The sequence below is a fragment of the Gopherus flavomarginatus genome, chromosome 3 (assembly GCF_025201925.1).
Source record: "Gopherus flavomarginatus isolate rGopFla2 chromosome 3, rGopFla2.mat.asm, whole genome shotgun sequence".
Classification (NCBI taxonomy): domain Eukaryota; kingdom Metazoa; phylum Chordata; order Testudines; family Testudinidae; genus Gopherus; species Gopherus flavomarginatus.
Window position 1 is genome coordinate 137227051 of NC_066619.1, and position 71013 is coordinate 137298063.

Sequence of the window (71013 nt, forward strand, 5' to 3'; positions counted from 1 at the left end):
AGAGTCCTGTGGCACCTTATAGACTAACAGACATTTTGGAGCATGAGCTCTCGTGGTTGAATACCTACTTCGTTGGATGCATGCACAGGACTCTTTGCTGCTTTAGCAGCTACACTGTGCGCCTGTCAGCAGCACGGCTGTAGTGGCACAGACGTGTTGCTAAAGCTGCGGCATGCAGCCATAGCCTCAATCTTATTCATCTCTCCTCGTATGGAAGCTGTTCCGCACCCTGCATCATTTTGTTGGCCTTCTCTGTGCCTTTTCCAATTCCAATATATATATATATATTTTTGAGATGAGATGACCAGATCTGCACATAGTATTCAAGATGTGGGCGTACCATGGATTTATATAGAGGCAATAGGATATTTTCTGTTTTATTGTCTATCCCTTTCCTAATGATTCCCCACATTCTGTTCACCTTTTTGACTGCTGCTGCAGATGGCGTAGCTGTTTCCAGAGAACTATCCACAGTGACTCCAAAATCTCTTTTTGAGTGGTAACAGCTAATTTAGACCCCATCATTTTATGTGTATTTGATATTATCTTTTCCAATGTGCATTACTTTGCATTTATCAACATTGAAATTCATCTGTTTGGTAACTGGGGAAAATCATAAATGCGCCTCAGGGCAGGTGGCAGAGTTATTTACCAGAACACAAGATCTCTTGTGGTGAGTGATGGGAAGTTCATTTATCCCAGGAAGAGAGGAGGGATCAGGGCTGGGGTGAGCTGTACATCACCAACAGGAGGGACACTTCTCCCCAAAACCTCATCAACTTGCAATGAGCCAAATCCCCCCATCTCTGCAGCCCACATTTCATCTCCTTCCTCCCCAACCCCCCAGGAGCTAGAAAGGATCCCTGGTCACTGTGACATCCAGACAGTCCGTGGGCAGGGGCTCTGGCTAACACAGACTGACCCTCTCCTGCCCAGCTGTCTCCTGCATCCTAAGGGCATCATGTCACCCCCGTGTCTGACCCTGCCCTCTCCCTGGGCTCCAGTGGGGATGGGTCCCTGGCTGAGGCTGGCAGGGGGGCCCTACATTCACCAGGTCATTCTTATGCCAGGCAAACCTCAGTGGCGGGGGGCTCTGGGCACCTACCAGCAGCTCCTCACTTTGTCACTCTTTCTAGGCTTTGGCTGCTTCTCTCTCTTTTCCCAGAGGGGCCAGATGCTTTTGTGGTTCCTCCTGGAAGAAGCAGGGGAGGGAGGGTTAGAAACTGCTGCAAACAGCCTCCCAGCTGCCAGATTTCAGGGCCCGTCCTGCCCTGTAGACGCCTGTGCAGGGTCCCTGGGACTCAGACTGAGAGGAGATGGTGAAACAGGGAGCAGCTTTTCCAGAGGAAACGCAGGGCCCCAGGCTGCAGCGACAGGGGTGCAGCCCAACCCCCAGGTCCCCGGGGCCTCACCCACACCCCAAGCAGCCAACTTCAGACAGTCCCCCACTTTCCCCAGCTCCAGCCCCCAAAGCTACCGCAGGGTCAGCTGTGAACATGGAGCCCCCAAACATCCCCAACCCCCAGCCCTGACCCCTCTAGCACACCCCGAACTCCCAGCAGCCCCACAGTCCCCATCCCTGACGCCCCCAGCACACTCCAAACTCCCAGCAGCCCCACAGTCCCCGTCCACAGCCCTGACCCCCCCAGTACACCCCAAACTCCCAGCTCCCAGCAGCCCCACAGTCCTCTCCAGCCCTGACCCCCCAGCACACCCCAAACTCCCAGCAGCCCCACAGTCTCCATCCACAGCTGCTACCCCTACCCCATCCTGGCTCTGACACCCCTGATCCCCCCCCAGGCTCCCCGGCCCAGCCTGGGCTCCGAGCTCTGCAGCCGAGCTGCGCTCCGGGCCCCTCCTGCAGCTCCCGACCCAGCCACTCCTGGGCTCCGTCTCCCCGGCCCCGCAGCAGGGGCTGCTCCGCCCCCCCGGCCCGGGCCACTGGCCCCCCGCAGCCCCGCTCCAGTTTCGGGGAACTCGGGGACCCCCCTGGGCAGGGGGCGAACCAGGCAGCTGGGCCTGGCCCCTCCCGGCAGGAGCGTGTCCCTCCATGCGTGTCCCTGCCCGCCCCACGAGCTGCAGGGCTGGAGCAGCCTCTGGGCTGCGCTCCCGGCCCCGGCCATGGCCCTGCTGCCAGCACTCAGGGGTGGGAGCCGGTGGGGGGGGCAGGAAGGAGCTCCTTCCCCGGCCTGGTCCCACGCAGGGGGGTTGGGACACGTGGGGAAGCGGGGACCCGCCTCTGCCCGGAGGGGGTAGGAGAGGGACTGGGTCTCCCCAGGGGAAAAGCAGGGGCAGGGGCTTGTGCTGCTGAACCATCAGCCCAAGAAGCCCCGGCTGAGAATGCAGCGAGCACGTGTCAGTTCAGTGCTGGAGCTGGGACCCAGCACGTGTCAATCACCTGCCTCTAAAGTGTCTAAATCCCCTGGGCACCGCTCGCCAGGACACAGCTTGGGAGCTGCACTGGGAACACATCCTGCAGGATGCCCCCGCTCCCCCCACAGCCGAGTGGTGCAGCAGGAGTGAGCTGGGCCCATAACCCAGAGGTGTATGGACTGAAACCATCCTCTGCTAGCTCGGGTTTTATTACAGCCCTGGCAATAATCCAGCTGCCTGCCCGTGTTCTGCGCAGATAAGAAGAACAAATTCTCTCCCTATTCGTACTTCCAGGGTGGTTAAAGGAAGGAATAAAGCCCCAGCAGAGCCCTGCCCCACAGAGTCCTCTCCTGGAAGGCAAGATATGTGCAGTGACTGGAGCTCCAGCTCAGGGTTGCCAGGTTTATATAACTTTTGGTGATGCCCAGAACGGGTCCAAGTCCTGCCCGTTCCCCTCCACCACCCCCAAGCTCTGCCTAAGGCTCTGGGAGGGAATTTGGGTGCATGAGGTGCAGGCTCTGGGCCGGGGTAGGGTTTTGGGGGGCAGGAGAGGCGGTGGCAGGCTCTGAGAGGGATTTTGGGTGCAGGAGGGAGTGAAGGCTCTGGGAGGGAGTTTGGGTACATGAGGTGCAGGTTTTGGGCTGGAACATGGGGTTGGGGTGCAGGGGATGCAGGAGGCAGACTCAGGGAGGGAGTTTGGGTGTGGGCTCTGGGCTGGAGTAGGGGGTTGGGGTGCAGGGGGGGCAGTGGCAGACTCAGGGAGGGAGTTTGGGTGCACATAGGGTGCAGGATCTGGGCTGGGGAAGAGTGTTGGGGTGTGGCACCTATCTTGGGCAGCTCCTAAAAGTGACCCACAGCAACTTCTACATGAAGGAGGTTGGAGGGATCTCCTGGGGCCGCTGTCCACAGGCACCACCCCTGCAGCTCCCATTACCGCAGTTCCAATGGCAGAGTTGGCGCTTGGGGCAGGGGCAGTGTGTGAGAGACACACCCCGCAGGGACGTGCCAGCTGCTTCTGGGAGTGGTGCGCCGTGCAGAGCGAGGGTGGGCAGGAATCAGCTTTAGCCCCACTGTGCTGCCGGTAGTGGTGGCTGGAGCCCCCAGGGGCAGCTGATCTGACTGTCTGAGAGGGAAGCCACAGGAGTGGTCATGCACCTCTCATGAGCACTTCTAGGGAGTTTGTTTGGGGCTCCTGGAGTAGACGGTAGAGAGGTGCAGCCTCACCACCAAGTCTGTTTCCCTGGAGGAGAGAGGGGGCTGCAGGGTGATCTCCCACCTCTGTGCATCCAGGCGCCTCTGCTCCCCTCTACCATGCTGGAGCCTCCACATTTATTTATTGGCAAATAAAATTTGCAGAATTTAAAATATTGTGCACAGAATTTTTATTTTTTTGGTGCAGAATCTCCTCAGGAGTGAAACCAAGTCAGAGAACCTCCTTGGATTGTCCCTGCTTAGTTAACCACTCAGCCACCACACCAATGCACAGAGAGTGCCAAGCCCTACTGCTATGTGGGGGTGGGGGCTGGGGTCGCTTCACAAAAATTCAGACTGTGCGCTCCCCCAGCTACAACCCGCTGCTGATTTCCCATTTAGGACATTAGCCGTTACTGACAAGGTTTGTCCGTGTTCTTTTCTTTATCTCATGCTGCTAGTTAGAAGGATCAGTATGGATTTCTTTTTTCAAAAATACATAATCCCCTAAACCTGCTTTTAGCAATCAGAATAATTTAGTGTCACCTTATTTTTGCCTGCCTCAGTACAAAAGAAGAGGCTTTTGTGGGTTTCCTGACTCAGAGGATGAAAATGAACGTGTGTCGGGCCTCACTGCTGTGAATCATTGTCGAGCGGAACCCATTGTTGGCACTGATAGTGTAGACACAGCCTCAGACTCGGTGCTGTCGAGGGGAAGTATTGCCTCTAGAGACATCCAGGAGTGGTGTGGGATTGTCCCAGGTTACTGGGTGGGGGCTCGAGCGGGCTCTGTGTTGTGTTGTTATAAAGGATCCCCAAGATATTGAACCCTGGGCCATGTTGCTGCCGACTGCAACTGGCAGAAGGGTCACAGAAAGAAGCGGGGGCGGAGGGAGAAGCACCAATGAATTTATGCGATTATTCGGTGAGGCAGAGGCCTGGCAGAAGGAACTACCTGTGCAAGCCCCCTTGGCAGAGAGGGGGATCTGGGATGTCCTCGGCACTGGCGATACAGCCCAGGGATGGGGCAGTAAATGGAGCGGGGAAGATTTGTGAGCTGGGAACTCCTCTCCCCAGGTATTTCCCCTGCAGTCCTGTTTCAGTGTCTCTCTATGCTCTTTCCCTGTGTAACCCAGTGGTTCTCAAACTTTTTGAACTGGTGACCCTTTGCACAAAGCAAGGTGCCGAGTGCAACCCCCCCCCTCATCAATTCAAAACACATTTTTTCATATTTAACGTTATTTTAAATGCTTAATTTATAACCCCGGGGGCACATGCTCTCCTGGAGCTAGATCAGCTGCTCCTGAGAGGAGCCATAGCTGGGGGGGGATGTCAGTGGGGCCAGCAGCACTGGCAGCCACAGACACAGGGGGGCAGAGATGGGCAGAGGAGGGGCCGCTTGTGGAGAGTCACTTCCCTGCTTGCCCCCAGTGCTCCCTCTGCCACTTCCCCCATCCCCTGGGGCCTGTCTTAATTCAGACAGTCCCTCTCCTGTCATATCCCCAGAATATCTGTGATTGCAATAGCAGGGGGCAGGTTTTCTTTGGGGCACTGAGCTTTGCCAGGGGGTTGGTGGTTTTTTTCTTCCCTCACCCTGGAGTAAACTCAGCTCTTTATTGTATCCTTGATGTTTCATGGAATAACAACAGCAGCATGAAGAAAGAGGTGGGCACCGCGGGTCTCAGGGGAGGGCAGAGAGGTGCAAGCGGTGGGCTGGGTGTGGGTGGCAGGCAGGACGGGTGTCATGGGAGGGGCAGAGAGGTGTTGGTGGTGGGCAGTGCAGGTCAGGGGAGGGGCAGAGAGGCGTGAGTGGCAGGCAGGATGTATGTCACAGGAGGGGCAGAGAGGTGTGGGTGGTGGACAGGACAGGGGACAAAGAGGTGTGGGTGGTGGGCAGAGCAGGTCTCAGGGGAGGGGCAGACAGGTGTGGGTGGTGAGCAGACTTTGGGGCAGAGGGTGTAGAGGCACGAGCAGCAGGCAAGGAGGTCTCAGGGGAGGAGAGGAGTGAGCAAGAGGCAGACTAGCTTCTAGGGAGCTTCCAGCACTCATGCCCAGTCTCCCCACATGCAAGAGTCATGGGCCACCTGTTCTCTGGGTCTTCACTAACCAAGCCCCTCCCCAAGCTGTGTTGCTGGGAGAAGCCCTCCTGTTCACACAGCGCTATCTGCATCAGGATTAAGTTGATTTAACTGCATTGCTCAAGAGGGTGTGAATTTTTTACACTCCTGTGTAATGTAGTTACATCCACCAAATTTTGTAGTGTAGACCTGCCCAAAGAATCACTCACACAAAGCTTGGGAGTAAAACGTCACCTGCTCCTCTGCTTTACAGAATCCAAACACAAGCAAAGCTTGTCAGGCCCCTGTGGGGGTTGGCAGACAGTCAGGTGTGGGCAGACAGGATGCTTTCACTAACAGCAGGCACCATGGCTTAGCTGGTTAAAGCACCTATTTAGCAAACAGGAGATTCTGGGTTCAACTCCAGTGGTGCCTTGGGGAGTGCCTTTTGGGGCACCTTGCATTGGCTACTGTCAGAAAACAAAATTCGGAGCTAGATGGACCAATGGTCTATCCCAGTGTGGTTATTCCTATGGCTTAAATTACACTCACAGGCACTGATAACAGAGTTCCTGAAAGTTTGGGTGTAAAGAGCTGATAGGTCAGTGGTCCAGTCCCCTCAAGGATGACCTCCTCCCTCTGGGGCAGGGGCAGGGGCAGGTCTGGGCTCTCACACCAAATGCTCATTGTGGCTGCCAGAATCTGTGGGTAGCTCATTTAGGTTACATCCAGGGTTGAGACCTACTTTGTGCACTGTGTCTAGGAATGAAAATCCTAAACCGCCCTTTGAAATAACGAATGCAGCAGGACGTGATTCTGTCACTGCCCCAAAGCAGACAGACCAATGGAGAACTGCCATGGGTCCAGGATAATACTCCTCTGGGGTTTTACCATTTCCACTTGCTAAACTCCCGCCCAACCTTCTGGGCTCCTAGAGCAGGGTACTGAGCTTGAGCCGAGACATGTATACTGCAACTTTACTCCAGACCTAGCTGCATGATCCTGATTAATCCGACATGGGCCAGCTGAGGGTGTTTCTTTGCAGTGGAGACGTAGCCTAATGTTATGTCTACACTGTGATTAAAACAGCCAGGGCACCTGTCTCAAAGCCCAGGTCAGCTGACTCAGGGTTATGGGGCTTTGGCTGCAAGACTGTAAAATTACAGTCCAGACATAGGGGCTTGAGCTCAACCTCTGAGACCCAACGAGGGGTGAGGGTTTCTGAACCCAGGCTTCAGTGTGAACACAAATATCTGAACCACAGTTTTTAGCCCCACAGCTTTAGCTCCATGAGCCCAAGTCAGATGACCCAGGCCAGCCATGCTGCCATCTTTATCCCAGGAGAGATGGACTCTATGGGTACGTCTCCATTGCAATGGAAGCCCAGGTGTGGCACACTGTGCTCAAAGCAGCACCCTGGAAGCCCCATATTCACCATTCTCATATAATGATGACATGGTTTGTACAAAGTCTGCCTGGTGAGGTATGATGTCAAAAGTCTTGATCTGTTGAATATTAATATCACGGATTGTGTGTGCTAGCATTGGTTGGGAAGTTATGAAGTTTTGCTATGTGTGCATTACTGAGATATGTTATGAGGTTGGGAAATGCCCCCCACAAGCTTTGACAATGGAGGAGCCAGACTCGCTGCTGGCCCATTGAAGGTATCCACACTCCCAAGGACTATCCCAGGAACCGTGTACAATGCAGACTTCTCCGAGATAGCACGGAGACAATGGACACTGCTAGACTCAGTCGTAGCAAAGGTATTTCCTAGCAAGTTGGAAGAAACTATGAAAGGGGGGTAGAGACATTATGACTTGGCCTCTCTCCCCCACAACTCAATACCTGTAAACACAGTTGGAGGACAAACACTGAACTGAGATAAATCAGAAGAGAATAATAATAATACATTCAAATCAAACTCCCCAAACAGACTAGTATTGGTTTTTCAGCAGAAAATTTTCAGTTTGAGAGATTTTGTTTTCTCAGTCAGACTTTGCCAAGGGAAGCAGGGAGAAAATGTTTGAGTTGCCTCCTTCAGAACAGCATGGCCTAGACACTAGCTCTGGTTCACGGTTGTGGCCTTGCTCAAGATGGGGGTCTTTTAACTATTTGGGAAGGTCCCAGGCTGTTTGGGGAAGATGATGAGGATGTTACTGTTTGAGATAAAAACTAAGAAATACAAGACAAGAGAAATTTTTTTTTAGAAATCTGGGATTTAGACATTTAATTTAAAGCAAGGAGGGGGGTCTGAGTTTCTGAGAAGGTTTTTGTTTGCAAGAAGTAATATTGTTGGATCTGTTATTGTACCAAAGGGGGATATGGTTGTCTATAAAGGAGGGGTGAAAACTAAATGCATTTGAAAAGGATGGGATCTGAACCCAGGCATGCAGAGCATAATGGATTAGCAATCCATCACCATAACCACTTGGCCACCTCATCTGAACTGTTAAAAAAAGGGACAGGAGGAAAAATCTAAGGGCAGCAGTGATAAGGACAATTTGGAGTTTTTAAATACTAAGCGGAAGCAGGGGCTGAATGAGCTCTCCCCTCACATCTAGTGAGGAGCTGGGGGAAAGACTTCAGGAACAGACTGTGTTTGCATAGACACCACTGCTCTGCCTAGCTATGCAGCATGATGGGACCGCTTCCCCAAAATGACCAGTTTTGGATGGTGGTGGGTTACAAATCACCTTAGCCCTGAGTGGAATGAAATGTTTTTATCCTTCCTGCATGAGTGAAAGGCAGCAGAACATACCTAGTCCGTTCTGATGGAGGGGTAGGTGGGTGAAGAATAGCTTTTATTGGACTGCATAGAAGCAATTGAGGACGTCACCCTAAACCAGTGGTCCCCAAACATTTCACACTGTATCTTCTTATCCATGGCTGTGGGCCCTCGGAAGCCACGGTCGAGAACCAGGGCTGGGAGGGGGGCTGTGGTATGCTGGGGAGAGGGGTGCAGACACAGGTAAGGGGGTCGCAGCTGGGCCAGGGGCTCAGGCTCAGGCTGAGGGTAGGGTGGGCGAAGAGCTGGAACAGAGTGGGGCTGAGTGGGGCTCCCTCCCTGCTCTCCATGGGGGCTGGCTCAACCCTGAGGTGCCTCCATGAACATTCCTCTGTGCCCCCCTAGGAGGCATGCCCCACATTTTGGGAATCACAGCCCTAAACTGACCCCTAATCATTAAGCAGAGGCTAGTGATGCTGTCAGGGTCTCTTTCCCACTTTGAACTTTAGCGTCCAGAAAATGGGGACCTGCATGTACCCCTCTAAACTTAATTCCTAGCTTGGATCTGATAGCGCTGCCACCAACCAGAGATTGCAGTGTCTGGTGCACTCCTTGTCCCCCCAAAACCTTCCCTGGGGAGACCAAGACCCAACCCCCCTGGGTTTTAAAACAAAGGGAAATAAACAATCCCCCTACTTTCTCCTCCCAGAATTTTCCCTCCCTGGGTTACCCTGAGAGATACTGTGATTCAAACTCCTTGAATCTTAAAACAGAGAAGAAATTCACCTTCCCCCGCTTCTCTTCCCCTCCCAGACTCTCCCTGAGAGAGAGACACTAATCCCAGCTCCTTGGATCCTAACACAGAGAGAAATTAACCTTTCCCTCTCCCTTCCCCCTCCCAGACTTTTCCTGAGAAGTACCTGATCCAAACTCCTTGGATCCTAAAACAGAGAGGAATTAAGCTTTTCCTCCCCCTTCTCTCCTTTCCCCTACCAATCCCTAGTGAGTTCAGACCCACTCCCCTTGGGTCTTACACAGGAATAAAAAAATCAATCAGGTTCTTCAAAGAAAGAATTTTTACTTTTTCTTTCTTTTAATCAAAGAAAGAAAAAGTAAAAATTATCTCTGTAAAATTAAGATGGAAAAATGTTTACAGGGTCTCAGCTTCACCTAGACCAGAGGGACTCCCCCTCCCAGCCTAAGTATAAGTTACAGCAAACAAAGGTGAAATATCCTTCCAGCAAAATACACATTTGCAAATAAAGAAAACAAACATAAATCTAATCCGCTTTCTATCTATTACTTACTATCTGGAACCTGAGAGACGGTTTCAGTAAGATTGGAGAAATCTGGTTACATGTCTGGCTTCTCTTAATCCCAAGAGAGAACAAAGAACAGAACAAAAAGAACAAAACAAAGACTTCCCTCCACCAAGATTTGAAAGTATCTTGTCTCTCAATTGCTCCTCTGGTCAGGTGTCAGCCAGGTTCACTGAGCTTGTTAACCCTTTACAGGTAAAAGAGACATTAACCCTTAACTATCTGTTTATGACAGATGCCAAAGCCCAGGACAGGGAGCTTTGCCAGAGTGGAGCCTGCAGGTCACATGCTGGGGGTCTGACACAGGCTCAGTGCTCTGGAACAGCTCTGAACCAAACCCAGGCAGAGTCCTCACCAGTGTGACACTGCTCAGGGGATGCTGTCGCTGGGGGAAACCTCCTTGCCTTCAGCATGTCCTGGGACTGACCTTGGACCTTTCAGCACCCCTGTTCCATGCCAGGAGCTTCCTGTAGTGAGTCACCTTAGCAGGACACCTGGGAAAGCCTTACACCCCTCCCCAAGAAGTCATGCACTCCCAACTTCCACAATCACCAGTGACTCTCAGCCAGCATTGTAAAACAGAAGGTTTATTAGTTCTCCGGAATACAGCCTGGGAAAGTTCTTTGTTAGCACAGGAAGTAGGAAGATTCAGCAAAGTCCATCTTCATGAGACCCAAAACTCAGAGCCTGGGCTCTTCCCTTGAGTCCCAAAACCAGCAGACTCCTTGCTTCCAACAGCCCAGCTCAGCCAGGCCCTTTTGTCCCTCTTCTGTCCTTGGTTCGCTTTCCCTGGCAACTTGGTCACCTGGCCTCCACCTCTTTCTTTGTTCCCTGAAGGACGTAAACCACACCGTGTAGAGGTCAAGCAGAGGAGTTTATTGCACACAGGGCTGGCGGAGTGTCACCTTGCTATTAGGCTCAGAGGCACTGTCAATTAATTGATTGCAACAGAATATATAGATTTTCCATGGGTGGGGGAAAGTGACGGGGTAGGCAGTTCCGCACCCCAACTTAGGTTTTGCAGCAAGACAAGATAAGCATATTAGCCAATGGTTAACAGGTTACATAATGTCTCCGCCCATGGTCTCAAGTTAGCAAGTTAACATTTAATGAATACTTTGATAAAATGTTAGTAGTATAAAATATATATGTTGAATTCTGATTTGGGGTCCATCAGAATGGAGCAACTCCTTTGATTGTCCACCAGGTACATTCCTAGGGGTTAAAGCAAAGAAACAGTGAAAGTATATGGCAATAAAGATTGTTTTTTGTGTGTCTTAAGGCAAGGCATTGGTTCCTTGGAGGGGAGGTGGAAGGATGTCATATCTTATACTGACATGTGCCAACTTCTCATAAACTCAAGGTTGGATCAGTGGGAAGAACGTTCCCTACAGAAGAATCAAACACAATAGGAACAGGGATTCTTTGTTCAATCAGCAACTCTGAACAAGACACAATTCTTTAGTTCTTAGCTCCAACACCTGGCAATTTGCTGACCAAGCCTATCTTAGCAAGCAAGGCTTTCTGTTTTCCCCAGCTTTCTCTTAGCTGATCACGATTTGCTAGGCCTCTGGTCCCTTGACCATGCTCTGGAAAAGAGCTGGCACAATCCATAGACCAGGTTGTTATATAAACTGCATATGGATTTGAACACATCACACCCAGTAATGGCAAAGTTCTTGGTTCAGGCTTGTAGCAGTCATGGAATAAACTGCAGGTTGAAATCAAGTCTCTGGAGTCCATCCACAGCTGGGATGGGTCATTCAGTCCTTTGTAGAGAGCTTCAGTTTGTAGCAAAGTCCCTCCAGAGGTATGAAGCAGGATTGAAGACAAGATGGAGGCGAGGCATCAGCATTTTATAGTCTCTTGCCATGTGGTCTTCGCTTTCTTTGTCCCAAGGACACTTTATCCAGCATGTGACATAGAAAATCCTTAGAGTTCTGTCCATAGGCAGGTCCCTGCATACCTTGCTGTGTCACAAGGTGTATCTGCATTTTCTCAATGGGTTAATTGTATAGCTGATGGTCCTTAATGAACCATCAAGCAGGCTGGGCAGAACTGACACCAACTTGTCTGGGGTGTTCCCCGGAAGCAGAGCACACGTTTGAAATATGGGCAGCATAGAGTCAATATTTATAACGTCAACTACAAAAAATGATACACATCCAGAAATAGCATAATTCTATTCAGTCAATCATAACCTCTCCACAGACCCTTAAACGACAACCTTTTTACAATATCGGCTGCACATATATAACAGTGGTCGCAATGGTGATCTATACAGTTACAGATTATGTCAATAACATTACAGGAAGTGGCACGGCATCAGTAAGACTGATACTGGAATACCGCCTCCAGCTTTGGTGTCCTCATTTGAAAAAGATGTTGTGAAATTGGAGCTGAGGCAGCAAAGAGCCACCAAATGTTCTGAGAGCTGGAGAAAAATGACGTCTAGTGAGCTATTGAACGAGCTCAACCTGTTTAGCTTATCAAAAGAACATTGAAAGGTGACTTCATTGAAGTGTTGGAGGGCCTTAATGGAAAGAAAAGATTGGGTATGAAAGGGCTCCTTAATCTAGCAGAGAAAGGCATAACAAGCTCCAATGGATGGAAGGTGAAAAGAGACAAATTCATATTACAAACAAGGCACAAAAATTCAACAGCGAGGATGTTTCACCACAGGAACAAGCTACCAAGGAAAGTGGTGGATTCACCATCTCCTGATGTCATTTAATGAAGACTAGATGCCTTTCTGTAATGTGTTTGCCCCAGATGTAGCTGTTGTGTCATACAGGAGGCTTGTGATATGCAGGGGGTCAGATTAGATGCTCTAATGGTCTCTTCTGGCCATACAGTTGACTAATTTCTGAAAAACTGACTGTAGGAATGGGAGCAGCATCTGATATTTTCCTGTCTAGCCGGCTTGCTTCCTAGAACGAACGCTCCTTGAGTAGGGTGACCACAAGGAGTAGCTCAAACCTCCAAAGTGCCTGGCCAGGGGCAGGACATTAGCACAGCAAGGGAGGGGTGTGGCAGTGACATCACAAAGGCCTTTTGCAGGACCTCAGACTATTGGTCAAAGGTGGTGGGGAGGTGGTGACCTCACAGAGAGATGCTGACATCAGCCAGGCAGGACAGGGGCGAGGGGCCAGGGAAACCTCAGACACCCCTGTGGCTTTGCTTCAGCAAGTCTCCTTCTCCAGGTCTCTCTTTGAGGATTGAGAGAGTATTCGGGTTTACGGACGTGAGCGCCAGGAGGAACCTCTTTCGAGTTTTCTCCTTCCCTTTTAGTGATTTTACTAGAAAACATCCGTCCCTGTTTAGAAGGTAAGAGCCTCCTCGAGGGAAGGGGTGTTCTGGGCATGTCACAGTTCGGATACCAGTGGCCCCCCCGCACTGTAAGGAAGTTCCCACCACCCTGCTCTGTGTTCGCAGTGCGGGAGAGAGCAGCATCCATGGCAGTGATTTGCTCCTGGCTGCCGGAGCAGAGCAGCAGGCTCAGCTGTCAGAACTTCCCAGAGCAATGAAAGGGGAGGGGCCCATGGCTTTCTAGCAGGAATGCAGGGCAGGCGAGTTCATGGCGGGCATTGTGGGATACTGGAAGAGGCCAATTATGGTGGTATAATGAACAGCAGTGTCTACTCTGTCACTTAAAGTTTGCTGCAAAAAACTCTAGGCCTCTCATCGAAGTTGTTTTACTTTGTCAGCAAAACAGGGCAGTTTTGTCACCAGACATGGCATTGCAGTGTGTACATCAGCCACAAGCTGCCAACCAAGGTAAGGTTGTGTGTTTTTCACACACCTGAGCAATATAATTCTGCTGAAACAACTTTGTAGTGCAGACCTGGCCAAAGATTCACTCACACACACAACTTGTAAGGAAAATGTCACCTGCTCCTTTGCTTTGCAGAATCCAAACACAAGCAAAGCTTGTCAGGCCCCGGTGGTGATGGCAGGGAGTCAGGTGTGGGCAGACACTGTATTTCAGCCACCCACATGTGCCATGGCTTAGCTGGCTAAAGCAGCTGTTTCATAAACAAGAGATTTTAGGTTCAACTCCTAGTGGTGCCCTGTTGATTGGTTGTTAGCTGCTATTGGCTACTGTCAGAAGACAAGATTCAGACCTAGATGGACCTTTGGTCTAGCCCAGTGTGGTTTTTCTTATGGTTTAAATAACACTCACAGGCACTGATAACAGAGTTACTGAAAGTTTGGGAGTTAGGAGTGGGTAGGTCAGTGGTCCAGTCCCCACACAGGTGACCCCTTCCCTCTGGGACAGGGGAAGGTCTGAGCTCTCACACCAAATGCTCATTGTGGCTGCCAGAATCTGTGAGCAGCTTGTTTAGTTTACGCCAAAGGTTGAGTCCTGCTTTGTGCACCGTATGTGAGAATGAAAATCCTAAACCACCCTTTGAAATAACAAATGCAGCAGGACGTGTTTTTGTCCCTGCCCCAAAGCAGACAGATCAATGGAGAAATACCGCCGAGTCCAAGGCAATACTCGACTGCCATTTTACCTTTTTTGCTTGCTAAACTCCTTATCTCCCTGGCCCAGGTTGTCCTCTGCCTCAGCTGCTGCTCCCGGCCTGCTCTAGAGTCAAACATGCAGGGACCCCAGGGGAACAGAGGCTGGGACAGGGCAGCAGCCTGGGCTGGTCTGGGAAGATGCTGGGAGTTCCCGTTCCCTGAGAACTGGCCCGGCTCCCTTCTCAATAGCAAACAAATCAATTCCACGTCCCCTCCCCAGAAAAATCAGCCTGGAGCCAAGGGCAGCAGGGGATGATTCCTTGTAGTTCCCGCCGAGGCAGGAGAGAACCCAGCGTGTTTCTAGCAGAGATTATGAAACTGAGGTGAGGAAACCAGCCTTTAATAACAGGCAGTTCCAGTTTAAGCTAAGTGTTTTTAACAATTTCTACAACTTTAAAAAACCCTTCCATCGTAGTGTCACCATCCATAAAATTGCTTCAGCCTGATAGGTTCCCAAGCGCACAACTTAGCATCTCTTCAAATCCAAGAGAGTGGAGATCAGTCAATCTTCAGAGTCATCCTACATAAAAGAACCATGTTGTCATACATACTGGCCCCATTATGTGGCCATCACCTTTGCCTCCTCTCTGTTAAAAGTTTTGGTATGTTGCACAGAAACTTTCTTCCCTCAGGAGAGACCTGGGAACCAGGGCTGCCAGCCAGACCAACACTTTTAAGAGGAGGTGTAATCTGTCAAAAAATGATCTCTCTCCTTCAGTTCAGTGACACCCTGAAATGTTACTTATCAGGGCAGAGCCAGAGGATTCAAAGCAGCTACATCAAACCCCTGTGTAGCTAACAGGAATGAACACAAACACTCCCTTGGATCTGAAGAGATGTTTAGTTTGACCCTTGGTAAACTACAAGACGAAAGGGAAAGGCGGTGGTGCCAGATATAAAGAGTGAAACATGGAACAATCATCATAGTTATGCCCATAGTGACTGCAAATTATTTCTAAATTCTTCTTATTATCATCAGTGTATTATTTTCTTTGGAGTCTAGACATTGACTATATCTTGACCAAGAAATTTGGATCTTGATAAAATAATCGACTATCTCTGGTTAAGGCAGTGGACTTGATACCTACTTGGGTGTCCCTACACAGGTTCAGGTACTAACAACAGTGGCTGCCTTTTAGCCATAGCTTTTAATCAGGGCAATAAATTGATACGAACTCCTGTAAAATCATTTCCCGGCCCGAGTCCTTCACCCACATTCGTTAGGGCATTGGGCCACTATGTGAACATTTCATTTCCCTCCTCATTTTCACACAGAGACGCAATTTCCTTTGCACAGATCCATGAACAACAAAACCTCCCTGTGTCTCTGGTCTGAGCCAGGGCATTCGATTCCAGTGAACCTTTCTCTCCTGCGATGGCGATGGGCAGACAGAGGGGACTTGGCCACCTTCACCTCTGACAGTGAGATATTGGCTCAGCTCTTTCTTTCTGCTGCTTTTGTTAGTCGATGAAACATCAGGGATGGAATGCAAGGCTGAGCTCATACACCAATCCCCTGAAACATTTCAGTGCCCCGGAGAAATCCTGCCCCCGGCTATTGTCTGAGCATCCACAGAGCCAGATCTGGTCTCAGTCTGAGGCTGGCTACACTTAAAATACTGCTGTGATGCTGCTGTAGCACTGTGGAGTAGATAGTTTCTACAGTGAGTGGAGGGGTTTTCCATCCCTGTAATAGCTACATTGACAGAACAATATTTCATTTCATTTAGTACTATCTAACCACGACTTAGGTCAGCTTAATTATAAACTGGTTCTGGGTTTTTTCACACCCTGAAAGATGTACTTTTTAGAGGGTTTATCCCATCACCCTCCCATTCCCTGGACCTTCTCACATGACCAGAGAGCAGCAATACACGAAGTTCAAAAGTGCAAACAATTCAGTGTTATTGAGGTAAACTTCCAGCAAGCAATGATTCCAATTTCCTTCCTCAGTATCCCCCTTCCCAGCTCAAACACCACAGAGGCTTGTCTGTGCCCTTGTTCCTATTCCCCCCCCTTAGCAAAGCATAATTCCAGTTCCCCTACCCCCATTCCCATTCCAATTCCCCCCTTACTTCCTGATTGACTGCAGACTATAATAACACTTGAGTTCTGCTTAGCTCTAGCTTAACCAATCATTTTACTGAAATATAACTAACCAATCTTAACATATTGTAACATGATTATCTAACCAATTATACCCCACCACCTTAATTGGTTTACACCCAACAAATTAATTATACAGCAGACAGAAACAGTCACAGCACCAGACAGAGATTATACAGACAAGCAATAGGAAAGAGGGGACTACAGTGACAGAACAACAAAGAAATGAAGATTTCACCCCCCAGCTATTGACCAATGAGTTGTTCCCAGATAGGATGCTATCCTGGTAGAGGTTGTGGGTGCTGGTTGCTTAACTGTCTGGCAGGCAAGGCAGGATTTTGAGGTTCAACATTACTTTCTCAGAATGCCAGCACCCATCTTTTGTTCTCTTAAAACATGAGCAGGGAGATTACAACACCTCAGAACTCATGAAGCTCCAGGAAACGTGTAACTTTAGGTCCGAGTGAGTGTGTCTAAAAATCAGCTATGCTGTAGAAGGTCTCTAGGAGTTGAAAGAGATGTGCCATCTTGACCTTCCTAAAGAATTCATCAAGTATTAATAAAAACTAGGGTTAATAAGTCAAGATCTTCGTAGCACTAGGCTGGTGGACTGGTCTAAAGTACTAGTTTTAAGATTCTTTCTTCCTATCTTTTGGGTGTTCTGGTCTCTGCACAGAGATGTGGTTTTAAATCCCACTCCTGACATGACCGTTTAATTCTATCTGGAGAAAATGGCCTCACTTCAATCTCCTTTGGAACAATAGAGCGTCATTTGCTTAGCTTTTCTATTCCAGTAGTTGTGAGAGAAGCTCCAAACCAAGGAGAAACAGTGCCTGTTCTCTTGACCCACCAATTTTTGGCTTCCTTCATTCCAAACCACTATCTCAGATATATCCATATTTCCCACACTATTGTGTTAGCATTCTTTGCTTTTATGAAACTTTAGGGTCATCATTTAATTGCCACACAACTGTACTTATGAAGTGAAGTGAAACACAATATTTTTTGGATATTCTTGCAGAAGAGTTTTGTTTTCTGACCTGGAACTGAACAGGGGCTACCCGAGGGGAACAATGCTACTCCCTTTTCTTGGCTCATTCAAAAAAACATAAGTTCTTGATGCCCTTTGGTTTCTCTATTCTTCAAAGGGAAATCAGCTGGTGTAGCAGCTACTGAGAAAGCCTTAGAAAAGGGCCTCAAAATTGACAGCAGTTGATTTCTGTAGTGTAGTGATTATCACATTTGCCTTACATGCAAAAGGTGCCTGGTTCAAAACCAGGCAGAAACAGTGCTACTTTCCTTCCTTTGGCCTTTTATCACTCCAAGCCCATTCTCAACTCCATCTGTAGCTTCTATGCTTTCTTCCTCGTTATTTTTTTTTCCTTTCATGGAGCTTTAAATTCAAAAGAAGAGGCTTAGCCAGCATTTTGAGGGAAGGAACAGACCATCATTTGGGAGACTGCCAGTTACATAACAAATCTGAGCGTAGAAGAATCCCAACCCATTGTCCTGCATATTTAGCTCCCAGTCAGCAGTTTTTCCCTTGCCGTTTTTTTTTTGAGCTAACCTTGAGTCCAGGGCGCACACACTCTCTCTGCCCCACACATTGACTCTGGCCCTGCTGCAAAGTGACCCCTAAGAACCAGCAACCTGCACGAGAGCATGACTGGGGGGAAAGGGTTTCCCATGAAGCTTATAAGCCACTGGATGCATTGGTAAGAGGCAGCTCTGAGTGTAACAGTCAGGAGAAAAGGTCTAGTTTGGGGATGTGGCTCAGTGGTACTGTGCCTGCTTTGCATGTATAAGGCCCTGGGTTCACTCCCTTTCACCCTTGCTGCTTTGCTCATGGCCCAGCCAGTCTCCCTGCACAAGTTTCAGTCTTGAGCAGTGAGGGCAAAGTACCAATTGCATGGAAGCTCTGTGGGGGTTTCTGCTCCTAAAGCACCACGGTGACTCTAAGATTCCCATCCACTGAGCTGCTTGATGAGGAAGGACTGGAGAGCAGGGTCCCATCAGCACAGAGGGAGGGACAAGGACGTGGAGGGGCAGTCAGTGCTAGAGAGGAAAGAGGTCAGTGATTTACAGGGGACACTGGGCCTTGGAGGGAACAGGTGGTGAGGGGACAGCTTGTTTACAATGATGCTGATGATGAATAGAAAAAAAGGCTGGAGTCAATGAAAGCATAGAAGGAGAAGGGCAGCTCCACAAAGGGCCCTGGGTGCTCATACATCCCAGTTCATAAGTACGTAACATAAGACTTGCCACACTGGGTCAGATCAACGGTTCGTCTAGCCTAGAAGCCTGTCTTCTTACAGTGGCTGATCCTAGGTGCCCCAGGGTTCCACAGGTTGAATGTGTGTTATGTGAAGAAATATTTCCTTTTGTTTGGTTTAAGCCTGCTGCCTCTTCATTTCATTTGGTGACCCCTAGTTCTTGTGTCTAGAGGAGTAAATAACACTTCCTTAGTTACTTTCTCCAACCCAATCATTGTTTTATAGACCTCAATCATAGACTCATAGGTCAGAAGGGACCAATATGATCATCTAGTCTGACCTCCTGCACAAGGCAGGCCACAGAACCCCACCCATCCACTTTTACAACAACCCCTAACCCAGGACCGAGTTATTGAAATCCTCAAAATTGGTTTGAAGACCTCAAGCTGCAGAGAATCCATCAGCAAGCGACCCGTGCCCCACGCTGCAGGGGAAGGCAAAAAACCTTCAGGGCCCCTGCCAATCCGCCCTGGAGGAAAATTCCTTCCCGACCCCAAATATGGCGATCAGCTAAACCCTGAGCATGTGGGCAAGACTCACCAGCCAGCACCCAAGAAGGAATTCTCTGCAGTAACTCAGTTCCCATCCCATCCAACATCTCCCCGCAGACCATTGAGCAGACCTATCTGGTGGTAATCCAAGATCAATTGCCCAAATTAACGATCCTATCATAACATCGCCTCCATATACTTATCAAGCTTTGACTTGAAGCCAGAAAAGTCTTTTGCCCCCATTACTTCCCTCGGAAGGCTGTTCCAGAACTTCACTCCCCTAATGGTTAGAAACCTTCGTCTAATTTCAAGTCTAAACTTCCTAATATCCAGTTTATACCCATTCATCCTCGTGCCTACATTAGTACTAAACTGAAATAATTCCTCTCCCTCCCTAACGTTAACCCCCCTGATATATTTATATAGAGCAAGCATATCCCCCCGCAGCCTTCTTTTGGCCAGGCTAAACAAGCCAAGCTCTTTGAGTCTCCTTTCATAAGGCAGGTTTTCCATTCCTCGGATCATCCTAGTAGCCCGTCTCTGAACCTGTTCCAGTTTGAATTCATCCTTCTTGAACATGGGACACCAGAACTGCACACAGTATTCCAGATGGGGTCTCACCAGCGCCTTATATAACGGTACTAACACCTCCTTATCCTTGCTGGAAATACCTCGCCTGATGCATCCCAAAATCGCATTTGCTTTTTTAACAGCCGTATCACATTGGCGACTCATAGTCATCCTGCTATCAACCAATACTCCAAGGTCCTTCTCCTCCTCTGTCGCTTGCAACTGATGCACCCCCAACGTACATCTAAAATTCTTATTATTAATCCCTAAGTGCATGACCTTGCACTTTTCACTATTGTATTTCATCCTATTTCTATTATTCCAGTTTACAAGGTGGTCCAGATCTTCCTTAATAGTATCCCTGTCCTTCTCCGTGTTAGCAATACCCCCCAGCTTTGTGTCATCCGCAAACTTTATTAGCACATTCCCGCTCTTTGTGCCAAGGTCAGTAATAAAAAGGTTAAATAAGATTGGTCCCAAAACCGATCCTTGAGGGACTCCACTAGTGACTTCCTTGCAGCCTGACAGTTCACTCTTCAATACGACCCGCTGGAGTCTCCCCTTTAACCAGTTCCTTATCCACCTTACAACTTTTATCTTCATCCCCATCTTTTCCAATTTAACTAATAGTTCCCCATGCGGAACCGTGTCAAACCCCTTACTGAAATCTAGGTAAATTATATCTACCGCATTTCCTTTATCTAAGTAATCCGTCACCTTCTCAAAGAAGGAGATCAGATTGGTTTGACACGATCTACCTTTAGTAAATCCGTGTTGCAATTAGTCCCAATTACCATTGACCTCAATGTCCTTAATTACTTTCTCCCTTAAAATTTTTTCCAAGACCTTACATACTACAGACGTCAAGCTAACAGGCCTATAATTATCCGGATCACTTTTATTCCCTTTCTTAAAAATAGGAACTACATTAGCAATCCTCCAGTCGTACGGCACAACCCTCGAGTTTATCGATTGCTTAAAAATTCTTGTTAACAGGCTCGCAATTTCACGCGCCAGTTCCATTAATATCCTCGGATGGAGATTGTCCGGGCCCTTCGATTTCATCCCATTAAGCTGTTCAAGTATGGCCTCTACCTCAGTTGCGGTAATATCCACTTCCATATCCACATTCCCGTTTATCATCCCTCCATCATCGCTAGACTCCTTACTAGTCTTATTAAAAACTGAGGCAAAGTACTTATTTAGATATTGGGCCGTGCCTAGGTTATCCTTAACCTCTATTCCATCATCAGTGTATAGCGGCCCCACTTCTTCTTTCTTTGTTTTCTTCTTATTTATGTGGCTGTAGAACCTTTTACTATTGGTTTTGATTCCCTTTGCAAGGTCCAGTTCAATGCGGCTTTTAGCCTTTCTCACTTTATCCCTACATGTTCTGACCTCACCAAGGTAGCTTCCCTTACTGATCCTGCCTTTCTTCCACTCCCTGTAAGCTTTCTGCTTTTTTCTAATCCCCTCTCTGAGTTGCTTGCTCTTCCACTTTGGCCTACAACTCCTGCCCATGGTTTTTTTCCCCTTTCTTGGGATGCAGGCTTCCGACAGTCTCCGCAGCTGCAACTTAAAGTAATTCCAGGCCTCCTCCGCATTTAAATCCACAAGTTCCTCCATCCAATCCACTTCCCTAACTAATTTCTTTAACTCTTTAAAATTAGCCCTCAAGAAGTCGAAAACCCTAATCCCAGATCTACATTTATTTATCCTTCCATCTAGTTTGAACTGAATCAGCTCATGATCACTCGAACCAAGGTTGTCCCCTACCACCATTTCTTCTACGAGGTCCTCACTGCTCACCAACACCAAATCTAAAATGGCATCCCCTCTCATAGGTACTTCAACTACTTGATGAAGAAATCCATCCGCTATCACATCCAGAAAAATCTGACCCCTATTATTCTTGCAAGCACTCGTCCTCCAGTCTATATCTGGGAAGTTGAAGTCCCCCGTTATCACACATTCCCCCTTTGTGTTTACTTCATTAAAGACATTAAAGAGGTCTCTATCCATACCCAAATCAGATCCCGGCGGTCTATAGCACACCCCAAGCACTATCTCACGGGAAGCTCTAGTTGCTTTTTTACCCAGTGTGATTTTTGCCCAGACAGACTCTGTCTTATCCATTCCATCGCTTCTTATTTCATTACAGTTTATCTCATCATTGATGTACAAGGCTACTCCACCACCTTTGCCTTTCTTCCTGTCTTTTCTAAACAGCACATAGCTTTCAATACCTGTGCTCCAGTCATGAGTACTATTCCACCAGGTTTCGGTTATCCCTATAATATCCGGTTTCACTTCCTGCACCAGTAGCTCCAGTTCCTTCATCTTGTTACCTAGGCTCCTCGCATTACTGTACAGACATTTCAATTTTTGGCGTTTGGCGTCAGTGACATTCTTTCCCCCATCGTGCACAGACCTTCTACCACCAGCATCACCCGTTACTCTGGTTTCTACTCCACTATTCCTCCTTGGATCAATTCTTTGGTCCGCAAGGGTATCCCCTCTCACTTTGTTTACTTCCCTCTCCAGGTTATATTCCGGCGTGGAGATCTCCTGAACATCTCCCAACTATCTCCCCCAACTTCCTAATTTAAAGCTCTCTTGATGAGGTCGGCGAGCCTCCATCCTAGAATTCTATTTCCCTCCTTACTTAGATGAAGTCCATCCTGAGCGAACAGTTGTCTATCCGTAAACGCTTCCCAAAGACTGTACATCCCAAAGTACTCCTTATAACACCAATGCCTGAGCCATCTGTTGATCGCCATAATCTTGTCACTCCTTCGTCGCCCTGCTCTAGGAACCGGCAGAATCCCACTGAAGATCACCTGAGCCTCAATTTCTTTGAGTGTCTTCCCCAGTTTGGCATAGTACTCCTTGATACAGTCCAGTGAGTAACTAGCCGTATCTTTCATTCCCACATGAAGGATAATCAATGGATTCTTTCCCGCTCCCGCTAGGATCGTATTCAGCCTCAGGTCCACATCCTGTATCTTAGCCCCTGGCAGACAGCACACACTTCTGTTCTCCCGATCAGGTCTAGTTACAGGCCTGTCTACTCTTCTCAGTAAAGAGTCTCCAATCACGTAGACTTGCCTTTTCCTGGTGACAGTGTGATTCTCCGGTCTATCCCCCACACCAGCTGGCCGCAATTCCTCTCGATTTGTATTCACCCTTACAATCCTCCTAGGGCTCGTACTTGGTCTCGCCTCCATCGACTCCTCCCCTCCTCCTGCAGGACTAGCTGCTCGTTTCTTTTTCCTCTCCTTCTCTCCTTCAGCAGCCTGCTGTGCTCCATCTTCATTTTCCAACTCAGCAAACCTGTTCCTGAGTTCTATTTCTCCATCGCTGGCCCGTCTTTTCCTCTGCCTGGTTCTCCTAGTCACATGCTTCCACCGTCCACTTTCCTCACGCAGCAGCCCCTCCTCAGAGTCCTTTGGTCCTGCTTCTATCCGCTCGTCTGTCCCCTGTACCTCATCATGTCTGTGTTCCATCATCTGCTCAAACCCCCTTCTAAACTCGGCCAGAGTTTCCGCTTGCATCTCCAGTCCTCTTATCTTTTCCTCCAGCAGCTCTATCAGGCAGCACTTCATGCAGACGAAACTCCTTTCAGGTGCCCCCTATAGGACCATGTATATGCCACAGCTACTGCATCCGGTCATCCTCAGTGTGTCTGCACCTGCTGCCTCCGCCTCCATCATATCGTTCCAACTCTGTGCCTGGCAATCCATGCCTCACACCTCACTGCAGGCCACCAACAAGCGCTGGGCTGCTGGCAGACCCCTGCCTCTTCCCTAGTCTGACTTCCTGGTTTCTCTGCCTTGGTCTCCCCTGTAACCTCCCCCTGGGAACTCCCACTGAAACTCCCGTTAGCTGCTCTGTTGACTGGCTCCTGTGCCGCTGCCTGAGTGCCTGGCTCCTTATATAGGGCCCCTAATCAGGTAAGCCTCGCCCCCAACTCAGGGCTCAGCCTCGCTCCCAGCACACAGCCCCAAGCTGAAAAGTCTGTCTTATTAATCACTCTTCATATGAAAGCTGCTCCATACCCCTAATCATTTTTGTTGCCCTTTTCTGAACCTTTTCCAATTATAATATATCTTTTATCAGGTGAGCTGACCACACGTGCACACAGTTTTCAAGACGTGGGTGTGCCATGGATTTCTGTAGAGGCACCCTGGCTTGTCCTAGATAGCGAGAATAGACAAACAGGGACCCAGCCCCCTACAGTGATCCCGTGGACAAGAACCTGGTTGGGAGTGGGGTGAAGGTTCCCTCTGGGCAAAGGGGAGCTGAAATCCCTCAGTGTCCTGGAACTTAAGCAATGGAAGCTTCAAACCCTTCATAGCCGTGCGTTGAGGTGCATCAGCAGAAGGTTGGGCTGGAGCAGGGGTCAGCAACTGCCGGGACTCCAGTGTGCCATTAAAAATCCTGCCGGCATGGCAACCCGCTGGCCCCTCCCCCGCCTTCCCTCGGAGCCCTGCTGCCTGGCACGCAGCGCTCTGGTGGACAGGGCTCCGCACTCCCATGGGGCAGTGTTTGGCTCTGCGAGGAGTGAAAGATGCTCCCCACTCATGCGGCGCCCTGCCGCCTTGCGCGCAGCACTTGGAGGGGCGGGGATGCACGTGCGGCGGCAGGGCTCAGAATGAGCGGGAAGCCTCATGGTAAGGGGTCTGGGGTTGGGGGGGTTGGGATAAGCGGGGGGCAATCAGAGGACAGGGAGCAGGGTGGGTTGGATGGACAGTGGGATCACAGGGGGGTGGTTTAGGTAGGGGTTTCTGGAGGGGGCAGTGGATGGGGCATGGGAGTCTCGGGGTCTATTAGGGGGTGGGAGGTGGATAGGACACAGGGCAGTCAGGGAACAGGGAGCAAGGAGGGTCCTGGGGCACAGTTAGGGGTCTCTGGGGGGGTCAGGGAAGAAGGAGCTGGAGGGAGTTGGATGAGTTGGGAGTTCTGGGGGGGCTGTCAGGAGGTAGGGGTGTGGCGAGTGGTTGTGGCAGGCAGAGAGCAGGGGGGTGTATAGGTCCAGAGTTCTGGGGGTCCTGTCAGGGGGCAGGGAGCGGTTAGATAGGCACAGGAGTCCAGGGGTTCTGTCTGGGTGCGGGGGTGTAGACAAAGGTTGGGGCAGTCAGGGGACAGGTAGGGGGTAGGATCCTAGGGGGGCAGTCAGGGGACACGAGGCAGGGAGGCATAGATAGGGAGTGGGGTCCCAGGAGGGGGTAGTCGGGACAAGGAACGGGTGGCATGGGGGTTTTGGGGGGGCAGTCACCCAGCCCTCTGCCCAGAGCCCTGACCCCTCCACACCCCTCAGGCCCCTGCCCTGAGCCTTGCACCCCCACACCCTGCCCCAGGCCCCTGCCCTGAGCCTTGCACCCCCACACCCTGCCCCAGGCCCCTGCCCTGAGCCTTGCACTCTCACACCCTGCCCCAGGCCCCTGCCCTGAGCCCTGTACCTACCAGCCCTCTGTTGACTCCTTCACTCCTCCACCCCCCCATGACCCCAGCCCTGACTCTGGCACCCCCACACATACCCAGCCCCCCTACTCTGACACCTACACACCCCTCATGTGCCCCCAGTCGTGACTCTTGCACTCCTCACATCCCCAGCCTCCCCACATCCCATGCACCCCGCACATCCCCACCCCCACCACCAAACGGGAGCCCCTGAACCCTCCGCGCACATTCCCACCTGCACCCCTCCCGCCAAATGGGAGCTGCCCAGGTAAGTGCCCCTACACCCAAACCTCCTGCCCCAACCGAGCCCCCTCCCTCATTCTAGCTCCTGGCCAGACCCTTCACCCTCAGCCCTGTGCTCGGTCCACTCCCACCCTCAGCTCAGTGCAGAGAGAGGAGGAGAATGGGCCAGAACCAGGGAGAAGGTAGGTACCCAATGTATGTGGGCAGGGCCGGGACCCCAGACCGGCAGCGGGCTGAGCGGGTCCGGCAGCTGGGATCCCGGCTGGCAGGAGCCGGAGGATGGAACCCCTGAGCAGCAGTGGGCTGAGTCTGGGGTCCTGGCTGCCAGCCCCACACAGCCCGCTGCTGGTCTGGGGTCCCGGCTGCTAGCCCCGCACAGCCAACTGCCGGTCGGTCTGGGGTTCTGGCTGACAGACCCTTCCCAGCTGGGGTCCCAGCCACAGGCCCCACTCAGCCCATTGCCAGCCTAGATGAACAGAACCCCAGACCAGCAGCAGGCTGAGCGGGCCAGTGGCGTAAGACGAACATTTTAATTTAATTTTAAATGAAGCTTCTTAAACATTTTGAAAACCTTGTTTATTTTACAATACACTAGTTTAGTTATATAATATACAGACTTGTAGAGAAAGACATTCTAAAAAACATTAAAATGTAATACCGGCACGCAAAACCTTACATTAGAGTGAATAAATGAAGACTTGGCACACCACTTCTGAAAGGTTGCCAGCCCCTGGGCTGGAGGAACCTGGAGAGTACATTTCTATTCTAATCTAATCTACATTTCTATTTGTTTGGTTTTTGTAGGTTAAATTAATGCAGCCTCTGCTGCACTCTCTCCCAAGGGAGTAATGTTGCTGTGCACAATGAGAAATCTTGGGAAAAGATTGAAATGAAATGTAAGCAGCATATGGTGGCAGAACCTAAGGAATTAAAAGCCCATTGGTTCTTATGTGTGTGCACTGACTCTGAACCAGAAGTGTAAGTTTTCTCGCTTTGTGGCTGCAGCCAGTATAATATTTAAATGTATATCGAGGATGGTCTAGACAGTATTTGGTCCTGCCATGAGGGCAGGGGACTGGACTCGATGACCTCTCGAGGTTCCTTCCAGTCCTAGAGTCTATGAATCTATGAAATTCTTGGCTTTTCCTACATGCTGTAGACTGTGAGTGCCTGGGAACAGGCAGGGGGAGAGGGAGCAAGAGGAGAAAGGCAGAGACATTGGAGAAGAATAACGGAGGGAGAAGAAAGAGACAGAACACAGAGAGACAATACATGATTGAAGATGTCACTACTCCATCTTGCTCATCACAGGTGTTCAGAAAGCTAGGGAGTTATAGGTTTCAAATATCAAGGGGGTCTCCACATACCTGATCTCTCCCCCCCAGCTCCCATTTTAGTATTAATTTTTATTATGAAATGTTTGGCTTACCCCCTATCTTCTCTTTCCCCACCCGTATTGCAATTTGGGTGGGTTTTTTTGTTATTTTTTGCTTCCCTTTTGTTCATATCAATATAATTGTAACAGCAAAGGAATCTGTGGGAGCAAAAACTGACTCAAAACTTTATTTCCCCATCATGCAGGAACATGATACAAACATCGCACACAGCTGGAATCATAACACGGAAGGCCAGGGGACGGGAGATGCAGGTTTCCAAGTGTTCTGTTTTCTCAGATGACACATTCCAGCCCCTTGTATTCCTCCCTCCTGTGTGACCTGCTGGGCGTTGACACATTTATTGTCTCATTCTATTGATAATGTGATTGGAACATAATGTGACTGAAATTAAACCACTTCTAGACAAGGAACCAACAAAAGAGAAAAGCCGTTACTGCATTGGCTGGGAAGTGAAACCAGATAAACTGTTTGGAAGGCAGCTCTGCTCACCACTATACCACCACCACAGCTGGCAGGGGCAGCTTTCCTGCAGGCTACGTGTGCTGGCAAAGGGGGTGACACATGACCATGGAGCTAGTAAGTACGGTGGATGGGTTGGAAGCTGAGTTAGGGAGCAAAGGTGAAAACAGATCTCATTGGGAGCTGGCCCCACACCCAGCCTGCCCCTAGGAGAGGGGACCTGAAGCTCAACTTCAATCATAGAAAAATCTTCCCTCAGAAGGAAGGGGACAGCTTGTTTTAAAGACAAGGTTTGTGGGTTTTGCCCACTACATACAGAGGGGCTGGATAGTGCTGAGTCCAGACAAGACTCTGGTAGGGTGAGGAAGAAATTCAGGCTGCCAGTGACCTGAAGGAGGGAGAGGATATTTTGACAGTGATGGACACCTCAACTTAAAGGCCTTTGTCTGCCTCCTTCAAGTGATTGTTTGGCACAGGAATGCAGCCCCCTCTGTCAAGCCGGGCCTTACACACCTCTAAGGATGGCAATTGTACCACCTCCCTAGGGAACCCCTTCCAGTGCTTCACCACCCTGCAAGTGAAAAAGTTTTTCCAAATATCCAACCAAGACCTACTCCACTGCAACTTGAGACCATTGTTCCTTGTTCTGTCATCTGCCACCACTGAGAACAGCTGAGCTCCATCCTCTTTGGAACCCCCCTTCAGGTAGTTGAAGACTGCTATCAAATCCCCCCCTCACTCTTCTCTTCTGCAGACTAAGTAACTCCAGTTCCCTCACCTTCTCTTCATAAATCATATGCCTAGGTGTCCTAATAATTTTTCTTGCCCTCTGCTGAATACTCTCCAATTTGTCCACATCCTTTCTGTAGCAGGGGGCCCAAAACTGGATGCAGTACTCCAGATGTGGCCACATCAGTGCCAAATAGAAGGGAATAATCACTTCCCTCAATCTGCTGGCAACATTCCTACTAATGCTGCCCAATACGCTGTTAACCTTCCTGGCAATAAGGGCACATTATTGACTCATATCCAGCTTCTTGTCTACTGTAATCCCCAGGTCCTTTTCTGCAGAACTGCCACTTAGCCAGTCTGTCCGCAGCCTGTAGTGGTGCATGGGACTCTTCCATCCTAAGTGCAGGACTCTGCACTTGTCCTTGTTGAACCTCATCAGATTTCTTTTGGCCCAATCCTCCAATTTGTCTAGGTCACTCTGGACCCAAACCCTCCCAAAATGGACTTTTGCATTTGGCAGCTGGATGTTAGTGACCAAACTCACCAGCCCGTCAGGCAGTCAAGCACCCTCCTCTGAGCTACAGCAACCTTGACAGTTGGCAATAAAGGCACCTTAACCCCTGAGTTCCTTCAATGTGTCCCCCTCCGGGGTCCAGCTCCAATCACCAGATACTCGGGGTATGTCTATACTAGCTGTTGAATTGGCGGGCAGTGATTGATCCAGCGGGGGGTCAATATATATCACCTCTAGTGTAGATGCAATAAATCGATACGAGTACTCTTCTGTCGACCATTGTACTCCAGCTCGGTGAGAGGCGCAGGCATAGTCTACTGGGGAGCTGCAGCAGTCGACTCACCGTGATGAAGACACCACGGTAAGTCGATCTAAGTACATCAACTTCAGCTACGTTATTCATGTAGTTGAAGTTGCGTAACTTAGATTGATTCCCTCCCCTAGAGTAGACCATGGCTCAGAAAAATCCCAGATCCTCTCTGACCGAAGCAATGGCACATCCCAGGTTACCAGTTTTACTGTAGCCCACTGCTAATGGATCACACACAGCACTTGAGCACAGTTAGTGAACAAAGGGAAATTTCTTTAACAAGGGACAGAGATTTAAACAAACAAATGTGAATGATGGAAACCAACTGTTACCAACAAAACAAAATCACAAAATGCAACCTACACTTTTTAATAGTTACTTCTCCTACCTAAGTAGATTGAAGTCTGAGGCGACAGTCTAGTGCAGTGATTGCTAGTCCCTAGGAGCCAGGGCCCTGCCTTTCTTGAAGCACCACTGGTCATTAGCGATCTCCTTGGTGAATGGACCTAGAGTGTTTCTCTCCATCCTGTTATAAAATGAATCAGTCTTTTGTGTATATTCACAGAAAGGACCATTTCCTCATTGTCATTCACACTTCCACAGGGTTTCGATGTCTATAATTTGTCTCTGATAGTTTTCTATTGGATTTTCTGGGCTAGCACAAAGGTTGACAATGCAGCAACACATCGCATAACTGGCCAGCAAGGGATGGGTGACAATTCCCTCCCCTTGAATGGGTCATTCCCAACAAGACCTTTGATTGGGGTGACTCACTTTCATGACAATACCATATGGGCATAATTTTCCATATGCTTACAGGACTCCTTCAATAGGACTCAGACACACCTCTTGCAGTGATCAGGAGTAACAATAATTTACAAGCTTTCAGTAGAGATCTCACTGCTATGCTTCCTGGATAAATATCATAAAAATCAGAGTATTAGGTGTGAGTTTGTCAGGTCTGAGGCAGGAGTTTCTTGTGAATTACTTTGACCTCTCTGCCAAGTGGCACCAAAGAGCATTTATCACACATGCACTGAGCTATACAGTCACACCCTGACAGAAGAGAAAGGCCAATACAAAACAGAGAAAGGAACAATAAAATACTAAAATGACAATGGCTGGAACTCAACATTTCTCTCAGTCTTTGGACTGATGGGTAATTAGAGCTTTTCCCTCAGTTGAACCAGGTGATCAGACAGCTGGCTCAGCCCTCCATACTAACACAGCTTTCTCACATATAAGGAGATGGGTCAAAACTGGAATTGATGTCATGACTCGCTTCCCAGAGGGGATCAGTCTGACTGAGGCTATGTCTACCCTACAAACACTGGAAATATTCTTCTGACAACATAACACTCTCTACACTGGGGCTTAGGTCACATTAACTACTTCTCTCAGTGCAGTGAATTTTTCACACCCCTGAGAGATGTGGCAATGTCAACATAGCTTTTCAGTGTAGACTAGCCTCTAGATGGTTTTTAGATATGAAAGGCAATGGACCTCAGTCTTTTTCTTGGTACTGATGGTTGCCAACTGCAGCTTTCCTACCTGCTGGACACATCCTATGACAGATGTCAGGCCTTTCCTTTGCAAATTAGAGAAGTGGGGAAGTCAGCGATGCTTACAGTGTAAGTGGGTAAAAACTTAAACAAATTGTCTCCTCGAGCAGTTTTCCTTTTAATAGAAATTGACTTTGAAGCTAAGCAAAATATGCTCTATTTGAAATTAAAAAAAAAAAATTTATACAGACCCAATATTCTCTTATACACTCTAACACCTGTTCTCCCACCTCAACCTTTGGAGTGAGGTTTTCTACCAGAACTCTTTACACTACAGGGGGGAAATTAAATCAAATTAACTTTTGAAGATTAACCATCATTTCCTGTACAACTAAAAAAGAAAAAAAACAAGACAACTTCCAGTTTTCCAAAATAATTCAGAATTATCAAACAATTAGTCTCTTACTCTAACCAATAACACCACCTATAATTTCATTTTCACTAGCAACACTAATATATTCAAAGCTCACAAATTCTGGTCACGTTAGTTTTCTTTTAATCTCCATTGCCAACAACTGAACCTTGGCTCAAGTTGTGCTTTGTCCCAACACTTCTGTGAGTTCATATCTCTCGGATTCTTCTGCCATGCGTGCTGGTGGAAGGGGCCTCCTATGTGGGAATGTTAGCATCACGAGAAAAAATACCTTTTTTCATACTTTAAATCTTTCAAAGTAGTAGGAAGTAGAGGAGAAGTGATACAAATGCAGAAAACACAAGAGAAAACTGTCTAGGCTACACTAAAGACATTTATCAGTATAATTATTGCTCAGAGGTGTGAAAAATGGATACAGCTGAACAACGCAGTTACACATCTCTAATCCCCTGTGTAGATAGTGCTACATCAGCAGGAGGCCTTCGCCTACCAACATAGCCATCTGAGACCATATTGATTTAAGCAATTGAACTACGCTGTGCTCATATGCACTTCCCTCAGTTACTGGGGGGTCTGCTGCTGTTCACCATGGCCAAGTGGAGACTTTAAATCACTGCTGTGCCTTTGTTAGCATGGCCAGTAAATTGGAGAGTTCTCTCCTATTGACAGAACTGCACTTGAACTTTCTCAATATCATCACGGAATGATGGGGAAAAGCAAAGCTGAAGTGAGAAATGACGACTTTAGCAAATGGTCATTTGTCTTAAATTCTCCAATAAATCTGAGCCGAACTAATATCTAATTGTGTGACCACATAGCCATCAAGAAAGATAGAAACCCAGATCACAGAGAGATAGAATACATGACAATGAAAGTGTAAATTGAAATTCCAGAGCAAGTTCCATCTAATTATTTAGAATCAGGACAAGAGATTCTCCCATCACATTCTCCTCTGATCCATTCAAACATATTTCATTGAGCACTGTCTCAACAGTCAGTTATGTTATTTACAACATGTTTAGTATTCTAGCATTCCCATAATGGGGGAAAAAGCAGCCGCCTTGCCAGAACTGTCTTGACCAATAGATGGAACCTGAGATTTAAACTCGAAATGATCACACTGCATTTAGGGTCCATTTGAATTCCCCTTCTCAGTCTTTGATACTTTCATCTCCAATCATAGCAACTCTGGTATAGGATTAAATAAGTCAAAGCATCATCTCCAAGCACACACAACTGAGAACACTTCATCACATGACACTTTGAGAAGTGGAGGGGTAGAATGTGATGATGATAAACTCTGCCTGGCTCAGACAAAAGGTAACAGTTCTGCCATGATGGGGAAGGAGGGAATCTCTGAGTCACCCCATCTCCTTCCAAGTATCAGAGGGGTAGCTGTGTTAATCTGGATCTGTAACATATGACACAGAGTCCTGTGGCACGTTGTAGACTAACAGCCATATTGGCTCATAAGCTCTCGTGGGTGAATCCCCACTTTGTCAGATGTATGTAGTGGAAATTTCCAGAGGCGGGTATAAATAAGCAGGCAAGAATCAGTCTAGAGATAAGGAGGTTAGTTCAATCAGGGAGGATGAGGCCCTCTTCAAGCAGTTGAGGTGTGAACACCAAGGTAGGAGAAACTGCTTCTGTAGTTGGCTAGCCATTCACAGTCTGTTTAATCCTGAGCTGATGGTGTCAGATTTGCAGATTAACTGGAGCTCAGCAGTTTCTCTTTGAAGTCTGGCCCTGAAGTATTTTCTGCTGCAGGATGGCTACTTTTAAGTCTGCTATTGTGTGTCCAGGCGGATTGAAGTGTTCTTCTACAGGTTTCTGTATATTGCTTATGCTCCAATACGTATTTTAGTTTATAAGGTGCCACAGGACTCTGTTGCTTTTTACATCTCCTTCCAGTACCACAGAGGCTGAAATGACACTTTTTTCCTGCCCCTGCTCCTCTTCATTTAAATTTAATATGAAAAAGTTCCCATTATAACTGCTCTTCAGCAGAGCATGAGAACAACTGGCAATGATACAATCTGTATCACTGGTGACTCTAACAATAACTTGGCAATAGGAAGACTGTTATAAATGTGATGCTCCCTGGTTCCTGATAGGAAGGGCACACTAGAATTACTCACGGGAGAATGGAGTTGATAGAAAGGACAAATGAGTCCACCTCAAAGAGGTCAAACTGGAAAATGCAAAACCAGGTCACTCACTCATCTGGGCAAAGTGAGGGTTATCGGTGCTTCAAACAGCTTTTAAAAGTTAATCTGTGGGAATCAGGAAAGTATTAAAGTATTGATAGCCCTAGGGAGTTTTATGGTGTTGATCCCCCTTGCAGATTCTCTGATGGCTCACATGGGCTCAGTGGCAAGACAAGGTTTTCCCACTCTCACCGCTTCCACTGGGTCGCATACCTGTGTGGATTCTCTGATGTTTGCAAAGGCCTGAGCTGCTAGCGAATCTTTTCCCACAGTAACTGCATTTGTAGGGCCTCTCCCCTGTGTGTCTTCCGAGATGCAAAATAAGGTTTGAATTGGAACTGAAGCTTTTCCCACACTCACTGCATTTATAGGGCCTCTCCCCTGTGTGGATTCTGAGATGGGTAATAAGGCTTGACTTGGAAGTGAAGCTTTTCCCACACTCACTGCATTCAAAAGGCCTCTCCCCTGTGTGGATTCTCTGATGTTGAGAAAGGCAAAAGCTGTGAGTGAAACTTTTCCCACACTCACTGCATTCATAGGGCCTCTCCCCTGTGTGGATTCTCTGATGCCTAGTAAGTTGAAAGCTGTGAGTGAAGCTTTTCCCACACTCACTGCATTCAAAAAGCCTCTCCCTTGTGTGGATTCTCTGATGTTTGCAAAGGCCTGAGCTGCTAGTGAAGCTTTTCCCACACTCACGGCATTCATAGGGCTTCTCCCCTGTGTGGATTCTCTGATGTTGAGAAAGGTCTGAGCTGTAAGTGAAGGTTTTTCCACACTCACTGCATGTATTTTTCCTCTTTCCCATGAGGATTTCCTGCTGTGTTGTGGTTTCCTTGATGCTCTGAGTTCCCCGACAGGAAATAAATTTACCCATTTTCTCCCCTGCCTGCTTTCCTTGCTCTCTTTCTGGTCTGCGCTGAATCTCACAGGAGTTTTCCTGCTCATGACTCCTGGACACATTCCTTTTTGATCTTTGCGATAATTCTCTGTGTTCAGCCACTTGCTCAACATTTTCCTGCTGACAATTCTGCTCCTCTTTCTCACATACCACTGCGTCACCTGCTGTGATAGAGACAGAAACCTCAAACAGGGACAGAGAGGGGAAGGCAAAACCAAACCAAATGCTTGAGAGAGGGCAAATAAAAACAAGAACTGAACTCCTCCAAACTCTTCCCCTAAACAGGAGAGAGGAGGGGATCAATTTGGCCCTCATATCCCATCCAAATTCACAGAGGGAAGGGAGGAAACTACTGCCTGGTGTCTGCTAGGTTCTACAGGAAGCCATGAGCTATATTTACCCTGAGGATACGACCCCTGCTAGGGACAATAATGAACTGAGAAACCTTCCAAAGGCATTGTAGGGCATCCCAGATGTTTCCTTCAGGCACTTAGAGATTCTGAGTTGGTTTAATCTTTCCTCACCTGTGCAGGCAACTCTCTGGATCTCTCTTTCCTCTGAACCCTGGAGGTCTGGGACCCATGGCTCTTCCCCTTGTTCCAGATGGGAAATTATAGGAGGTCTGGAAACTGGAAACCCTGCTCAGATGAAAGAAAACAAAGGAGTTCAGTTGATTTCATATGACTGTGTCATAAAAAAACACTATTAATTTAACTTCAGTGCTTAGTGTGACCCAGCATGCCTGGGGCAGTTCACGTTCATAGAATCATAGATTATTAGGGTTGGAAGGGACCTCAGAAGATCATCTAGTCCAACCCCCTGCTCAAAGCAAGACCAATTCCCAACTAAGTCCCCAAATGGCCCCCTCAAGGATTGAACTCACAACCCTTGATTTAGCAGGCCAGTGCTCAAACCACTAAGTTATCCCTCCCCCCATTGAAAATGCCAAGATCAGGGCAGGCTGAAAAAGGGAGAGCAGATGCTCCCAAAACTGGTGGTTAACATCCAAGTTAAAATCACCCATCAGTCACCAACTGTGCTTCTGATACCCCACACTGGTTATCGAGAAACTGAAAAAAGACATCACACGGCCCCCTTTACTGCATTCCAGTTCTCTGACTCCCGATCAGCATCTCGGTCCGGCACCGTGAGAGTTTATTTAAAAACTGCTCACATAAAACAAGTGTTCTTCTGACCCCAGAGTCAGCAACATTACCAGGTCTGTATAGGTTTGGATCTTACCCAGAATACTTTGATGCCAGCCAATCCTTAGCTTCTAAACTAAAGCTTTATTATAAAAAGGAAAGAAAAAGGAAGTTGTTTGTCATGGTACAATTCCCAACTCTGAACCTTAGCGTCCAAAAGATGAGGTACCAGCATGAATTCCTCCAAGCTTAATCACCAGCTTAGAACCTGTAGCGCTGCTACCAACCAGGAATTCCAGTGCCTGGTACACTCTGGTCCCCTCAAAACCTTACCCGGGGACCCCCAAGACCCAGACCCTCTGGATCTAAACACAGGGAGAGTAAACCCTTTCCCCCACCGTCGCCTCTCCCAGGCTTCCCCTCCCTGGGTTTCCCTGGAAGACCACTGTGATTCAAACTCCTTGAATCACAAAACAGAGAGGAAAATTCACCTTCCCCCCCTCCTTCTCTTTCCCTCTCCAAGACTCTCCCTGAGAGAGACAGTAATCCTGACACAGAGAGAAACCAGCCTCTCTCTCCCCATTCCCTCCTTTCTCCCCACCAGTTCCCTGGTGAATCCAGACCCAGTCCCCTGGGGTCTCACCAGAATAAAAAAAACAATCAGGTTCTTAAACAAGAAGAACTTTTAATTAAAGAAAGAAAAACAATAAAAATTATCTTTGTAAATTTAAGATGGATTAGGTACAGGGTTTTTCAGTTATAGACACTGGAATATCCTCCCAGTCTAAATATACAACTACAAATTAAACTCCTTCCAGCCAAATACACATTTGCAAATAAAGAAAACAAACATAAGCTTAACTCACTATCTACCTAGTACTTACTATTTGGAATCTATAAGAACCTGTATTAGGGAGATTGGAGAGAAACCTGGTTGCACGTCTGCTCCCTCTGAGCCCCTAGAGTGAACAACCACCAAAAACTAACAGCACACACAGAAACTTCCCTCCCTCAAGATTTGAAAGTATCCTGTCTCCTGATTGGTCCTCTGGTCAGGTGACAGCCAGGCTACTGAATTTGTTAACCCTTTACAGTCAAAGAGATATAAACTACTTCTGTGCTATTAACTTTTCTTATGTGTTTATGACATTGTTAAAATGGCATAAACACATAAGAAAAGTTAATGGGAACACAGTTTATGGGGAAACAGTCAGATGCATTCAGAAATCTATATATCTGGTTCTTAGCAGTATTGGTAATAAAGGTAATAACTGGAGATATACCAATCTCCTAGAACTGGAAGGGACTTTAAAAGGTCATTGAGTCCAGCCCCCTGCCTTCACTTGCAGAACCAATTTTGGCCCCAGCTCCCTAAGTGGCTCCCTCAAGGACTGAATTCACAACCTTGGGTTTAGCAGGCCAAAGCTCAAATATCCCTCCCTCTCAGATGAGTGAGTTTCTGGCTTGAAAGGCTCTCTGGTACACATCAACATCATTCAGTCCTTTGTTCCAGCGTTCAGTTTGTAGAGAAGTTGCTCCAGAGATAGGAAGAGGGATTGAAGACAAAATGGAGATGATGCAGCTGCCCTTTATATTCATAGACTCACAGGTCAGAAGGGACCAATATGATCATCTAGTCTGACCTCCTGCACAGAGCAGGTCACAGAACCCTACCCATCCACTTCTTTAACAAACCTCTAACCTATGTCCGAGTTATTGAAGTCTTGAAATTGTGGTTTGAAGACCTCAAGCTGCAGAGAATCCACCAGCAAGTGACCCATGCCCCACGCTGCAGAGGAAGGTGAAAAACCTCCAGGGACTCTGCCAATCTGCCCCAGAGAAAAATTCCTTCCCGACCCCAAATATGGTGATCAGCTAAACCCTGAGTATGTGGGCAAGATTCACCAGCCAGTACTCAGGAAAGAATTCTCTATAGTAACTCAGATCCCATCCCATCCAACATCCCATCACAGACCACTGGGCAGACTTATCTGCTGATAATCAAAGATCAATTGCCAAAATTAAACTATCCTATCATACCATCCCTTCCATAAGCTTAGTCTTAAAGCCAGATGTGTCTTTTGCCCTCACTACTCCCCTTGGAAGGCTGTTCCAGAACTTCACTCCTCTAATGGTTAGAAACCTTCATCTAATTTCAAGTCTAAACTTCCTAATGTCCAGTTTTTACCCATTTGTCCTTGTGTCTACATTGGTCCTAAGTTTAAATAATTCCTCTCCCTCCCTAATGTTAATCCCCCTGATATATTTATAAAGACCAAGCATATCCCCCCGCAGCCTTCTTTTGGCTAGGCTAAACAAGCCAAGCTCTTTGACTCTCCTTTCATAAGGCAGGTTTTCCATTCTTTGGATCATCCTAGTAGCCCGTCTCTGAACCTGTTCCAGTTTGAATTCATCCTTCTTAAATGTGGGAGACCAGAACTGCACACAGTATTCCAGATGAGGTCTCACTACTGCCTTATATAACTGTACTAACACCTCCTTATCTTTGCTGGAAATACCTCGCCCGATGCATCCTAAAACTGCATTTGCTTTTTTAACGGCCATATCGCATTGGCAGCTCATAGTCATCGTGTGATCACCCAATACTTCAAGGTCCTTCTCCTCCTCTGTTGCTTCCAACTGATGTGTCCCCAATGTATATCTAAAATTCTTATGATCAATCCCTAAGTGCATGACCTTGCACTTTTCACTATTAAATTTCATCCTATTACTATTACTCCAGTTTACAAGGTCATCCAGGTCTTCCTGTATGATATCCCGGTCCTTTTCTGTGTTAGCAATACCCCCAGTTTTGTGTCATCCGCAAACTTTATTAGCACATTCCCGCTCTTTGTGCCAAGGTCAGTAATAAAAAAGTTAAATAAGATTGGTCCCAAAACTGATCCTTGAGGAACCCCACTAGTAACCTCCTTCCAGCCTGACAGTTCGCCCTTCAGTATAACTCGGAGTCTCTCCTTTAACCAGTTCCTTATCCCCTTACAATTTTCATATTGATCCCCATCTTTTCCAATTTAACTAATAATTCCCCATGTGGAATTGTGTCAAATGTCTTACTGAAATCGAGGTAAATTAGATCTACTGCATTTCCTTTGTCTAAATAATCTGTCACCTTCTCAAAGGAGATCAGGTTGGTTTGGCACGATCTACCTTTTCTAAAACCATGTTGTAATTTGTCCCAATTACCATTGACCTCAATGTCCTTAACTACTTTCTCCTTCAAAATATTTTCCAAGACCTTACGTACTACAGATGACAAACTAACAGGCCTATAGTTACTCGGATCACTTTTTTTTCCCTTTCTTGAAGATAGGAACCATGTTAGCAATTCTCCAGTCATACGGTACAACCCCTGAGTTTACTGATTCATTAAAAATTCTTGCTAATGGGCTTGCAATTTCATGTGCCAGGTCCTTTAATATTCTTGGATGAAGATTGTCTGGGCCCTCCAATTTTGTCCCATTAAGCTGTTCAAGTTTAGCTTCTACCTCAGATGTGGTAATATCCATCTCCATATTCTCAATCCTGTTTGTCATCCTTCCATCATCCCCAAGCTCCTCATTAGCCTTATTAAAGACTGAGGCAAAGTACTTATTTAGATATTGGGCCATGCCTAGGTTATCCTTAACCTCCGCTCCATCTTCAGTGTTTAGCGGTCCCATTTCTTCTTTCTTTGTTTTCTTCTTATTTATATGGCTATAGAACCTTTTATTATTGGTTTTAATTCCCTTTGCAAGGTCCAACTCCACACGGCTTTTAGCCTTCCTCACTTTATCCCTACATGTTCTGACCTCACTAAGGTAGCTTCCCTAGCTAATCCCACCTTTCTTCCACTCCTTGTAAGTTTTCTGCTTTTTCTTAATCACCTCTCTGAGATGCTTGCTCATCCAGCTTGGTCTACAACTCCTGCCTATGGTTTTTTTCCCCTTTCTTGGGATGCAAGCTTCTGCAGCTGCAACTTAAAATAATTCCAGGCCTCCTCCGCATTTAGATCCATAAGTTCTTCAGTCCAATCCACTTCCCTAATTAGTTTCTTTAATTCTTTAAAGTCAGCCCTTGAGAAGTCAAAAACCCTAGTCCCAGATCTATTTTTGTTTATCCGTCCATCTAGTCTGAACTGAATTAGCTCATGAGCACTCGAATCAAAGTTGTTCCCTACAACCATTTCTTCTATGAGGTCCTTACTGCTCACCAAAACCAAACCTAAAATGGCATCCCCTCTTGTTGGTTCTTCAGCTACTTGGTGAAGAAATCCATCTGCTATCACATCCAAAAAAATCTGAGCCCTATTATTCTTGCTAGCACTTGTCCTCCAATCTGTATCTGGGAAGTTAAAGTCTCCCATGATCACACATTTCCCATTAGTGTTTACTTCATTAAAAACATTAAAGAGGTCTCTATCCATATCCAAATTAGATCCCGATGGTCTGTAGCATACCCCAAGCACTATCTCAGGGGAGGCTCTAGTAGCTTTCTTTCCCAGTGTGACTTTTGCCCAGACAGACTATGTCTTATCCATTCCATCACTTATTTCTTTACAGTTAACCTCATCATTGATGTACAATGCTACTCCACCGCCACCTTTGCCTTTATTTCTGTCTTTCCTAAACAGCACATAGCCTTCAATACCTATACTCCAGTCATGACTACTATTCCACCATGTTTCTGTTATCCCTATAATATCCAGTTTCAATTCCTGCATCAGTAGCACTAGTTCCTCCATTTTATTTCCTAGGCTTCTCGCATTAGTGTACAAACATTTTATTTTTTGCCGTTTAGGTTCACTGACATTCTTTACTCTGTTAGGCACAGACATTCTACCACCAGTATCACCTGTTAGTTTGGTATCAACACTACCCTTCCTCCTTATGTCAATTCTTCTGTCCATGGCTGTATCCCCTTTTACTTTGTTTACTTCCCTCTCAAGGTTAAATTCCGGCCTGGAGATCACCTGAACATCTCCCAACCACCTCCCTCAAATTCCTAGTTTAAACACTCTTATCAGTTGGGCGAGCTTCCATCCTAGAAGTCTATTTCCCTCCTTACTCAGGTGAAGTCCATCCCGAGAGAACAGTCTTCTGTCCATAAATGCTTCCCAATGACAGTACATCCCAAAGTCCTCCTGATAGCACCACTGCCTGAGCCATCTGTTGATTGCTATAATCTTGTCACACCTTTGTTGTCCTTCTCTAGGAACTGGCAGAATCCCACTGAAGATCACCCGAGCCTCGATTTCCTTAAGCGTCTTCCCCAGTCTGGCATATTCTCCCTTCATACGTTCCACCGAGAATCTAGCCAAATCAGTCGTTCCCAAATGAAGGACAATCAGTGGATTCTTTCCCACTAGGATCCTTTTCAGCCTCAGGTCCACATCCTGTATCTTAGCACTCGGCAGACAGCACACCCTTCTGTTCTCCTGATCAGCTCTAGTTACAGGCCTGTCTATTCTTCTCAGTAAGGAGTCTCCAATCACGTAGACCTGCCTTTTCCTAGTGACAGTGTGATTCTCTGGTCTACCCTCTGCACCCACTGGCTGCAAGTCCTCTCAATTCCTATTCACCCTTGCAATCCTCCTGGGGATGATATTTGGTGTTGCTTCCATTGACTCCTCCCCTCCTCTTGTAGGACTATCAGCTCTTCTCTTTTTCCTTGCCCTCTCTCCTTCAGCGACCACCTGCTGTGCCCCTTCTTCATTTTCCAACTCTGCATACCTCTTCCTGAGCTCTATTTCTCCTTCACTGGCCCGTCTTTTCCTCTGCCTGGTTCTCTTAGTCACATGCTTCCACTGTCCACTGTCCTCACCCAGCAGCCTCTCCTCTGAATTCTTTGGTCCTGCTTCCATCTGCACGGCTGAGCTTATCCCTTCAGCCCCCTCGTGTCTGTGTTCCATCATCTGCTCAAAACCCCTTCTAACTTCAGAGTTTCCACCTGCATCTCCAGTTCTATGATCTTTTCTTCCATCAGCTCTATCAGGCAGCAGTTCACGCAGATGAAACTCTTTTCAGGTACCCCCTCCAGGATCATGTACATGCCGCAGCTTCCACATCCAGTCATCCTCATTGTGTCTTTCACTGCTGCCTCTGTATCAGTCACAGCCTTCCCACCTAGTGCCTGGTAATCCAAGACACACAACACAAACCCCCAAGAGGCACCGGAACACTGGCAAACCACCACCCACTCCCTTAACTAGCCTGTGGGTTCCTCTATCTTCGTCTCCCCCGCAACCTCTCCCTGTAAACTCCCTCTGAAACTCCCGTTTCCAGCTCTGTTTGCTGGCTGCTGTGCCACTGCCTGACTGGCTGGCTACATTTATAGGGCCCCTAATCAGGTAAGCCCGCCCCCTAATCAGGGCTGAGCTGCTCTCCCAGCACACGGCCCCTAGCAGCCTCCTTTTGCCAAGTGGCTTCTACTTCCTGTGTCTCAAACACAAGCTTCACAGCACATGGCATGGAAAAGCCTTGGAGGTCTCAGTACATAGGCATACCCCTGCATGTCTTGCTGACTCAATAGGTGTATCCCCTTGATCCTTTCCATGGGTTCATTGTACAGCTGATGACCCCGGATGGGCCATTGAACAGGCTGGGCAGTGCTGATGCCAATATGTCTGGGGGTGTCACTCAGAAAACCTACACAAGTCTGGAATACAGACATACCCTACATATCTATAACTCACAATACAAAAATAGAAACAAGATTATCAAATGAGGAAAATCATAACATTTTCATAGACACCTTACATGGCATATCTAGCATGATTCATTGCAATTTCATCATATTGGTATTTATAATAAAATAATATAAAGTGTCTCTCAATTCTATTAAGTGACACTGTATGAACCAGTGAATTCCCAGGACCGGTTTCCCAGGTGTTTGAAGATGCCGAACACCTTTCTTGTGAGGGACTGAAATACCCACATATATGTTAGGAACACACAGACAGACACTGTGCAAGTCTGTGCCCCTATGTTCACTCTTCTAGAAAATTATGATCAATTTTGTTCATAGTATGTGTGAGGGCTGAATCTCCACTCTGTCACTCTGAGTGCAGAAAGTGGGGGCCCGCCAGGATTCTAAAAATTAATTTGTGCAACTCTAGGCTTGTATTAAACCCCCAAAGTTACAGCTTTTCTCTGACCTTGGCTCGGTAAATGCTGCCACCACCCAAATTCAAAAAACTCCAAACCCTTGGACCCAGGAAGGAGCACTTGAGAATTCTTCCCTCTGGGGTGCCCTCAAGCCCTTTCACCTCCCCTCCGGGAAAGAGCTGAGAAAGAAAACAAAGGAAATTAGCTGTGGCTACTAGATAATCAACAACATGCACGAACCTCTTAGGACACCATAAATCCAATCCTGTTCTTAAAAGAGGTAAATTTTATTACAATTGAAAAGGAAAACAATACATCTGGAACTTAGGCTACGGCTAGAAACAATTTTTGCACGCACCCAAAATAGCTTTCTTGGGGGTTCAGCTTAAAGCTTAGAAGCAAACAGAAGCATCTGGGATAGCACAGAGGAGCTCCAAAAGCCACAATAAAAAATATAAACCTGATTGTGTCTGTCTAAACATTCTCTGTCCAAATCATTTCTTCTAGGTATGGAAGATGAATTTTCAAACCTGCTTCAAGCCATACACAGCATTGCTACTCTGTGTCGACTTCTCTGCAGAACAACAGACAAAGGGAAAGTTACTGTCCCATTTAAAAAAGTTCAAGCCTTTCCACTGGCTCTTTTGGTCAGGTGCCCACTCCTTTTCTTTTACCTGTGGGCTTGTTAACCCTTTACAGGTAAAGCAAGCAGAGAAATCACACCAACAAGGATTTTACAGCAATCTGGCTGGCTGGGTGTTTATAAAAGAGAGATCCCTCCCTTCCCCTTCATTTATCACTGTATGGCTTGTGAGGTAACATTTGAAAAGACAATCTACTGAATACCCTCCTTAAAATGTGTAACAACATTGTATGTAAAGTGATGTGATTTTATGGTATGATATTACTGAAAAAGTTGCAACCCTAACCCTAAGTTCTTCAGAGACAGCAAGGCAAACAGCTGGTCAAACAGCCATTCTTCAGGAGGGGGAAGGTGTGAAGAAGACATGTACATTCCATCACAGAGACCACTTGAAGCTCCTATCTACAACAGCCTGTCACCATGACTCAGCTGAGAACTGAATTTGTTTCTAGTACAAAGGACTGAATTATAAAAAAAGAGGTGAGGAAAATGCATGAGACACTCTCTTCTCTTTCCCTCTGCTTATGACATCTCCTGAAGAACTGAATGTGGGCAGCAGGGGCAGGTTAGAGGGATTCCTGGCTGAAAGGAAAGCCAGCCTGTCTCAGCACATGGTGAGAGAAACATTCGTTTTATATCCGGTTTAGCTTGTTAAGTTAAACATTAGTTTGCGTTTTCTCTTGCATTTCTTTTGTAAACAAGTCTGACTTTTATGCCTTATTACTTGTAGTCACTGAAAATCTTTTTTTTTCCCCCATAGTTAACAATCTTAGTTTATTGTTTTATCTAACCAGTGTGGTTGGATTAAAGTGTGTTGAAAACTCCATTTGGAACAACAACCCTGGTGCATGTCATTTTCCACAGATGAAATAAGATTTCAGATGAGCTCCCATTGTTCAGTAGTGTGCTGGACAGGACAAGATGCACATGTCTGGGAGCAGAGAATTTTCTGGGGTTCTCCTGTGGGGTACTGTAATTCGGGAGTCACTGACTAGCAGCACCCAACACTGTATAGCTGGCAGTAAGTTACATGCTGGAGACTGTGTGTTAACTGCCCTGGAGTGGCTAGTCTCACAGTGGAGCAGTGTAAAAGGCACCCCAGCCTGGGGAATTGAGGGGACACAGCTGTTCAACACTCCAGATTGTACTATGCTTAATGTCACAGACACTCAATTACAAAGTCTCCTAAAACACACAGAAAATAAATCCACATCCCAAAAATCAAAGTCTCCAGACAGACGGCAAGTCTCTCTAGCTCTGCTTCTTGCTCACAGACGGGTCCAGAGACAAAGAGAGAGTCCCAGGGAAGCGTGGGACACAGTGGAGAAAGGGAACAGGAAAGGCAGGGATATCGTTGAATGTAGGATCTCAGTAGTACTAGATGTCAGGGTAGCACATAGTGCAGCCCATTGGAAAACATAATCCCAAATAGATATATAAAATGATGGGGTCTAAATGAGTCATTTTCATTGATTTATAAAAGGGCAATAAGATATTCTCTGTATTACTGTCTAACCCTTTTTAAAGGATTCCTAATATCCTGTTAGCTTTTTTGACTTCTGCTGCACACTGCTGGATGTCTTCAGAGAACTTCCCACAATGACAAAAAGATCTTTTTCCTGATTAGTTGTAGCTAAATTAGCCCCCGTCATATTGTATATATACTTGGGGTTATTTTTTCCCACGTGCATTACTTTACATTTATCCACATTAAATTTCATTTGCCATTTTGTTGCCCAATCACTTGGTTTTGTGAAATCTTTTTGAAGTTCTTCACAGTCTGCTTCGGCCTTAACTATCTTGAGCAGTTTAGTATCATCTGCAAACTTTGCCATCTCACTGTTCACCCCTTTCTCCAGATCATTTATGAATAAGTTGAATAGGATTGGTCCTACGACTGACCCATGGGGAACACCACTAGCTACTCCTCTTCATTTTGAAAATTTACCATTTATTCCTACCCTTTGTTCCCTGTCTTTTAACTAGTTCTCAATTCATGAAAAGATCTCCCCTCTTATCCAATGATAACTTAATTTATCTAAGAGCCTTTCGTAAGAGACCTCGTCAAAGGCTTTCTGGAAATCTAAGTACACTATGTCCACTAGATCCCCCTTGTCCATATGTTTGTTGACACCTTCAAAGAACTCTAATAGATTAGTAAGACATGATTTCCCTTTACAGAAACCATGTTGACTTTTGCCCAACAATTTCTGTTCTTCTATGTGCCTGATAATTTTATTCTTTACTACTGTTTCAACTAATTTGCCTGGCACAGATGTTAAACTGACCGGTCAGTAATGGCCAGGATTGCCTCTACAGCCCTTTTTAAATATTGGTGTTACATGAGCAATCTTCCAGTCATTAGGTACAGAAGCTGATTTAAAAGACAAGTTACAAACCATAGCTAATAGTTCCCCAATTTCACATTTGAGTTCCTTCAGAGCTCTAGGGTAAATACCATCTGGTTCCGGTGACTTGTTACAGTTAAGTTTATCAATTAGTTCCAAAACTTCCTCTAGCGACACTGCAATCTGTGGCAATTCCTCAGATTTGTCACCCACAAAAGGTTTGGGAATCTCCCTAACATTCTCAGCCGTGAAGACTGAAACAAAGAATGCATTTAGTTTCTCCGCAATGACTTTATCGTCTTTAAGGGCTCTTTTTGTATTTCAATCGTCCAGGGGCCCCACTGGTTGTTTAGCAAACTTCCTGCTTTTGATGTACTTAAAACTTTTTGTTATTACCTTCTGAATTTTTGACTAGCTGTTCTTCAAACTCCTTTTTGGGTTTTCTTATTCATTTTTACACTTAATTTGGCAGTACTTATGCTCCCTTCTATACACCTCACTAGGATTTGACTTCCACTTTTTAAAAGATGCCTTTTTATTTCTCACTGCTTCTTTTACATGATTAAGCCAAGCCACAGTGGCCCTTTTTAGTGCTTTTGCTGTGTTTTTTAATTTGGGGTATACATTTAAGTTGGGCCTCTAATATTGTGTCTGTGAAAAGCACCCATGCAGCTTACAGGGATTTCACTCTAGTCACTGTAACTTTTAATTTCTGTTTAACTAACCCCCTCATTTTTGCATAGTTCTCCTTTCTGAAATTAAATGCCACAGTGTTGAGCTGTTTTTCCCACCACAGGAATGTTATATTTTGTTATATGATGATCACTATTTCCAAGCGGTGTTATAGTTACCTCTTGGACAAGATCCTGCGCTCCACTCAGAACTAAATGGAGAGTTGCTTCTCCCCTTGCAGGTTCTTGTACCAGCTGCTCCAAGAAACAGTCATTTAGAGTATCGAGAAATTTTGTTTCTGCATTTTGTCCTGAGGTGACATGGACCCAGTCAATATGGGGATCATTGAAATCCCCCACTATTATGGAGTTCTTTATTTTGATAGATTCTCTAATCTCTCTTTGCATTTCATCCTCACTATCACTGTCTTTGACAGATGGTCAATAATAGATTCCTATTGTTATATTCTTATTAGAGCATGGAATTACTATCCATAGAGATTCTATGGAACATGCAGTTTCATTTAAGATTGTTACTTCATTTGAGTCTACATTTTCTTTAACATACAGTGCCACTCCCCTCTCCATCCCCTGAGTATGACCTGCTCTGTCCTTCCGATATATTTTGTACCGTGGAATGATTGTGTCCCACTGATTGTCCCCACTCCACCAGGTTTCTGTGATGCCTATTATGTCAATATCCTCTTAACACGAGGCACTCTAATTCACCCATCTTATTAGTTACACTTCTAGCATTTGTGTACAAGCACTTTAAAAACTTGTTACTGTTTATTTGTCTGCCCTTCTCTGATGTGTTAGATTCGTATGTGTGTGAATGCTTCTCGTCTGATCTGGCCTTTACTTTATCCTCTTCCAGCCTCTCTTCCTGACTAAAACTAGAAAAATCTCTATCATTACACTTTCCTCTAAGAGAAGTCTCTGTCTGATCCACGTGCTCCTCTGCAGCCATTGGCTTTCCCCCCCATCTCTTAGTTTAAAAACTCCTCTGCAGCCTTTTTAATGTTCAGTGCCAGCAGTCTGGATTCACTTTGGTTTAGGTGGAGCCCATCCTTCCTGTACAGGCTCCTCCATCCCCAAAGTTTCCCCAGTTCCTAATAAATCTAAACTCCATCTCTCTACACCATCATCTCATCAACGCATTGAGACGCCGAAGCTCTGCCTGCCTACCTGGCCCTGCATGTGGAATGGGAGCATTTCTGAGAATGCCACCATAGAGGTCCTGGATTTCAGTCTCTTTCCTAGCAGATTAAATTTGGCCTCCAGGACGTCTCACCTACCCTTCCCTATGTCATTGGTATCTACATGTACCATGACCACTGGCTCCTCCTCAGCACTACACATAAGTCTATCTAGATGCCTTGAGAAATCCGCAACCTACGCACCAGGCAGGCAAGTCACCATACGGTTCTCCTGGTCATCACAAACCCAGATATCCTTGTTTCTAATGATTGAATCGCCCAATACTAACAGCTGCCTTTTCTTAATGACTGGAGTTCCCTCCCCCGGTGAGGTAACTTCAGTGTAAGGGGTTGCCCCAACACTATCTGGAAGGAGTGTCCCAACCATGAGAAGCTTTCCCTCTGCTCCCGTTGACTGCTCTCATTCCCTGGGCCTTTCATCCTCCTCAACAGTGTGGGAGGCTGTCTGTGCTGTCAGTGTGGGAGTTGGGACAATTTTATAGTGTCCCAGAAAGCCTCATGAACATACTTCTCTGCCTCCCTTAGCTCCCCCAGTTCCAACATCCTGGCCTCCAAAGCCTCCACATGGTCTCTGAGGGTCAGGAGCTCCTTGCACCAAATGCGCACACACATACATAAAATAAGAACGGCCGTACTGGGTCAGATAAAAAGGTCCAACTAGCCCAGTATCCTGTCTACCGACAGTGACCAATGCCAGATGCCCCAGAGAGAGTGACTCTGGCAGGCAATGATCAAGTGATCTCTCTCCTACCATCCATCTCTATCCTCTGACAAACAGAGGCTAGGGACATCATTGCTTACCCATCCTGGCTAATAGCCATTGATGGACTTAACCACCATGAATTTATCTAGTTCTCTTTTAAACGCTGTTATAGTCCTAGCCTTCACAACCTCCTCAGGTAAGGAGTTCCACAAGTTCACTGTCCTTCTGTTGATTATGCTGCACTTAAAATCTCAGTTTTACTTGAGCAAACAGGAGATATTTGACACTGCGATACGGCTTCTGTGCTTTGTTCCCAAAGTGTTTTGCAGCAGGGGAGGGTCTCTGGTAATGTGTGTGTCACTGGCATATTGGGGTGATGCTGAAACTGGGCAGAGAAGAAGTGGCATTGCGGGGCTGGCCGAAACCTTAACTCTCCGTTTTCCCTACCAAGAACTGAGGGGACAGTAACCCTTACCCAGTGAGGTCACATTCTCATAGTTCTCCTGCATGACATCCCAGTAGAGGGCTCTCTGAGTGGGGTCAAGCAGAGCCCACTCTTCCCTGGTGAAATACACAGCCACCTCCTCGAAGATCACCAGCCCCTGAAAGAGCAAGAGTCCAACACTCAATACCTGCTGCCCCATTCACAGCCCCACTATTTGTGGGGAGAGAAGCCCATCAAAGGGAAGCCCTAGATGGATTGCAGTCAACAAAGTCCCACCCCTACCCTGCTCAGAGCATCCAGAAAACATCAGAGTGAGGGGACAAAGAGAGAGACCCTTATATCTCCCAGCAGATCCATCATACACCTACTAGCCACAGATTGATAGAGGAGAGGGAGGCCTTAGCAGGGACCAGGGAGAGATCCCTGGTAGGAAGCCCAACAGTCTCCTCATTGTGAGGAGCTGGATATGAAGGGAGGGGAATCTCCCCTAACCCTCACTGGTGGGTATCCCCTTCATATCTCACAGCAGCCACTGAGTAGTCGGGTCAGGCTCCAGCATTATGAGTCTGGTCAGTTTTCCCAGTCCCATGTAGCTGGGTTATTTTCTGCACTAGAAACTAGAGCATTCCCACCTCCGAACCTCATGGGTCTGTTCCTAGAAACTAGGCCACTTATTAAACAACTCCCAGCAGGTTTGTCACCCCCTGCCCTCCCTCTCGCCATCCTGTGCATTTCCTGCCCCATGCCAACCTCCAAACTAGACTGTGCAAACCTTCCCATCTCCAGTGCATTTGCTGTCCCTCTCCCTCCTGTAGGAACCCACCAACCCCCCCTCAAAAAAATAATCCTTACCTGAGCTGGCTCCACTGCAGCCATTTCTCTTCCCTCTGTCATGGGAAGTTGGGATGAGCTGGAGCGAAACATGGACATCATTCTGCAGCCTGGCAGAGCGAGAAGGGCAGTGGTGGAGGTTTCAGAACAGGTTTTAGTTAATCTGACATCACGATTTCCCCAGGCCCTTTGCCTCCAGACAGACATCCTAGACTCTGCCGTGCTGGGAACATGCTTGATCTCTTTATTACAGTGTAGACCTGGCCCCTTCTGCCAGGCTAAGCCCACAGACACATTTTTTACCTCCCTTCTCCCTCTCCTCACCTCATAACAAAGTCTCTGAACACAAGACTAGAAAAGAGCAGAACCAAAGGAGTCCCTGTGGGGGATTCCCTCAGACACAGGCCCAACAGCAGTCACACCCCAGCAGGGGGAATAGGGAGTCAAGAACCAGCTTTCCTCTGTCTGAGCCTTCTCTTGTTCACTGGAAAGTGGTTCTGCCCAGGGGTGCAGCAATACCTGTGTCTAGGTGGACTAGAGAGCTGGAAATCTCTCTTCCCCCACTCATTTCTCCCACTGCCCCTTTCAGTTTCTCCTTCCTCTGTCCTCTCTCCCTGCCTCTTTGGCTGGGAAAGTCCCATTCCCGGGGGCTTTGCTCTCCCAGGGCTGGATTTTCTCCTGGCAATTGCTAATGGGAGGAGAAATGATGAGGGGCTGTTTGTGTAGAGACACTTTCTTGCTAGTCCCCAGCACTTTCCCTGAGGTCTTTCAGTTACCTGGAGACTCTGGCTCAGAATTTGTATTAACAGGGCCCAGGTCTGCCCCAAGGGGCTAATACCAGGTGGAAAAAGTCATCCCCTAGGCTGGGTAGAGAAGCAGCTTTAATTAAGGTCACTTCCCAGCACAGAACCCTGCTGGGGGAGTAGCAGCAGCTAAGCCTGGTCTCCCAGATCACAATGGAGGCTACAGCAGCTGATCCACGTCCACTGGAGCCATGGGACCAGCAGACCCTCCGCAGCCACACCTGCGGGAGATCCACCGGAGACGTGGGACAGGCAAGTGGCAGGGCGCCCCCCGCATGGCGAAATGTCTAGAGCCGGCCCTGTTCGGCGGCGGGGGACCCTTCTGTTCCAGGACCCGCTGCCGAAGTGCCCCGAAGACCCTCTTCGGCGGTAATTCGGTGGTGGGGGGTCCCCTCTTCGGGACAATTCGGCGAAGTGTCCCGGAACAGAAGGGCCCCTCACCGCCCAATTACCGCTGAAGACTGGGTTGCACTTCGGTGGCAGGTCCCGCTTCCGCGGTAATTCACTGGCGGGGGGTCCTTCCACCCCGGAGCAGAAGGACCTCCCCGCCGGCGAAGACCGGGAGCAGAAGAAGCTCCGGGCCCGGCCCTGCAAGAGTGTTCCGGGCCCCCCCGGAGCGAGTGAAGGACCCCGCTCCAGGGGCCCCGAAAAGCTCTCGTGGGGGCCCCTGCGGAGCCCGGGGCAAATTGCCCCTCTTGCCCCCCCGCCCCCGGGCGGCCCTGGAATTTGCATCGGGGGAGGGAGGCACAAACAGGGACAGGATCCAATTCACTCCCCCCGCCCCGGGAATTTCCTGGCTGCCCAGAGACAGCTCAACATCCCCCCCCCCCGCAACCCCGGCTTCGCCCCGCCCCCACAGGGCCCCCCGGGCCCCAGGCTCCGCCCCCCCATCCCAGCGGGGCGGATCCTGCTGCAGCTCCTGGGGCCGAGGCAGCTCCGAGGCTTCTCCCAGGTTCCCGGTGCCGAGACTCACTGCCCCCCCCCGGGACCTCTCACTCACCGGCTCACACGGAGGCGGCAGCAGCAGCTTTATCGTCCCTCCCCCACCGGGGCTCCCAAGGAGCATGCGCAGTTTCAGCTGCTGAACCCCTCCCTTAGCTGGGCAGGACAGGGCGGAAGCGCCCCAGCGCACGCTGGGAGTTGTAGTTCCAGACTCTCTCGGGAGCGGAAGTGACGTCAGCGAAGGAGCGGAGCCGGAGCGCGAACGCGCGCTGGGAGGTGGGGGTTCTGCCTTGCTCGTGCGGGGCCGTTGGAGTTGTGGGCATGCGCAGATCGCGGCGGGAGAGATCTTCATTAACCCCCCCCCCCCCCCCCTGCCCGGGTTCCGCCTGCGCTGCGGAGCTGCAGCCTCCAGGTACCGGAGCGAGCCCGGGGGGGGCCGGGCGGTGACTCTGACCCCGTGTCCGGGCCGGGGGGACCCGGCATCTCGCAGCGCCGGGGTCCGCTCCCTGGGGCCCCACTGGGGTCCCTGCGTGGGGGGGGGGGGACGCGGGACAGGGGCGGGTGGGAAGTGTCGGTGCAGCCCGGACATGGCGGGGGGGGGGAACAGCCGGTGACCCCCGAGGAGAGAAAGGGGGGGCTGAGATCCCCTCGGATTTACCGCTGCCCCCCCCCCCCGTGGGGACCCCCCCGTGCTGCCCCTTTCTCTCTAGAGAGTGTCAGGGACTCTAACCCCCAGAAGGCAAAGTTCGTTGTCTGACCGCGAGAGAGACAGGCAACACCAGCAAGGTCCGATCAAACGCTCTTTATTGACAAGTGCACACATCAATAGAGAGCAGCTCGTCTCCAGAGAGAACCAGCCCGCTCTTTACAGCTTACTATGAGCCTATATAGACAGTTCTGTCGTGTCATAAATTATTCACTGGAGCAACCCACCCCCTTCTTCTAACAACTAGAAACTAGACACTTTTAGTATACATGATTTACAGCATTAGATGGTTAACAATATCTTAGCAAGCACCAGAAGTTAGGAATGTAGGGGAGTTAAAACAGACAGAGAACTGAACTAAGGAGTGAAAACAGGGAGGCTGGGATTTCTTATCAGTTCTTCAAAGGAACTGTTCCTAACACCGCACAGTTGGTACTATACCAGGAATGCAGCCTCTCCCTTATCTCACTTTTTTCCAGCGCTTGTGAGACCTGCTGCTGCTTCTCAGTGTTTTCCACTCAGGGCTTGTCTACATCACAAAGTTGCAGCGTTGGGGAGGGGGTTACAGCGCTGCAACTTAGGAGGTGTACACATCTGCAGGGCATCACCAGCGCTGCAACTCCCTGTTTGCAGCGCTGGTCGTACTCCCGTTTTGTCTCGGGTGTAGAGGATCCAGCGCTGGTGATCCAGCGCTGGTAATCAAGTGTAGACACTCACCAGCGCTTTTCTTGACCTCCGTGGAATAAGCAGGTATCCCAGCATACCTGAGGAAGCCTCTCCTTCAAGCAGGTCTCCTTCCCTGCGGTTTGCAGGGGGGTTCGGGGAACGCGAGAGCAAACTGCGGGGAAGCTGGTCTCCTTCCCTGCGGTTTGTTCTCGTGTTCCCCGAACCCCCGAGCAAGCAGTTCCCCTTCCCTGCGGTTTGCTCTCGCGTTCCCCGAACCCCCGAGCAAGCAGTTCTCCTTCCCTGCGGTTTGCTCTCGCATTCCCCGAACCCCCGTGCAAGCAGGTCTACTTCCCTGCGGTTTGCTCTCGCGTTCCCCGAACCCCCGTGCAAGCAGGTCTCCTTCCCTGCGGTTTGCAGGGGAGTTCGGGGAACGCAAGAGCAAACCGCGGGGAAGCTTGTCTCCTTCCCCGGTTTGCTCTCGCGTTCCCCGAACCCCTGTGCAAGCAGGTCTCCTTCCCTGCAGTTTGCAGGGGGGTTCGGGGAACGCGAGAGCAAACCGCGGGGAAGCTTGTCTCCTTCCCCGGTTTGCTCTCGCGTTCCCCGAACCCCTGTGCAAGCAGGTCTCCTTCCCTGCAGTTTGCAGGGGGATTCGGGGAACGCGAGAGCAAACCGCGGGGAAGCTGGTCTCCTTCCCCGGTTTGCTCTCGCGTTCCCCGAACCCCCCTTGAAGCCGCCCAACAGCGCTGCTGTGTGGCCACATCTAACACCACTTGCAGCGCTGGTTGCTGTAAGTGTGGCCACTCTGCAGCGCTGGCCCTATACAGCTGTACTAATACAGCTGTAACAACCAGCGCTGCAAAATTGTAGATGTAGACATACACTCAGGAATTACCCAAAAACCTCTGTTAGCCTGACTTTGGTCAGGTTGGCATACCTGGTTTTGTCTGCAATATCTTTATTCAGGCCTAACAAGAGCAACATCCAAGGTGACCCCCCTGCCCCCAAATCCCTGAGAAGTTCCATGTTCCCCTCCCCCAATTGTGCCCCATTTTCTCTCCATTTCACCGGTGTCCAGCTCTCACTGTGGCTGGTGGGGGTTCGGGGGGGGGGGAGCTGGGTCCCTGGCCAGGGACTCTGGGGACTGGGTGCCAGGGAAGATCTGGCAGGACCCTGACTGGGGTTGTGGGGGTGTCTGGGCCCCTGGCTGTGGGCTCTGGGCTCCGGGTGCTGGGGGTTGTCTGGGGGCTGCTGCTAACCATGATCCTGCTCCATGATCAGTTTCTGCCAGAATCCTGGCTCCAAGCACTGCCAGGCAGCTCCCAGCCAGGCCACTCACCCTGATAACTTTCTATCCACTTATCAAACACACAGACCAGATAAGCAGCTGCTCACCAAAGTGGACCCCCCCACTTCCCTCCATGCGACGCCTCTCTCTTCAAGCTAACATTAGCTGTGGGTGTTCCAAAAGGAGCCCCCCTGCCTCTCCCTACTCATTCACAGCAAACAGTAGCTGTGTTTGGTTTTTTGATAAGCAGCTCCCGGAGCCCAGAGTTCACAACAAAACAAGGAGAGGAGCCTTCACTTAAAAGGATTATGGGGAGTTCTTCTTTGAGTGCTTGCTCATATCGATTCCAATTAGGTGTGTACACACGCCGCGTGCACGTTCGTCGAAAGATTTTTACCCTAGCAACACTCGGTGGGTCGACTGGGTCGCCCCCTGGAGTGGCGACATTATGGCTCCGGATATATACCCCTGCCGACCCGACGGCCCCTCAGTTCCTTCTTACCACTCATGACGGTCGTTGGGACTGTGGAGCGTGGCTTTGCTGATCTCCACTTCCCTAGCTTACTCGTTGTTCTTTACTGTTAATTGTCTTTATAGTTGGAGTTTTTACAGTTGTAGTTAGTGTTAATTGTTGTGTATATATATATAGTTGTTGAAGGAGGATCGGGGATTAGCCCCTTTCCTCCACCCCAGTACCGGGCTTATGCCCTGGTCACCGGGATTCAAACCGTGCTCGGCGTGCCAAAAGCCGATGCCAATAGGGGATCCCCATGACTGCTGCCTGAAGTGCCTAGGGGAATCCCGCCTTCCTGAAAAGTACCGCATCTGTAAGTCATTTAAACCGAGGACGAAGAAGGAGCCGGACTTTCGACTGAAACAGCTCCTTGTGGAGGCGGCACTTAGCCCTGTGACATCGGTACCAAGTGCTCAACAGCCTGCATCTGTGAGGAAAGCTCCTTTGGCTCTGGTACCACAAAGGAGCCACGGCACCGACCCTTGCCGGCACCGATGTCTGCTCGGCACCGCTCCCTGTCCCTGCGGCCCAGGAAGCAACACAGTGCTCCGGCTGCTTCAGCACACAGAAGGAGGGCCCATCAATGACGGATCGCTCAGCACCATCATCTGCCGCGGCACCACCGCGTGTGGCACCGCAAGGTGTGGCACTGTTGATTCCGGTCCCGCAAAGGCTGTTGGGTCAGGTGCCCGAAAGCTCCCTGGCTCACGCTGTGGTCGAGCTTGCTCTCCCATCCATGCCAGAGACCTTTTCCACAGCGCAGGAGTTGATCGCGATCATGGAGACAGCGCTGCCTCAGTCCTCAACACCGCCGGTGCGGGTCATCCAATCTATTGGCAAGCCTGCCTTACTGAGGCTGCCCTCCGTGGGAGCAACCAAGAGGAATCGTTCAAGATCTCAGTCCTACGGACGATCTTGGTCACGCTGCAGATCCCGGTCCCGATGCTGCTCACAGTCCCACACCGCTCTCTATCGTGGTACTGGTCGCACTCGCAGCACTGCTCGGTCTCCCGTTCACCTGCCAGATACCTACGGTACCGATCCGAGTCCCAGCACCGTTCACGGCACCGCACATCTCGCAGTCGCTCCAGGCGAAGGGATTCGAGATCCCAGTCGAGCTCCCGACACGACTTCGGTCGTAGGTCCCGGTCTCCCTCGCGGTACCGTTACAGCTCCCGGTACCGTCCCGGGAAAGACCAACCTGAGACGTGGCTCCCTCTCAGGGTCTATCAGCACCACCTTGGCCGTCGAGACGCACCTCGGTGTCATCACAGGCTGGTAGCATTTCCTTTCCACAGGATCATGACTCGGATGTCCCCAGCTATATGTTTCCTGAGAGCCAGAGCCACGAGCAAGGACCTCATCAGTGGTCTTTCTGGACACCGTGGGCATACCACCAAGCCCAAGGTGTTCCCTCAGTTGCACCACGGTCTGCCCCGTCAGAACACTGGACACCAGAGGCAACCGTAAGCTGCTCCCCCCCATGGTACGGATGAGGCTTCAGTACCACCTGCAGACACCCAGGTCCCACCTGAGTCTGATGCCGCTCCTAAGAAGAGGACCCCCCACAGGACCCTCTTCTCCCTGGTCTCTGCTCTTCCTCCTCGCCAGACGAGGCTGTGGCAGGAACATCCTCCTCCGGCCCTCGCCCAGTTGACCTAAAAGGGCACATCATGACCTCTTGAGATGGGTGGTGCAGAATATGAATCTGCAAGTGGAGGAGGTCCCTGAAATAGAGGACCCTGTAGTGGATATCCTATCTGCAGGCGCACCTACTAGAGTGGCCCAACTGTTTATCTGCACTATTCAAGCAAATGCAGACACCATTTGGCAATCCCCGGCCTCGATCACCCCTCCCCCCCCAGTCAGGGGAGTAGAGAGAAAATACATGGTACCTTCCAAGGAGTATGAATATCTCTGCATACACCCACATACTTGCTCCTTAGTAGTTCAATCAGTAAACGAGAGGGAGCGTCATGGCCAGCAAGCTCCTGCTACCAAGACCAAGGAGGTTAGGCGCATGGACCTCCTAGGCCGCAAAATATATTCAGCCGGGGGTGTCATAAACAGATAATTAAGGGTTAATGTCTCTTTTACCTGTAAAGAGTTAACAAGCTCAGTGAACCTGGCTAACACCTGACCAGAGGAGCAATCAGGAGACAAGATACTTTCAAATCTCAGTGGAGGGAAGTCTTTGTTTGTTCTGCTTTCTTTTGTTCTCTGTTCTCTCTTGGATCTAAGAGGGACCAGACGTACATACAGGCTCTCCAATCTCTGAAACAGCCTCTTCTTTTCAATTTAGTGAGTACCAGTTAGAAAGGCAGTTTAGTCTTTTGATTGTTTTCTTTATTTGCAAATGTGTATTTTGCTGGAAGGATTGTATCTCTGTTTGCTGCAACTTGTATTTGTGCTGGGAGGAGGATTCTCTCTAGTGTCTATAAGCTGAAAGACCCTGTAACATTTTCCATCTTGATTTTATAGAGATAATTTTACTTTTTTTCTTTCTTTAATTAAAAGCTTTTCCTTTTTAAGACCTTGATTGTTTGGTTTTTTTTATTCTTGTGTAAGACCGCAGGGGATGGGGTGTCTGGACTCACCAGGGAATTGGTGAGGAGAAAGGAGAGAAGGGGAGAGAGAGGTTAATTTCTCTCTGTGTTAGGATCACTGGCTCTCTCTCAGGGAGAGTCTGGGAGTGGTAGGGGGAAAAGAGGAGGGGGAAGGTGAATTTCCTCTTTGTTTTATATTCACGGAGTTTGAATCTGTGTAGTCTCTCCAGGGTAACCCAGGAAGGGGAAGCTTGGGAGAGGGAATGGTGGGGGAAAGGGTTTATTTTCCTTGTGTTAAGATCCAAGGGGTTTGGGTCTTGGGGTCCCCAGGGAAGGCTTTGGGGGTCAGAAAGTGTCCCAAAACACTATATTTTTGGGTGGTAGCAGCTCTATCATTTCTAAGCTAGTAATTAAGCTTAGAGGGCTTCGTGCAGGTACCCCATTTTTTGGACACTAAGGTTCAGAGTGGGGATACTACCTTTACATGTTGGCATAGCGACGGGATAAACCAGTGAGGTTTTTATTTCTCTCCCTGCTAGCTATCTGCAGGCAGACTGAGGTTTGGGTTTAAAAGCAAAGCCAGTAGGATTTTTTTTTTCCTTTCTCTCTCCTTCTAGTTGCTAGGGAAGCAGGCTAGAGGGGACTGTGGACAAACCAAGCCAGTGGAAATTTTTTTTTTCTTCTCTCCTTTCTGGTTGTGCAGAAAGACTACCTGAAGACAGGGGCATTAGGGTTTAACAAGGATCTTTGTTAATCAAAGGGACTCCAGCTGTGAGTCAGCAAACACCAGCAAAACACATTTGCAAATGAAAGCGGTTTTTTTTGTTCTAACTTGTAGGGCAAAGGCTAGTTAGGAGGTGTTAAAAAAAGTCTGTGTTGCCAAGCAACCCTGAGCTGCAGCATTCCAGACACTCAACAGCAGAGGGCACAACCAGCACAAAAAAAGCAGGAGCCATGAGTTCCAAGAAAGCCATTAGACAGGAACAAGCAAAGCTAGAAGCCATAGAAAGAGATAACAAACATAGAAGAAAGATGGAACTAATAAATGCAGAAATAGCCAGGGAAGAGGCAGCCCACAAAAGAGAGCAAGAAGCCAAAGAGGCGGACCACAAAAGAAAAATAGAGCTCCAAAGGGAGGCACGCCAGCAGGCTCTGGAATTAGAACAGGCTAAGCAGAAGAACACAGCCAATTCTAACAACTCTTCGCCAGTTACTGTTCCTTATCCCAAGAACTTTCCCACCTACAAGGCAGGTGATGACACTGAGGCCTTCTTAGAAAATTTTTTAAGGGCCTGCCTTGGGTACAGCATCTCTGAAGACCAGTACATGGTAGAACTGAGGCCACAGCTCAGTGGACCCTTAGCAGACATGGTGGCTGAAATGCCTAAGGAACACATGAACAATTATAAACTTTTTCAAAGCAAGGCCAGGATCAGAATCGGACTAACACTTGAGCATGCCCGTCGGTGGTTCAGAGCCCTAAGGTGGAAACCAGATTTGTCATTTCCCCGACACGCCCACCACATTGGAAAGAATTGGGATGCCTGGATATCAGGAACAAAGGTTAAAACTCTAGAAGAGATGTCCCTCCTGATGCAAATGGAGCAGTTCTTAGAGGGTGTTATTGAGGAAATAGAAAGGTACATCCTAGATGGGAAGCCCAAAATTGTAACTGAGGCGGGGGAGATTGGAGCCAGATGGGTGGAAGTGGCTGAAAAGAAAAAAGCTACTGTCAAGGGGAGCGAATACCACAGGGGGCATGCCGACAATAAACCCTGTACCCGAGGGCAACCCAAAACCCCACCTACAACACAAGGAAAGCCCCAAACTCCCTATTGTCCCACCTCACCAGTCTCCAATAACTCACCTCGGCCCAGTGACCAGTCAGCTGGGTGATGTTTTAAATGTAATGAACCGGGACATATAAAGGCCAACTGCCCCAAGAACCCCAAGCGAGTGCAGTTCATTACACCACCACCACACAAAGATCCCCAGGCCCAGATGCCTCTCAAATACCCTCGGAGCGAAGGGAAATTTTGAGAGTGGGCGGAAAGAGGGTTACTGCGTGGAGAGACACAGAGGCACAAGTGTCAGCTATCCACCAATCCTTTGTGGACCCCAAATTCATCAACCCAAAGGCCCAAGTGACAATTTACTCCTTCATATCAAAAGCTGTAGACTTGCCTACAGCTGAACTGAGTGTCCAGTACAAAGGCTGGTCAGGAATGTGGACTTTTGCAGTCTGACAATTATTCCATCCCCATGCTACTGGGGGAAGACTTGGCCAACCAGGTAAAGCAGACCAAGAGGGTGGGAATGGTTACACACAGCCAAGCCAGGCAAGCTTCCAGACCCAGCTCTGTTCCTGGACCGTCCACAAAGGCCCTGTCTGTGTTAGCAGAGACCCAGACAGAGGTAGTGGACCCAGATCCGCTGCCAACGACTGCAACAGCCACAGTGCCTCCAGTCCCAGACCCGGAACTGGAAAAACAACCAGCACCAGAACTGTTGCCAGCACTGATGCCAGCGCTTGCAAACCCATCTTCAACCCCAATGCCAGAGGGCACCAGCGAGCCTGAACTGGCAGAAGCAGCAGACAACCATACCCAAGAGGCTCAGCCAGAGCCTGAAACACCACCTGGTGCACCAGCGGAGAGCGGTTCACCAGCAACGAAAACAATCCCATCACCTACATCGCCTCCAGAGGGAACAAGCCCAAGTCCATAGTCTAAGGAAGAGCTGGTGTCTCCAGCCTCAAGGGAACAGTTCCAGACTGAGCAGGAAGCAGATGACAGCCTTCAGAAAGCTTGGGCGGCATCACAGAGCACCCCTCAACCTCTCAGCTCTTCCAACCGATCCCGGTTTGTTGTAGAACAAGGACTTTTATAAAAGAGACTCTTTCTGTTGGACACCAGAAAGACTGGCATCCGCAAAAAACAGTTGGTGGTTCCAACTAAGTACCGGGGGAAGCTCTTAAGCTTAGCCCATGACCATCCCAGTGACCATGCTGGGGTGAACAGAACCAAAGACAGGTTGGGGAACTCCTTCCACTGGGAGGGGATGGGCAAAGATGTAGCCAAGTATGTCCGGTCTTGTGAGGTGTGCCAAAGAGTGGGAAAGCCCCAAGACCAGATCAAGGCCCCTCTCCAGCCACTCCCCATAATTGAGGTCCCATTTCAGCGAGTAGCTGTGGTCCTTTCCCCAAAAAAGACCCCCTGAGGAAAGTAGTACATACTGACTTTCGTGGACTTTGCTACCTGGTAGCCGGAAGCAGTAGCTCTAAGTAACACTAGGGCTAAAACGGTGTGCCAGGCCCTAACAGACATTTTTGCCAGGGTAAGTTGGCCCTCCGACATCCTTACAGATTCAGGGACTAATTTCCTGGCAGGAACCATGAAAGAACTGTGGGAAGCTCATGGGGTGAATCACTTGGTTGCTACCCCTTACCACCATCAAACCAATGGCCTGGTGGAAAGGTTTAATGGAACTTTGGGGGCCATGATACGTAAATTTGTCAGTGAACACTCCAATGATTGGGACCTAGTGTTACAGCAGTTGCTTTTTGCCTACAGGGCTGTACCACATCCCAGTTTAGGATTTGAACTTGTGTATGGCCACGAGGTTAAGGGGCCATTACAGTTGGTGAAGCAGCAATGGGAGGGGTTTACGCCTTCTCCAGGAACAAACATTCTAGACTTTATAGGCAACCTACAAAGCACCTTCCGACACTCGTTAGCCCTTGCTAAAGAAAACCTAAAGGATGCTCAGAAAAAGACATACCAGAGAGCGTTCCTTCAAGGTAGGAGACCAGGTTATGGTCTTGAAGGCACAACAGGCCCATAAGATGGAAGCCTCATGGGAAAGGCCATTCACAGTCCAAGAGCGCCTGGGAGATGTTAATTACCTCATAGCATTTCCCAATTCCTCCATAAAGCCTAAAGTGTACCATGTTAATTCTCTCAATCCCTTTTATTCCAGAGACTTACAGGTTTGTCAGTTTACAGCCTAGGGAGGAGATGATGCTGAGTGACCTGAAGGTGTCTACTATGAAGGAAAAAGTGACGGTGGCGTGGAAGAGGTGACCCTCTCCATCACCTTGGAACGTCTGCAGTGGCAACAGATCAAGGAGCTGTGCACTAGCTTTGCCCCATTGTTCTCAGCCACCCCAGGATGGACTGGACGGGCATACCACTCCATTGACACAGGTAATGCTCACCCAATTAGAACCCTACCCTACCGGGTGTCTCCTTATGCCCAAGCTGCTATAGAATGGGAGATCCAAAACATGCTACAGATGGGTATAATCCGCTCATCTACCAGTGCATGTGCATCTCCAGTGGTTCTGGTACCCAAACCAGATGGGGAAATACACTTTTGTGTGGACTACTGTAAGCTAAATGCAGTAACTCGTCCAGACAACTATCTAATGCCACACACCGATGAGCTACTGGAGAAGTTGGGATGTGCCCAGTTCATATCTACAATTGACTTAACCAAGGGGTACTGGCAAGTACCACTAGATGAACCTGCCAAGGAAAGGTCAGCCTTCATCACCCATGCAGGGGTGTATGAATTTAACGTGCTTCCTTTCGGGCTGCAAAATGCACCCGCCACCTTCCAAAGACTTGTAGATGGGCTCCTAGCAGGATTGGGAGAATATGCAGTTGCCTACCTCGATGATGTGGCCATTTTTTCTGATTCATGGGCCGAACTCCTGGAAAAAGTCTTCGAGCGCATCAGGCAGGCAGGACTACCTGTTAAGGCCAAAAAGAGTCAAATAGGCCAAAACAGAGTGACTTGCCTGGGACACCAGGTAGGTCGAGGAAACATAAACCCCCTACAGGCCATGGTGGATGCTATCCAAAAGTGGCCTGTCCCAAAGTCAAAGAAACAGGTCCAATACTTCTTAGGTTTGGCCGGGTATAACAGGCGATTTGTACTACACTACAGCCAAATCACTGCCCCACTAACGGACCTGACCAAAAAGACCCAGCTGAATGCAGTTAAGTGAACTGATGAGTGTCAGATGGTCTTTACCCAGCTTAAGGCGACCCTCATGTCTGACCCTGTGCTAAGGGCCCCGGACTTTGACAAACCATTCCTAGTAACCACAGATGCATCTGAGTTTGGTGTAGGAGCAGTTCTGATGCAGAAAGGACCGGATCACAACTTCCACCCTGCCGTGTTTCTCAGCAAGGAACTGTCTGAGAGGAAAAGCCTCTGGTCAGTCAGTGAAAAGGAATGCTACGCCATTGTGTACACCCTGGAAAAGCTACACCCATACGTTTGGGGATGGCAATTCCAGCTGCAAACCAACCATGCTGCACTAAAATGGCTTCATACTGCCAAGGGAAACAACAAAAAACTGCTTCGATGGAGTTTAGCTCTCCAAGATTTTGATTTTGAAATTCAACACAATTTGATTTTGAAATTCAGGAGCTTCTAATAAAGTAGCTGATGCACTCTCCCATAAAAGTTTCCCAGTATCAACTGGTTAAAAATTGTTCTTAAGATGTGAAAAATCTTGTAATTTTACATAATTAGTAGTGTATGCAAAGGTGCATGTGTGTTATTAATCTGTTTATTCTGCAGTTCTAGGAAGAAATCACCGCCTGTGTGGGTTCCCCACTGTCTGCGATTTGAGGGGTGTGTCATAAACAGCTAGTTAAGTGTTAATGTCTCTTTTACCTGTAAAGGGTTAAAAAGCTCAGTGAACCTGGCTAACGCCTGACCAGAGGACCAATCAGGAGACAAGATACTTTCAAATCTTGGTGGAGGGAAGTCTTTGTTTGTGCTGCTTTCTTTTGTTCTCTGTTCTCTCTTGGATCTAAGAGGGAACAGACGTACATTCAGGCTCTCCAATCTCTGAAACAGCCTCTTCTATTGAATTTAGTAAGTACCAGTTAGGAAGGTGGTTTAGTCTTTTGATTGTTTTCTTTATTTGCAAATGTGTATTTTGCTGGAAGGATTGTATCTCTGTTTGCTGCAACTTGTATTTGTGCTGAGGAGAGGAATGTGTGCATGCTACTGGACAACATCATGGCAGATGTAAAAGCCAAGACTATAACAGGATTCAAAAAAAGAGCTAAATCAATTCATGGAGGATATGCTCTGAGCCAGGAGCTGGGAATAGGTGACAGGGGAGAGATCACTTGATGATCACTTGTTCTGTTCCTTTCCTCTGAAGCACCTGGCTTTAGCCACTAGAGGAAGACAGGAAACTGGACTAGATGGATCCAATCTGACCCAGTGCGGCCGTTCTTACGTCCTTATGCTCCTTTCATACAGATGCCTGGGATTCTGCCTCACAATGTGTCCCTGAAGTCTCAGCCAAAATGCCCCAGACAGGCAAACACTCTGGGCTCCTGAAGCCTCTGCCCCCCACCTAGTGCCCTATAGCTCATCCCTGACCCTTGCTGCTGCTCCTTGCTACAGACTGTGAAAGGAGCAGAGGCAGCGCAGGAGCCCTCTGGGGATGCAGAGCTGAGGCTTTGAGAGAGACACATTGTCTGAGACATCATGTGCCAACTTCTCATAAACTTAAGGCTGTATCTGTTGGAAGAATGTCTCCCTACAGACGAGACTAACACAATAGGAACAGGGATCCTTTGTTCAATCTGCAACTCTGAATAAGATACAATTCTTTAGTTCTTAGCTCCAACACCTGGCAATTTGCTGACCAGGCCTATCTTAGCAAGCAAGGCTTTCTGTTTACCCCAGCTTTCTCTTAGCTGATCATTATTTCCTAGGCCTCTGGTCTCTTGACCATACTCTGGACTTTGGGTGTAGAAAAGAGCTGGCACAATCCATAGACCAGGTTGTTATATAAAATGCACATGGATTTGAACCCTTCACATCCAGTAATGGCAAAGTTCTTAGTTCAGGCTTGCAGCAGTGATGGAATAAACTACAGTCCTTTGTAGAGAGCTTCAGTTTGTAGCAAAGTCCCTCCAGAGGTCTGAAGCAGGACTGAAGACGAGACATCAGACTTTTATAGTCTCTTGCCATGTGATCTTTGCTTTCTTTGTCCCAAGGACACTCTATCCAGCATGTAGCATAGAAAAACCTTAGAGTTCTGTCCACAGGCAGGTCCCTGCATACCTTGCTGAGTCACAAGGCATATCTGCCTTCTCTCAATGGATCGATTGTATAACTGATGGTCCTTAATGGGCCATCAAACAGGCTAGGCAGAACTGACACCAACTTGTCTGGGGTGTTCCCTGGAAGCAGAGCACAACTTTGAAATATGGACAGCATAGAGACAATATTCATAATGTCAACTACAAAAACGATACACACCTAGAGATAGCATCATTATAATCAGCCAATCATAACTTCTCCTTAGACCCTCTACACGACAACCTTTCTACAATATTGGCTGCAAATATAGAAGAGTGGTTGCAATGGTGATCTATACAGTTACAGATTATGTCAATAACATCACAGGAAGTGGCACAGCATCAGTGAGACTGATACTGGAATACTGCCTCCAGTTTTGGTGTCCTCATTTGAAAAAGATGTTGTGAAATTGGAGCTGAGGAAGCAAAGAGCCACCAAATGTTTTGAGGGCTGGAGAAAAATGCCTTCTAGTGAGCTATTGAAAGAGCTCAACCTGTTTAGCTTATCAAAAGAAGATTGAAAGGGGACTTCATTGAAGTGTTGAAGGGCCTTAATGGAGAGAAAATATTGGATATTAAAGGGCTTTTTAATCGAACAGAGAAAGGCATAATAAGACCCAATGGCTGGAAGGTGAAAAGAGACAAATTCATATTACAACTAAGACACAAATATTCAACAGCGAGGATGATTCACCGCAAGAACAAACTACCAAGGAAAGTGGTGGATTCACCATCTCCTGATGTCATTTAATGAAGACTAGATGCCTTTCTGGAATGTGTTTGCCCCAAAAGTAGCTATTGTGTCCTACAGGAGGCCTGTGATATGCAGGGGGTCAGATTAGATGCTCTAATGTTCTATTCTGGCCATAAAGTCGACTAATTTCTGAAAAACTGAGTGTAGCTTTGGGAGCAGCATCTGATGTTTTCCTGTCTAGGCGGCTTGTTGCCTAGAAGGAACGCACCTTGAGTGGGGTGACCACAGGGAGTAGCTCAAACCTCCAAAGTGCCTGGCCAGGAACAGGATATTAGCATAGCAAGGGAGGGGTGTGGCAGTGACATCACAAAGACCTTTTGCAGGACCTCAGACTATTGGTCAAAAGTGGTGGGGAGGTGGTGACCTCACACAGAGATGTTGACATCAGGCAGGCAGGAGAGGGGCGAGGGGCCTGGGAAACCTCTGAGACCCCTGTGGCTTTGCTTCAGCAAGTCTCCTTCTCCAGGTCTCTCTTTGAGGACTGAAAGAGTATTCGGGTTCACGGACGTGAGCGCCAGGAGGAACTTCTTTCGAGTTTTCTCCTTCCCTTTTCGTGATTTTACTAGAAAACAGATGTCTCTGTTGAGAAAGTAAGAGCCTCCTCGAGATTTGAAACCTGTTCAGTCTGATCCATCTGCTGACAGTTGAGTTCTAGGCATGGAAAGCATGAGCTTAAGGAGGCAGAATTTTATTCTGCACCTGGGATTTTATCCCTTATAATCACTGGGAACATTATGGTTTGTCCTTTTGGTTTCACCTTTTCCTCCATCCTTTCTCTTTCCGTCTTGCGTCTTTTCTCCTTTCTCCTGTTCCCCTCCCAACACTAGGAGGTAGGGGTGTGTGTGTGTGTGTGTGTGTGTGTGTTGTGGGGGAGTGCTCTGCAGCTCCCACTGTGGGAGGTCCACCGAAAAATGTGGGGCTGAAATAGTGCTCAGGCCGTGATCCCCACCCATGACCTGGGCCATCCTTTGGGCTTTCTGGTTAGAAACCTCAGCCTCTCGTCCTCAGTCTCTACCCTGATTGGCTGAGCAGGGGGTTATTTACAGGGAGGAGACCCAGGTCATCGTTGTTCTCTTTTAAGACCAAATAAATAAGACATAACCAGTCATATGTTTGATGGATTTTGCTGCTTCTCTGCATTTATTGTCTCTGAGCAGTTCATGATTCTCTCTAACATTGCAATTCTCCTCAAATCTTGCTGAATAATTACTGTGCACTGTTGTTGGTCTGGAGCTCATCTGAGAGCACTTTATTCAGGTCATTCAGTATATGAAATTCAAGATCCGATGGTTAGTTTGAAAATCAGGGCTCTTGGGTTCTATTCCCAGCTCTGCCAGTGACTGGCTGTGTGACCTAAGACAAGTCTATTCTCCTTTCTCAGCCTTAGCTTCTCCCTCTTTCAAGTAGGGATAATAATGATCCGCTCCTACCTACCTAAACACACACACTGTCTCTCCCCTCACACAAACAGTCTCCACACTACGGTTGAAAGGCAGCTGGCAATCTAGTAGGATGCCCATGGAACAAAGGAATAGAGAAACGTGCATCACTGAAAGTACAGCTGTGAAGACACCACACACCTGCCTTACCTAGCTGGCAAGACTCAAACCTCCGCAGAAAGACCCCTGTGGTGGCATAGCCCAGCTCCCTAAGGCCTCAGTCGCAACTACTTAACACAGGGGCCTTTCTACACTCTGGTTCTGTTCTCACTGAAGGGTCATTTCCTATTGTTTGCTCAGACCAGCTTCCCCAGCACACTCACTGCTGTGCAGCTCTCTACATGTGGCCCTGGTTGAACAGCAAGAATTCCTGCCCATTTCCCTACTGGCTGGGGCATGATGAGAGTGTGTTTGTGGTTAATGACATCACTGTAGATTGTTCGTTTCCTGCCCTGGGAATTCAGACAGTCCCTTTTCCCAACGTATCTCCAGCACATCCAAACTCCCTGCACCCAGGTCACTTTCCTCAACCAGGCTGCATAAGGGGAGGGCAGAGAGAAGCAGCTTCTGATGCTCCCCTCACAGCACAGCCCAGGTGGGGAAGGTGACCAGGATAGGTGGGGCACTTAGTGTTGCTCCTCGCTCCCCCCACCCCTCTATGGGCCCATGGAGGACTGCTGCGGGGGGGTGAGCTGTATCTTTGTTACAACACTTGCCCCTCCCCCCACAACGTTCCTCCACTGGTACAAACAGGGCAAAATGTGGGAACCTCCCCAGGAAGCAGTGTCTGACACTACACTGGCAGTGTGCACCTTTGCACTGCCGCATGGTGCCCCTTTGATCACCGAGTGCCCCGGCTGATTTGCGGCCCCTGGAAAAGTCTCCCCTATGTCGGCCTGAGGGCTAGAGGATCTCCCACCCCCGGCTTTGGCCCAGGGGCTGCAGCAGGGACACAGAGCTTCTCTGGTCTCAGGGCTGCAGTGGGTGAGTGGAGGAGTAAATGAGTGAGCAGGGTGGGGCCAGTGGGGAAGGGGTGAAACAGAGGTTACCAATGGATGGGGCCATGGGTGGAAGGTGTGGGAGAGTTGAAAGAGATCATTATTATCCCTACTTGAAAGAGGACAGGCAGAAGAGTGTTTGAGGCCAAGGTTCTGGTGCCAGGGCCGCTACCCTTGTTCTCCCTTTCCCTGGGCTTTGGCATCACTAGCCCCTGATTAGCGAGTAGGGTTCAGTGGTCCCCAAAATGTGGGGCATAAATCCTAGGGAGACACAGAGGAACATTACTGGGGGCACCTCAGGACCTGAGCCAGCCTCCAAGGAGGGCAGGGGGGAGCACCACTCAGCCCCACTCTACCCCAGCTCTTCCCTAACCCCACCCTCAGCCTGGGCCCTGGCTCCTGGCCCAGCCTCGATCCCCTTACCTCTGTCTGCACCCCTCTCCTCAGTAAGCAACAGCCCCACTCCCAGCCCATGTTCTCAACTGTGGCTTCCAAGGAGTCACAGCCATGGATAAGAGGGCACAGAGTGAAATGTTTGGGGACCACTGGTTTAGGGAGATGTCCTCAATCACTTCTATGCAGTCCAGTAAAAGCTATTCCTCACCCACCTACCCCTCCATCAGGACAGACTGGGTATGTTCTGCTGCCCTTCACTAATACAGGAAGGATAATAACATTTCATACCACTCAATCCTAAAGTGATTTGTAACCCACCGCCACCAAAAATGGGAGAAGCGGCCCCCTCATGCTGCGTAGCTAGGCAGAGCAGTGGTGTCTATCCAAACACGGTCTGTTCCTGACATCTTTCCCCCAGCTCCTCGCTAGATGTGAGGGGGGAGCTCATTCAGCCCCTGCTTATACTTAGTATTTAAAAACTTCATATTGTCCCTATCTCTGCTGGCCTTAGATTTCTCCTCCTGTCCCTTTCTTGATAGCTCAGATGTGGTGGCTGAGTGGTTAAGATGATGGGCTGCTAATCCACTGTGCTCTGCACACAGGGGTTCAAATCCATTTCTCATCGGCTGCATTTAACCTTTCCCCTTACTTGACAAACAACCCACTCCCCCTTTGGTACAATGACAGACCAAACCATGTTGCTTCCAGCAAACAGAAACCTTCTCAGGAACTCAGACCTCCCTCTCCTTTAAATGAAATATGTCTCAACTCCAGTTTTCTGAAAGAATTGTCTAGTTCTGTATTTCTTAGCTTTTATCTCAAAAGGTGGCATCCTCATAATCTCCCCCAAACACCCTGGGACTTGCCCAAATTATTAAAATGCCCCCAATTCACAAAGGCCATGACAGTGACCAACAGTTAGAGTGTCTAGGGCCAAGTTGTTCTGAAGGACGCAACTCAAACATTTTCTTTCTGTTTCTCTTGGAAAGGTCTGACTGGGAAAACAAAATCTATGAAATTGAAAATTTTCTGCTGAAAAACCAGCAAAGAATCCTGTGGCACCTTAATTCTTTGCTGCTTTTACAGATCCAGACTAACACGGCTATCCCTCTGATGCTGAAAAACCATTACTAGTCTGGTTGGGGAATTTGGTTTGAATGTATTATTAGTATTCTCTTCTGATTTCTGAATCAGTTCAGTTCAGTCTTTGTCCTCCAGATGTGTTTCCAGCTGTTGAGTTATGGGGGAGAGAGGCCAAGTCATGATGTCTCTACCCTTCTTTCATAGTTTCTTCCAGCTTGTTAGGAAGCTCCTTTGCTAGGATGTGAATCAAGCAGTGTCCATCCTCCCAAGGCAGACTTTGTACAAACCATGTCATCATTATAGGAGAGTGGTGAATATGGGGCTTCCAGGGTGCTACTTTGAGCACAGAGTGTTGCACCTGGGCTTCCATTGCAATAGAGACGTACCCTTAGAGTCCATCTCTCCTGGGATAAAGATGGCAGAAGGGTTGGCCTGGACCATCTGACTTGGGCTCATTGAGCTAAAGCTGAGATGCTAAAAACTGGTGCAGATATTTTTGTTCACACTGAAGCCTGGGTTCAGAAACCCTCACCCCTGCTGGGGTCTCAGCAGTTGGGCTCAAGCCCATATGTCTGCACTGTAATTTTATAGTCTTGCAGCCCAAGCCCTATAAGCCTAAGTCAGCTGACCCGGGCTTTGGGACAGGAGCCCTGGGTGTGTTCATCACAGTGTAGCCATAATTTTAGGATACGTCTGCAGTGCAATGAAACACCTGTGGCTGGTCCGTGTCATATTAATCAGGGTCATGCAGCTTGGGCTGTAAAGCTACAGCGTACGTGTCAAGGTTTTGTTGCAGGGGGCAACAGTTGGGGTTCGTTTGCCCGGTGTGCGTATCCCCAATGACTACATCGGAGTGGAGAAGCAAGTCTCTTTTATTTGACATCAAATAAGGTGCAGGAGATTCAAATCTCAGATCATGCACGAATCACTATCCGTTGCCATGTCTTATATACCTTACTTGTTTACAAAGATTTCCACAGGTGCTATAATTCATCATTTACAATTCATTAACTACCGGATCCTTTAATTAACTATATCCTGTACCCAAACTACCGAACCCCCCTTTTGATCGATTATATCTTATACCATAAACAAAGGAACAAAAGAAAAATAATAAATGATCATATGTACTCATGCTAGCTTTAAAGGAACATATAGTTCAGCCCAGTGAGGGCAATTGTAGGCCTGAGAATGTAAACTTTTGACCCTGCGCCATATTGCCAATTACTTGGTACTTTCTCCCCCCCTAACAGTTTCTTTCCCTACTTTGAACTTTAGAGTATAAAAGTGGGAACCTGCGTGAACACTTCTAAGCTTAATTACTAGCTTAGATCTGGTAACGCTGCCACCAGCCAGAATTTAGTGTCTGGCACACTTTCTGTTCCCCCAAAACCTTCCCTGGGAACACGGATCCAAACCCCTTGGATCTTAAAACAAGGAGAAATTAACCATACCCCGTCCTTTCCCCTCAGACTTTCCCCTCCCTGGGTTGCCTTGAGAGGCTTCACACAGATCCAAACTCCTTGGATCTTAAAACAAGGAGGAATTAACCATCCCCCCTCCTTTCCCCCCACCAATCCCTGGTGAGTTCAGACCAGTCCCCTTGGATCTTAAAACAAGGAAAATCAATCAGATTCTTAAAAAGAAAGCTTTTAATTAAAGAAAGAAAAAAGTAAAAATTATCTCTGTAAAATCAGGATGGAAAATGCTTTACAGGGTACTCAGATTCATATAGACCAGAGAAACCACCCCCCTCAGCCTTAGATTCAAAGTTACAGCAAACAGAGGTGAAAATCCTTCCAGCAAAAAGAAACATTCACAAGTTGAGAAAACAAACATAAGACTCATCTGCCTTGCCTGGCTATTACTTACAATTTTGACACATGAAAGACTGATTCAGAAAGATTTGGAGAGCCTGGATGTACGTCTGGTCCCTCTTAGTCCCAAGAGCGAACAACGAACAAAACAAAAAGCACAAACAAAGACTTCCCTCCACCAAGATTTGAAAGTATCTTGTCCCCCTATTGGTCCTCTGGTCAGGTGTCAGCCAGGTTTACTGAGCTTGTTAACCCTTTACAGGTAAAAGAGACATTAACCCTTAACCATCTGTTTATGACAGTACGTGTCTGGCTCAGGCTCAGTACCCTGTTTTAAGAGCCCAGAAGGTTGAGAGGGAGTTTAGCAAGTGGAAATGGTAAAACCGCAGTGAAGTATTACCCTGGACTCATGGCATTTCTCCATTGGTCTGTCTGCTTTGGAGCAGGGACAATAACATGTGCTGCCGCATTCGTTATTTCCAAGGGTGGTTTAGGATTTTCATTCTCAGACACGGTGCACTAAGCAGGACTCAACCCTCAGTGTAAATAAACAAGCCACCGACACATCAGTGATTCCAATAGCAGGGAGCAGGTTTTCTCTGGGGCACTGAGAGTTTTCAGGGAGTTGATGACTCCTTTCTTTCCTCACCTTGGAGTAAACTCAGCTTTTTATTCCATCCTTGATGATTCATGGAATAACAACAGTAATATGAAGAAAGAGGAGAGTGAATATCTCACTGCCAGGGAAAAGTGGCCATGTCCCCTCTGTCTGACCATTGCCATTGCAGGAGAGAAGGTTTCAGTGGGATTGAATGCCCTGGCTCAGACAAGCGACACAGGGAGGTTTTGCTGTTCATGGATCTGTGCAAAGGAAATTGTGTCTCTGTGTGAAAATGGGGAGGGAAATGAAATACCCACATGGTGGTGCCTAAGGCAGAAGGGACCCCTTTAGGATTAGAATAGGATAAGTTCTATTCAAGCAGCATGCTTCTATCTTTGCTCATCTGTCAAATTTGATTATTATCTATGGAAATATTTTGCCAT

At 48.2% G+C, this 71013-nt stretch overlaps 2 protein-coding genes and 1 non-coding gene across 5 annotated transcripts; 2 read left to right on the forward strand and 1 right to left on the reverse strand.

Annotated features, from left to right (window-relative positions):
- Nucleotides 1–17516: 17516 nt before the first annotated feature.
- TRNAV-UAC (transfer RNA valine (anticodon UAC)) lies at nt 17517–17589 on the forward strand. The gene has a single exon. It is a non-coding gene; the product is annotated as a tRNA-Val (tRNA).
- Nucleotides 17590–26878: 9289 nt separating this feature from the next.
- LOC127048448 (zinc finger protein 383-like) lies at nt 26879–50803 on the reverse strand. Of its 3 annotated transcripts, none has more exons than XM_050948287.1 (5): nt 50706–50803; nt 48924–49012; nt 48102–48228; nt 34318–34431; nt 26879–33957 (listed from the first exon to the last, which is right to left on the reverse strand). In XM_050948287.1, exons 2-5 carry the CDS (start codon nt 49002–49004, stop codon nt 33056–33058), a joined length of 1224 nt encoding a protein of 407 aa, XP_050804244.1. In that variant the 5' UTR covers nt 49005–49012; nt 50706–50803; the 3' UTR covers nt 26879–33055. The 3 variants fall into 3 exon arrangements, with proteins under 3 accessions (XP_050804244.1, XP_050804242.1, XP_050804241.1); XM_050948285.1 differs by having other exon boundaries at nt 26879–33954; nt 50714–50786; XM_050948284.1 differs by having other exon boundaries at nt 50714–50786.
- A 3204-nt stretch (nt 50804–54007) lies between these two features.
- LOC127048449 (uncharacterized) lies at nt 54008–62369 on the forward strand. Its single transcript, XM_050948288.1, has 2 exons — nt 54008–60569; nt 61957–62369. Exon 1 carries the CDS (start codon nt 54008–54010, stop codon nt 55286–55288), a length of 1281 nt encoding a protein of 426 aa, XP_050804245.1. The 3' UTR covers nt 55289–60569; nt 61957–62369.
- The last annotated feature ends 8644 nt before the right edge of the window (nt 62370–71013 follow it).

Bases quoted from the DNA above. Each gene is read 5' to 3' on its own strand.
- LOC127048448 (XM_050948284.1), bottom strand. From the start codon at position 50,771: ATGCTCCTTGGGAGCCCCGGTGGGGGAGGGACGATAAAGCTGCTGCTG. The intron at 49,013-50,713 runs GTGAGCCGGTGA...TCGCTCTGCCAG, and splicing joins GCTGCTGCTGCCGCCTCCGT to GCTGCAGAATGATGTCCATG. The intron at 34,432-48,101 runs GTAAGGGTTACT...TCATCTGAGCAG, and splicing joins TGAGAATGTGACCTCACTGG to GGTTTCCAGTTTCCAGACCT.
- LOC127048449 (XM_050948288.1), top strand. From the start codon at position 54,008: ATGCCCTGGTCACCGGGATTCAAACCGTGCTCGGCGTGCCAAAAGCCG.